The sequence below is a fragment of the Melitaea cinxia genome, chromosome 23 (genome assembly GCF_905220565.1).
Source record: "Melitaea cinxia chromosome 23, ilMelCinx1.1, whole genome shotgun sequence".
Lineage (NCBI taxonomy): Eukaryota > Metazoa > Arthropoda > Insecta > Lepidoptera > Nymphalidae > Melitaea > Melitaea cinxia.
The window spans coordinates 5646958-5719046 of record NC_059416.1 but is presented as its reverse complement, the minus strand read 5'-3'; the positions used below and the strand labels follow the sequence as shown (position 1 = coordinate 5719046).

Genomic DNA, 72089 nt, shown 5'->3' with positions numbered 1-72089 from the left:
CATTTATTGCATAAATAAATGTATCAAGATTGGAGCGTCCAATACAACCCCCAACCAACAGTTAACTAATAAATATTATAAACGATTTCAGCAAATAGACACCCTTAGATAAAGATATAAAACTGAAGACGGTAGATTGAAAATAAATATAACTAGCGTCAGTTAGAAAACATTCAGAATAATATCATCGTATATATGCCTTGCTAACATTACGTACGGGCATTTATAGGGTAGGTAAATCTATGGGTTATTGTTGCTTACCAATGATATCCTGTGGAATTACTGTTTTATTATGGTAACTAGAGCACTTTGATCGGATTTGTGATTTTATCTTTTTGTGTTGATATTTATTCATTCACGAAGGAAAATTTAAATTACAAATATTTTGTATATTAAGCGCTTGGTTAAATTTATTCAGATTAAGAAATGGTGTAGTGATTCTGAATTGTAGTACTGTGCTATGTTACAGGTCTATTGTCATAAGAAATTTGAAACGGAAATATACGTTTATGTTCAAAACAAGGTGACACAGTGGTCACAGAGATTGGCTGATGTACTAGCGATCTCGGCTTCAAGACGTTTGACTTATTTTAGGTGTGTATTGTGTATTTTCAGATCCTTAATTCGTCCTCGACCGAGGATTCGCCTCCTAGTGGGAACTTTTGAATGTGAAGCGCTTCGTTTCTTCAAGGGCAGGTTTATCGCTGTGTAATTTTTAAAATCATTTAAGGCATTATATAACAAACTATATTAACAAATTATATTCTAATATCAAAATTTTTACGACATCAGAAAAACAAACCTTTGTAACATATAATAAATAAAACGTTGATAGCAACGAACGCATAATTTAGACGCTCCAAATTCCATATGTTATACTAATACCGTAGTATTTGAAAAGGGCCGACAATTTAGTATTCTTACACTCTGTTTGATATACTGTTCTCGCCGCCCCTTCGCCCTAACTTAACCCTCAGACAGCCGACAACGCTTATATTATATAACACGTTACATATAACACACACTTCTATAATGAATAATTATTATCAGATGTGCGTACACTTCGCTGATAAAAAACATTTTTAAATCGCACTTGTGTGCGTGTATATAAATGTATGTTTGTGTGTTCTGCCAAAATGTGGTGGAGCCGCGAGATGGATTAAACTCCAACCCTTGGATAAAGAGGCCTATGCCCAGCAGTGGGATGTTACAGGCTCAATTGTTATTATTTTATTGTTTTGTGTTTTTGTGTGTAGCAATATTAGTACAACATATATGCTATTTACCTAATCGCTTGTCAAAATATCACGTTTCGTACTAAAATAAATTATTTTAGTACGAAAAATAAATTACAATGTAAATAAATTAAGATGCATTAAAAACAAAAAATAAACTGTTACAACTAAACTTGAATCCAATTTCCAAATACTAATTACAAAACACGTTTATTTGTTTGTTCAAATTCGCAAATCTCAAGAACTACTAGTACGAATTGAAAAATTATTTTTGTATTTTAGTCTATTTACCAATGAAGACTATATAACATTTTATTATATTATCCGTTAGGTTCATTTTTTTTAAACCGCAGTCCACAGCTAGTTATACAATAATACATTACTAGATCAGTATATTAATCTAGGAACAATTTAGAAACAAACTCAACGTGAAAATTATTTCTCTTATTTTTCGTGACATCGTATTTCTTTAACCATCAGTATATCACAAAAATGATTGTCCATAATAATTTTAAAAAAATTCAATAATTAAATTACAGTATAATAACCATATTCCTATGTTAACCTATATAACCTAGCTGTATTTAAGAAGAAACTATTAAAGTAATTTGATTCCTCAAATCAAAAGTTATGTAGCACTAATATTAACTTATCTTAATTTACAATAGTAATGTATTAGTAGTGTTAGTAGTGTAGTTAGTATGTAGTTATGTATTTAGTTCTTTATTTTGTATGTATTTTTTTTTAATTTAAATCCTATATGTTTAAAATCTTTTGTTGTTGATGACTCAATTGTCTAAAGCGCATGCTGTAACTACCTTTAAGAGGAATTATATGTACATATATATTTAATCACTTTGCATATATCTAATTATAATTTTTTTAAACATGCAATTCTGTTGGTGGTTCTAAATAAATAAATAGTTAATTTTCTTATAAAAATTATAAATTATTATATAATCTAAAAACGTACTTTTAAATTATTAACATCAATTCCCAGCAATATTTAAGACTCCCACAATACGATATGTAAAAGCTACATAAAAACTTGTAGCAAAAAGCCGGGAGGGCGCTAAACGAATTTAGAACTGTGTTCAAATATTTGAGATGCGATTAAGCGGTCCTTTGATTGATGGGAACTCGATATTCGTACAGAGTAATGACTACTAAGTATAAAAACAATGGACAACGGTCTTATTACCCAACTGCAGCAAAAGGGTTATGTATTTCGAGCAAGTTTGTATATATGGTTAATACGGCGATTTATATGCTAAGCGACTTATATATCATTTTTGTTTCTAAAATTCTCGTTAATTAAAAAAAATGTATCTGTAACCATAGCGATGTCAACATTTTAGGAGTCAAGTCCATAATCTCACTATCAATTTACCATCTGCTAGTCGCTGTCGTTTTGAGAGATGTAAATGTTGTAAGTTCTGTAGATATCATTTATTTGGTCACCATTTGGATAATTAATTTAATATATCTACTAAATTATGTTTAATTTGGTGTTTTATTAATTTAAACTTAATAACTATTAATTTAATAACTGCTGGGAAAACAAAAAGTAAAAAATAAATAACCTTTAAAATTTTATACTAATACCGAAATATCAAGCCTTAAAAGAACTTAAAATGGCCAACAACGACACTGTAAATATCCAATTTTACGTTTATATCGGGTAGTTTGTATGTTATTTTAAATTTATGGGTATGTAAGTAGCCATAAAATGTTGACATGTTATTTAGTTTAGATTTTACTTTTTTTTAAATCAGTAGGTATTTTGACTTGATTTTGAAATAGTATGAAAATACTTAAGATAGGCAATAGGTATGGCCAAAATATTTTATACAATAGTATAATTAAATTGTACGTTTACTCTGTATTTATGGATTTTATACCAATCCTATCATAAAATTGCATTAATATACAAATTAATCAAAGCGATACCTTCTAATTTAATAAAAATCCGCTAGTGTTAAAGCTACCCGTACCTACCAACCCATTCTTATTTTCATTTAATATGGTAACGCTTATGAAATTTTTCTTAATCGTTTTTTTTTTCTCGAAATTAAAACAATAAGATAGTCTCTAAATCGTAGCTACTCTATAGAGCCCTATGACAGCTGAGTCCATAATCGTCCCTACTTTGTCGAATTTTAAAACAATTAAACACATTATACTTTTTTGAATATAGCGGCTGTTCACTGTGGGAAAATTTATGCATTTTAGGTAAAATCATATTTCTTTAACTAGGCTTTTTTTTCTTATATCTTTCTTACCTTTTACGTCTTTATTATTCTGTAAATATGTAAAAAAAAACACATAAATATTAACTAAATAAATTCTTTCGAAGATATTGATTATATTATGGGTTATATATACAGTTTGATGATCTAGAGAAGTGATTACACAGTAACACATTATTTCATTCCTAAGTCCGATATGAAAAAATTACCTACTACGGTAACAGAATACAAGAAACTAGTTTCATATTATCCTCAATTTTATATAATAAATGAAATGAATATTAAGGAAGCCAGTGTTCGAATTACATACAAATAACATTAGACCCAAATCCGCAAACAAACTCGAATGAGCAGAAAAGGTGTTCAAATATTAGTAAGTAAATAGTGGCGGTGAAATTGTGTTTCCAGTATAAGATGGACAGAAAAAAACTTTTTTCTGCTTATCATTATTTAAGTAGTTTTCTAATTGTAAATTAAAAAAGCGTTGCAATAATACCATTTACAAAACTACCCCAATTTTTATTCATACTACTGTTTCCAAAATTGTGTAATTTAATTTGTAATACATACAGTAAAAAAGATAAACTTCAAATATAATTAACCTGCGTAACTCTTACTCTATGTATGTATTGTCATAATCCAAATAGGATAAGGAGTCATGTAACCTTTCAGACAATTAGAATAATATTAATAACACATGTGATTCCGCTAATTATGATTCTTTGTAATTTGCCTTTGTAAATATTGTATATTAACAAGTAGTAATAAACTTTTAACTTGTTACTTGTATTAAGCACATTACTAATATAAAAGTAAAAACAATTGAAATATAATAAAAGTTTCACCTGACATCGTGATCATATATAGGTAGTTACAAAGAAATATTTAAAGATCTAAGCGCTAATACTTGTAGTAAGCTTTGATAAACAGACACTCATTCGCTTATTTATTTAAGCTATATCAACATTTACTGCGCAGAAAGGTATTAGAAGCGATTAAAATTTACAAAACAATGCACCTTTTAGTACATTTTTTCGGGTACTTAACTCCCCGTGTAAAATTCGCAAATATTGTACGAATTCCGCACAGATGGACAATGATGATCACAAATATTAGTATAGGTGTCGGCGAATAGAAAGCTAATCGATCCTGAGTGAAATATACGCGTCAAGTTTCAATATTCAGCTGTTAGTAGGAGATAACTTACTATGGAAGGAATCTTACTATATTTTGTGTTTTATTGAAAGAAAATTACATGTCACAATCCATCGGAGCAGTTTGTACTGACTCTGCTTTCTGCTCCGGGGGTTGTGGGTTCGATTCCCACCCCGAGTCTGAGTGTAATATATATATATTTATTTATTTATTTGTTTATTATTTATGTGTATGTTTATCGAAAAAAAAATGTAGCTATACCAGTCAGCTGTTACCTATAACACAAGCATTAAGTTGCTTAATTTAGAAACAGATGGCCGTATGTGTATTGTTGTAAATATTTTATTTATTATGATACAAATTATAAAGCCAACAATAAGCCAACATTTGAGCAAATAAACACACACTGTTAAATTATGTAATAGGAAATTTAAAAATATTATTGACAAGCTTAACACGGCTTATAAAAAATAATAAAATGTCAAAAATTGTGTCTATTCCATTATTTCGAATGATGATGTAGAAGATCTCGTTATTAAGCTCTCCGCCACGACGGGTTCATATTATTTCTGGGAAAATTGTGATATTGAAATCATACAAAACAAAAACAAAGCTAAGCTCTCGTTACACATAGGACCTCGACTTACAAATTTTAGTACCATAAATAATAAATTTCCTCTATCTAGTTTTCAAGCCTATTAATATTTCCATTGCATATAGAGTGAAATGTATTTATTTCTCAATGGAGGATGTTTGTTTATTTCTCCATAGATTTTAGCTGTCGGCGTGATGAAAGACTTCAAGTGGCGCTAACGGCGCTTAGCTAGAGATAAAATGGGCACCCTCGGTGTACGACTGCATCGTGAGCGTGGTTAAAAAAACCTCCTTAGAGACCGTTTTTATACTAAGAACAAGATAAACTTAATCCGCCGTGCAACCAGTAATATGGTTTAGTGGCTGAACGTATCTCACATTTATTGATACTTCGTTACAATGAGTTCGTGTTTTTTTTTTTAATTAAAAAACACTAACGAAATAAAAAACGCAATAAGCAATAGTATAACTATACATTTAAATTTATTTAATTAAAATTTCATTTGTGATTCTAATTTTTTTTTCTTATAAATTTGAAATGAGTTGACGTTACAATTTTTATGATTTACCAATTAGATGTTATGCTCTATTTTAATCAGAATCACTAATTCCCTACAATTCTTGTTTATTTATTCTTAAAATTTATTAGTAAACTTTTTTATGTAATGTAAATTGCGGTTTACTAATAAATTATCCCCGGTTCGGTGCGGGGGCACATGACAGACATTTGTATTGGCCATACAGGTGTTTGCCGTGGTCTGGGTGTCTGTGCAGTCCTTGTGGGTCTCCCCACCGTGCCTCGGAGAGCATGTTAAGCTGTCGGTCCCGGTTGTTATCATGTACACCTGATAGCGATCATTACTCATAGTAGGGAATATATCCGCCAACCCGCATTGGAGCAGCGTGGTGGATTAAGATCTAATCCTTCTCCTACATGGGGAAAGAGGCCTATGCCCAGTAATGGGATATTACAGGCTGAAGCGTAATTCACGCTTTTGTTTTGTTTAAAATTTAACTGAGTTGGGTTACAGCAAGATATTTCTTGCTCAAAATATGGAGCAGCCCGATTAGGGTACCTCGACCTTATAGAAGATCACAGTTAAATATTACTGCTTTTAAGCAGTGTTGTATTCTTTTGGTGAATAAGGTTACCAGAGCTCGTGGGGAGGGGGATTGGGAGTAGGGTTGGTAACGCGTTTGCGATGCTTCTGGTGTCTCAGACGTCTATTAGCTAAATCACTAGCGTCTAAAGCGTCTAATCACTTACCATCAGCTGAGCCGTACGCTTGTTTATTTTCTCATAAAGAAGAAAACCTTTTTATACTATTAGAGGTTAAGTGTGTTTATAATATAATTTTACCATTATGTTATACCTTATTATTTTAGTAAGCTTTCATAAAAAATGCCTTTTTCATTTTTATTAACATAAAACTAGTATTAATGATATAATAATGTTACTGTTATGAAATGTTATAATGTCATTAATGCAATGCAATTAACTTACAAAAAAAAAAAAAAAAAAAAAAAAAACAAAATACCAAATTAAAAAATTAAATGTTCGTATATTTGTAAAACAAACAATTTATTTTAATCGTATTACAGTTGTAAATTGAACCAGAAGCAATGGGTAAGCCATTAAGAAACTGTTTCTTAATTATTAGTAATTTCAAAAGTTAAGTGTGAACATTTTTGTATCCGCACCTTAAAAGTGCCGACGGACTTATCAAAATGACTGCACTCAAATAAACGGATGTCACAAAATGATTTTTTATGCAAAAGATAATATTGCTGCACACTTTCTATCTTTTTAGAAGTTCGTTGACACTTATGTATAATGTGTTTTCTTAAACGGTGGTAAAAATAAGCTTATCTGTTCATAGCTGTTACGAGTATCGCAACAAAAAGGTATTTGCGAATCAAGATTCCATATATTCTAACGTAGGTAATAAGAAAATCAATTTATTCAAAATACTAATCAATTTCTACATTTATTATTAATTAAAATAAAGTAATAATCATAATTAACATAATAGGTAAAAATAGCATTCGTCTTTGAAGGATTACTAGAAGAGAGAGTTAAAATAATTGCTGCCGGTATGGATGAAGTCTTTTTTAATAAAAAAAGTAGTTTAGTAAAAACTGATAGGCGCTCCAACAGTCTTTATTCAAACCAACAAACGCCTATAGTTCAATATTAATGAATTTATAAATGCATCAATTTTAATATACCTACATAGCTTACATAATTTTTTTATATCAAATATACCTATCAATAATTATACGGGTCCATAAAAAAAGTGTTCTGCACCTTTAAACATACTCATCTATACTCTCTAAATCCTTTGAACGCCAAAAAATGTCCAGTAAAGTAAATTCCAAAAAACTGCCAATAATGGCTAAAAATACCCAAAAAGAAAAAAAAAATTTAATTTGCACAAGTATGTTTCGTATGTATTCTAATGTGTGTGTGAACATCAATCGTTAGCTTAAGAAAAAAAAATCTTTAGCATAATTGATATATTTCAATTTAGTCCGAATTTGAAGAGTCTTGCGGTTTAATCAACTTGAGGTTCAGATTTAGCGCATCGAAATATTCCTATTTATTTGGTCTTCAAAATTGTATTGAGGTTGTCATTTCGACCGCAGCGATCAATTTCTTTCATGTCTTCTTTATTCTATGTGACATTGGTGAAACCATCCGTGCTATATTTTGACACCACTAAATACCATAAAAATAAATGAAAAAAAAAATACAATGAAATAGGTCGCTTGATATAAAATAAAAAAAAAATAAAAATAAAAAATTTGTTGTATTCTTTTATATTTACATTCAAAACTAAAAGTTTAAAAAAATTTAAATGACGATTTAAGAAATCTTAAATTAGATCAACTGATAGATTTTATTACATGTTCTTTTTTTTGGTAACATTCTTTAAAAGCATATATTTTTATGTAGTGTCATGTTTAATTTTTTAAAAAACTAATCTAAACTTCATGTTTTCTTCTGTTGTTATTTATTAGGAAAATAGTTTTACCTACAAATCGAATACAAGATATTAAGGAATATACGCTTCTTAATATGACTTATTCAATGAAATATTCTTACACGTTCCTGGTTTCAAGTTGTTTGGTTATAATAAATGATTTTTGATGTTTGTATTTCTAAGCAATCAATTCAAATATTTTGAAATATCAACAGGATAATCATTAAAACATGTCTTTTCAAATAAAAATGAATAAATAAAATCGAAACATACATTAGTAAAAGCTACTTCTCGTAGGTAAATGATGAATCTCCTGATGGAAATTATCCAGTGTCCTAGCGTGTGAGTTTTATTCGTACCTAGTTTCATTTAATGCCTTTAGCAATTTTGGATGTATGGCCAGGGCACATAGACAAACGAAAAAAGATAATATACATATATTTAGCGACGTTCTTTTTTACAGAGTCCAAAAAATTTTCAAATTGTCTTCAGTGAATTGGAAATATTTCAATTTTATTAGGAGCCTAAAGTAGCATTTTCGCTTCAATAGGCCTGCCCAAGCAACTTATTTAAATTCAAAACATAAAAAAATTAGCTTTGCCTCATACAATGGTTCATCAGAATTTAAATAGTTCTAGCACCAGCTTAAATTAAATCGAATCAAATCTCATCAATGTTATTTTTTTTAGTTTAAATAACTAAGCTATTTAAAATTTTGCAAAATTGGTTTTTAACATTTGAAACTTCATTAGAAGGTAGATTTTTATTACCAGTACAAAAATAGAGGAGAATGAGAGAAACCCAACGTAGGCGGGATGAGGAAATCCATTACCAAGTGAAATATACACAAATATCTCACCTTTGAACGACTGGAATAGTGATGTTCGTATTAGCTAATAAAATGTTTTATCGATATACCGATACATAACAAAGATATACATTTACAAATATTTCTTAGAAATGCTTATTACTACGAAGACTTATTTTATTAAATTATCCAATTACTATTCCTGTTTAATTAATTACTTTTCTGCAATTTATTGATCCTAATAATAAATTGTCTTTATCAACTAATGGAATAGAAATTTAGGGCTTTGTTTCCTCTCATGATAATTGAAAACCATAATACAATATTTATACCCATTACTACCCACTTTTAACATAATATTTTAATTCGAATGAATATTGGTATTATTTTTTCATAAAAGTAGATATTGTACGACATTATCGTATATTGACATCATTACAAAAACATATTAGAGAGCTCACCGTCACATTTTCTAATCTATATTCAAATTGGCGCAACCCGCCGACGCCATTGTGAAAATACGAATATTTTTCCAATTTCGTCCGGAAAACTGAATGCTTTTCTTTTGAAAATTCGCTAGCTATTTTCGACCTTATGTTTTTAAAGAAAACTATATGTCTTTATAGTAAAAATATCTTTAAAGCATTGGCAACTGGTTGTGATAAATTAAATCAAATTTTACAACAAATATAGTTAAAGTTATTTGGGAGAAATTGTGCTAAGATAATTTACTTTTTATAATGAAACAACGTTTCTATATACTTTACAGCAACCAGGAGGACCCTCCGTTTTTGTTGGTCCTGTAAAGTATCCGAAACGTCGGGCATTTAAAAAACTAAATAAAAAGCGATAAAATTCGAAAAAGTTGTTTCATTATAATTAGTGAAATTCAGGTTAATCATTAGAAATATAATTTACTTGTTTTACCAATTCGAAAACGCGACAATTGGGTTAATTATCACTATACTTTAAAGCAATTTTTATTGATTAATATGAATAGTATATATTTTATATTTCATTTAAACGTATAAAATACAAGATCTAACATTATTGTCTCGTCGTTTTTATACTCTTTAAATTTCTTACGGTATATTTATTTTGATTTATTTTTATACGTACATATTTTTGCTATACATTATATTTTTAGTCAAGTAAAACTTTCTTAACACTTCTTACCTATAGCTGTCATGTATCTAAGCTTACCAGCAGTTAGTAGTTTGCAGATATTATTTTGAAAAGAAAGCTTGTATTATTTTTTTTTTGTACCCAAAAAAATTTTTTTAAAACTGTTTAGAAAAATTGTACCTATTTTGTTAAACTAAAAAAAAATGAAATAATTTATTCGATTTCGTTATAGGCATTTAAGTAAATAGTCTGTCTCAAATCGTATGTGTTTATTTTCAAAATGGCGACATTTGTTACAAATCCAAGATGGCGCCGGGCGGACAGAGGGCCCTTGTTTGGACGGGATGGAACTCGTTACCTACGTTGATGTTTAAATACTAGAAAGCATAACAATATTTTTACATAACAATTGCTAAAAATAAAATTATTATAAAAATTCATAATAATTGTTTTATCCTTTGCAATTACACAAATGTTACAGGAATTTTTACTTTGGGTCTGGGTCTTTAGTATCACTTAGCGTCATCATTCTTGTCAAATCTTCTAATAAGGCTTTATCAATCATATTTTCTTATTTTCTAATTGTAACATATATCTGAAATGGATATACCAATTATTAGTAATCCTAAAATCTTATGCGTATTACTACGGTCAAACCTATTCAAAAATATAATTTTAAAGTTTAATATCATGGCCACATTCAGTTATTAAATATCGTCGATAGCAAATCCACGAACCAAAATAAGACATCCAGCCCGTCTCATATTTATTTTTTATTTATTTATGATTATTTGCATGGGGCGCGCTGGATGTGACAACGCTCGCGCTATTGTTTTCCGAAATAATAACGAGATATGGCGCTTCCTTACATTTTTTTTTTCTTGTACGCCGTCACGAAAAACCAGCCAGTGCCCTTAAAAGCCATGAAGGTATAACATATTTTATAAAATGTCGTTTGAATAGCTTTAAAATAATAATGTTTTCGATGTGACTGACGCCGGTTTCAGATTTATGATGTCCTAAAATATAGATTATTCTCACGCTATTCTTATAAAGGATTTAGAGTCGTTTAACAAGGAATTTTTCTTAAAAATATGTGTAATTATAGGTTTTGATAAATTATGACTGATATTAAAAAATGTTGTAAAACGTGGGGCTGTATAGCTTTCGAACTTTAGGCATGTATATGTGTTTCAACTATGATTACAAAAAAGGGCGAAAACAATCTAATCTAAAGAAAAGTATTACCAACTTTTTAAAAGAAATAATAAATCATTAACCTAGAAAATAAAATAGTCCGTGTAATATTTAAGGTAAGTATAACCGCCGACGCAATTCATTTTCTGATATGGCAACCTCTTTAATTATTTTTTATTAATATTATAATAAGTAATATCTGCTTTCTTTATAAAATTTCAAGTGTATTATAAATCTTTATGTTACTTATATGTAATCCTATCATAGCTGGACGGATAGAAAGTTCAAGCCTTTTTCACCGGACGTATGACAGTATCAAAGAGATAAAAGTTTATGATGTGTTTTACCTTTTTACCATCGAATTGAAATTAATTTACGGGATATTTCTATTCTATAACTGTGAATGTAACAATTATGTATAGTATAATCATTGAGATGAAGCAGGCCTGTTGGCCTATTCTACTGCCCGCTGTTAAAATCTATTCGTAACTTATACGTAGAATAAGCTTTCATAACGGCGGTGAAACGGGACTTTTTTGTGTCTTATTAATATGGTTCAGTTACCATTTGCATTGTTCTGCACGGAATTTTAAAAAAAACTAAAATAATTTGGTGGTAAATAAATACTGCTAAAATAAGGATAAAATACAGTCGCATAATTAGCCACACAGGCTGTTCGGTAGTGCGTAGCCATAAATCCAATTACTCGTGAATTAATTCGAACAATACTGGAATGGAATGTTTTCGCCGAAAATTAAACGCCGAGAGCGAACATTTTAAAAATTGTTCGTTTTTTTAAAAACGAACACTCGAAGAAGGCTACATACGTTTACATTTTAATACTAAAAAAGTAGTATTAGTTATTAATTAGTATATGTACTATGTAGTTTAAATGAAATAATACGTGATATACTTTATTATGGTATATCTAATAACATTAGGCATACCTAATTAAGTCACAAAGGAATGAAACAGACGGGGACCAATTACCGAAATCCCAAGAAACGTCACGCGTCGGGCGTAAGTTTAACGGGCGGCGAGCCTTTACCTTTTTAGCGTTCTGTTTGTAACATTTAAAACCATATAGTATATTAATTATAACCCTAAAAATTAAATCTCATTTTCTCTTCATCATTAAAATCATTATTATCATCAATTAAATCTCATCACCCTAAGCCACCTAAGAATAAATGATTACTTGGTCGAGCTAAAGATTTGAAATATTGTAGGCTACTTATATTTGTCTCGAAATTTTTGATGTACAGCAAATTACGTGCGTAAAACATTAAGACGAATAAGTGACAAATTGTGTACTCCAAAAAACTCTTAAGTTTTGTTTATCATATACTTTATCATATACTGAAAATAAAGACAACCAAGTCTACGATAGTTTAAATTTCAGTTAAGAAAAATTGCAGTATAATGTCACGGTCGACTATCAGGAAACACAAAATAACAAACACCGTAAGTAAGTCCCGTGTTAATAAAAGTATTAACAGTTGACCGTAAAATAACCGTTAAACACTTTAGTCTAAAAACAAATTATTATAGCTTAAAACCATCTTGAGTGGTTCTGTAAAACTTATAAAATGTATTGTACAGAACCATCCATGTTACTTTGTTTATTTTCCCGCGCTGCAGGTAAATGTATACCTCTGTGTCACCTATAAATACCGGCTACTGGTTAATTGAAACATTATATAGAGATCTTATCAAGGACGCTGCCCGTCCTTTCGGTCTCCGAGAATTTTTACCGCCTTTTTTGTATTTAGACGCAGACCAATATGTCGCCGTGTACACACAAATTATTGATTTAATTAAAATACTCTACATTTTTCCTGTTTAGATTTCAGTTATATTTTGTTTTTTTTTTTTATTATTTTATTGTTATATATGTGTAGAGAATTGAAGAGTTTTTATATATACCTACATTTATAGGTATTATACACACTTACAATCATATAGCTAATCTTCCAAACTATGAGATTTTTAAAGCGAAGAGATTTACTAAACACATATTAATAAAATATGGTGTTTTTATTTAATTTCGTAGTACTACTTGGCACATAAGCATATAACCTTTAAAAAAATGACGTTTTTAATGCAATTATATAAACTAGTTACTTTATAAAAACGATCAGACATATAATACAACAAATAACTCAATAGTCTTGATACTTGTTGGATTTTGATAACTCCTTTTGAGTTAAATTGTCAATGTATAAGACCATAATTACGATTCATGGCTCTGATCTATAAACCATCTTAACTGTAATGACAATATGTGTGTCCAATCTTCATGAAAATAATGCAAAAATACATCTAAGAAAAAATTCCTCAATTCACCATAAAACGCGATTAAAACTTAGACTCCACAAAGACTTAACAAGGCCCCTTACAAGCTATCTTACACGCAATTACATTTCTTAGTAACTAATCATAAAGCCTATTATCCTTTGCAAATTTAAAATCTGATGCCTCAACCTAAATAACCAATGTAAATATGTCTTACAAATGTAGTTAATACAATATACAAGATGGTTCAAGTTATGGTGGTTAAGGTATCTGAGATATAGCGCGAAGGCTGGATATATTCTAATGGGCTATTAACATATAATGCTGATTGGATACGGAGGGGAAGATGACGTCGTGCATTGTCTGGAGTTGTAAACATTTTCTATTCTTAATTTAATTGTTATAATTAAATTATTAGTTTTTTTTATACACAAAAAGCACAGAACATATATTTTAGGGTAATATGACGATTTATAGGTAAACATTCTTATATACATATATTGAAACTATGTACATATTTCTCTAATGTTGTGTTATCATAAATTACAAAATGTATTAATATCAATATAAATTACATACATTGCTATGTCATTTATTATTAAAAGCCAATGTTATAATTTTCAAACGAGGAACTTTAAACGAATTTTCTAAAGCTTTTCAAACTATACAGTAAAACTTATACTGGTCTATAAAAACCTTTTATAACCCTAAAACCACCAAAGGTTGTTAACAACTGCACCGCGATCGCGCGCGATACGGTAGCAAATAGCGCTACTTTCTCGCGATCCACGTTACCTCACACTAGCTAGTTTTCGAATTAACCTTACCACTACCTTAGAATGTCTATAAAGTCATACGAAAACTGACCCTAACCACTTCACTTTAAAATACATGTTTCACTACACCATACATCTATTTAAGTTGATATGAAAGAAACACCAATATACAATCTGAAAATCACTACCACAATACTGAAAGATCTTAAGACAATACGATACATGCAATAAACAACATTATTCGCGTCGCAGTAAGGTTCAAAATGAAATAATTAAAATGGAAGGCTTTTCTGAGCGCGAGCGATGAAAATGGATCAAAATCATGGAAATATAGCCGCAATGGTATGGAAATTAGGTGTATTATTGTGTGAATTACTCGATAGGAGTATCGTTTTTCGAATAGATGTATGCATGAAGAGCTACACAAACTGCACTGTTAGTGCACCACGCTTTTGTAAAACCTAAATAGGGGTAACATATTGTGGAAGATCCTTTTATAGACAAAGACATAAGAAAATAAATAATACGTAAATAGATAAATATATGTATGATTAAGAGATATAAAATAGAAAATAATTTAAAAGAGAAAAAGAGCTACGGCAATCGAAAAGTCTCTAAAAGATTTTAAATAATATTTGTTTGCTTTTTATGTGAAATCTATGAGGATTATTAATTAATTGTCAGAGCACTTATACAAACTTCTGGAGAGTTAGGCTTAATCCGCTACTGCAGATTGACGCATACTTTCTCTATAGTCATAAAAATCGTTATCTGATATGATATATCCAAACAATTAGGATTGAATCTGGCCGATTTGACGTTATTGTGATTTTTATTTCTCAAAGTATCTTTATTGAATATTAGTCCCTCTCCTCACGTATGTACAATCCGCATCGTGTGGGCTGAAATAATAGGCTCGCACACTGGGAGGTATTGAGACATCAGCCGGTATTAACTGCTTCGTGATTCCCCTCTCCTCGCTCCCCGCTCTTCGTAACTCCCCGCTTCTCGTTAGAAAACTGCCATAAAAGCAAGCTCAGAGTGTTCTATTTTCAAATATTCGAACTGGTTGAAAATAAAAGATATCGAATGAATTGGCAGGTTTGGTTAAGGTGTACAGGAAAAATGTTTTTAGGCGCTTGAATTTCGAATCGAATGCTATGTGAATACAGATACTAGTAGGTTATGAATATAGTGTACTAAGATTTTTTATCATGTTCTGACAAATAAAACCTCACTATGAGTTGAATTTAAATTCATAAAAACCATACCGTTGCTCTTTGTATAATATGTACATTATTATTGAATATTTGTAAGAATGTGGCAACATTAATATTTTAATTATAATAGTTTATTGGTTTGTAATTTAATTTTAAGTATAGCAACTCTCTCTGTGTCCGCCGGTCAAGGCGATCGTCCATTTTGTGTGTAGCGCCGAAAGTAAAAATAAAACAACGCAATTAATCCAAAGTTATAACCTTTTATTTCGCTCCATCCGCTGGTAATATACCTGAAAAGGTTATGGGCCCAGTCGCCCGGAGCGAAAAATAGGAGTATTGCGGTGCAGCTGTGGTAAAACGGCGGAGTGGTACTGCGGTCAAGCAGAAAACGGCGGAGTGGTACTGCGGTCAAGCAGAAAACGGCGGTGTGGTACTGCGGTCAAGCAGTCACGTTCGGTGCAAAAAAATGGACGGCGAGGGCGATATCTTCGGGGCGAACAATCGCTTCTTATTAGAAAATGCCGGTAACTGGCATACATGGAAATTCCAAGTAAAAGTCATACTAAAGGCGGTGAATGCCTATGACTTAGTAAACGGCTTGTTCAAATGCCCAGAAAATGACGACACAAAGTTAGCCACGTGGAAGAGATTAGATGCGAAGGCTCAAGCAGTCATCGTAGGCAGACTAGGCAGCACAGCTATGCTGCATGTACAGAATTGTGAAACAGCTAAGGAGATATGGGACAAATTAAATACAGTTTATGAACAAAAATCTGATGTGTCACTCCACATATTGCAGCAGCGTTTCTTTGAAGAAAAATACAACGGTTCAGAAGATGTATCAACATTCATAGCCAAGATAGAAGCAATCGTGACACAAGTAAGGCAAGCAAAAGGTGAGATTGCTGAAAATATGATTATTACAAAAATTTTAAGTTCGCTAGGTGAAAACTTTCGACACTTCGTCTCTGCATGGGACTGTGTTCCAATAGAAAAGCGAACCCTGTCTGAGTTGACAGACAGGCTCATTATAGAAGAGCAAAGAAACAAAATGTACCAAGAGAGTGGAAGCAGTAGTTCCACAGCATACAAGACTGACATAAAAACAAGAAAGTGCTTTATCTGCGGTAAAGTGGGGCATTACAAAAAAGACTGTAAAAAGGGTGAAAACAGCTACAAATTTGAAAACATTCCATTTTGTAAACAGTGTAAAAAACGTGGACATACAAAAGAAAAATGTTGGTACAACAATGACAAAAAACAAGATAATACAAATAATAAACAAAACGCGTTTGTCATGTCAGCGTGTGGACTTATGTCAAAAAGTATGAACAATGAGTGGTTCTTAGATAGTGGTGCTTCCGAACATATGTGTTCTACAGTGGACAATTTTATAAACTATAAAAAGTTTTTAGTGCCTAAAGACGTTGTTATTGGGGATGGGACAATATTAAAAGCATTAGGTTATGGCGACATTGACCTTGAAGCATATGATGGTCAACAATGGATCAAAACATCAATAAGCAATATTTTGTATGTGCCGAGCATCAAGATAAACCTATTTTCTATGAGTGCTGCTCTGGATAAAGGCTACAAGCTAGAGTCAACTGCTACCGAGTGCCAGTTTATAAAAAACAACAGTGTCTATGCTATAGCGAAGAGACATGGTAAAATGTACACAATGCTATTTAGACAACCCGATGCTTGTGCCATGGTTGGAAAAGTGATGTCAAATTTAAGAGAATGGCATGCTAAACTAGGTCATCAAGATATTAACCAAGTGAAAAGCATCTTAATGAAACAAAATATTAAGTTTGAAAATAGTAAAGAAGAAACCTGTTTGCCATGTTTGAAAGGAAAACAACATAAGTTTCCCTTCCCATCGAGTACCCATAGAGCAACAAAACCAGGAGAGGTCATCCATATAGATATTGGAGGTCCAATAGAAGAAACTTCACTAGGAGGGGCAAGGTTCTTTCTACTCATTAAGGATGATTATTCCAAATACAGAAAGGTATATTTTCTGAAGAACAAAGGTCAGTCTATAGAATATTTAAAACAGTATTTGAAAGAAGTACAAGTCAACCCCGGTCACGCAGTGAAATATATAAGAAGTGATAATGCAAAAGAATTTATCAGTAAAGAAATAGAGAACTTGCTAAAGTTATATGGAATACAACACCAACAAAGTGTAGCTTACACTCCACAACAGAATGGTTGTGTAGAGTGCGAGATGAGAACGGTGGTTGAGTCAGCACGAACTATGCTTCTAGAGAGCGGCCTTAACAAGAATTTGTGGGCTGAAGCAATCAATACTGCTGTCTATGTCATCAACAGAACTGGTCCAAGTCGAGTGAAGGATGTAACTCCATATGAACTTTGGTGGAATAAAGATTTTGATGTCAACAACCTACAAGTCTTCGGTAGTCAAGTATCTGTACATATTCCTGATCAGAAACGATTAAAATTTGATAGCAAAGCAGAATTGGGATATTTCATTGGATATGGAGAAAATACAAAAGGATACAGAATATACTTTCCTGAAAGAAACATAGTAGATACTAAGAGAGACGTAATATTTATAAAAAAGTCTGAAGAATACAAAGAAAGAGACAGAAGACAAGAAAAAGAAAATTACATAAATTTTGACACTCAAGAAGAGACAGAACAAGTATCAGAACTAGAAGAAAGCCAGTATGAAGATATTGAAAATCCTGAAACAATAGAAAGTGATCATGAAGAGAACTCAATTCATTCCTTTCATGAGGACTCGGCTATATTAGAGGAAGAGATAGAAGAAGAACAGGAAACTTCAGAACAGACAGAAGAGGTAACTGAAAGACCTAGAAGAGCGAGGAAAAAGCCAAGCTGGTTTAAAGACTATGAACAAGGAGAGGAAAATATATTCCTGAGTTACAGCTGTGATGAACCTATTTCCTACCAAGAAGCTATGAAGAGACCCGATAAAAGTAAATGGGAAGAAGCCATAAATAAAGAATTGCAAACACTGGAGGAAAATAATACATGGGAGGAGGTGGCCGAAGTTCCTGACGGAGAAAACATAGTGAGTAGCAAGTGGGTATTTAAAGTCAAGGAGGCAGAAGGAAAAGCTTTGTATAAAGCTCGCTTAGTGGCCCGAGGATTCGAGCAGAAGAACTGTGATGACCAGACATACTCGCCTGTTGCTAAATTAACCACTTTCAAAGCCATGATGGCTGTAGCTACCCAGAAAAGACAACCAGTGTACCAGATGGATGTTACTGGATTTTATGGTGACATAAATGAGACAGTTTTCATGAGATTACCAGACAATAAAGTATGTAAATTAAAAAAGTCAATCTATGGTCTTAAAAAATCACCTAAATATTGGAACACAAAGTTTAATAGTTTTATGGCAAAAGAAAGTTTTCTAAGATCAAAGAATGACCCGTGTTTATATGTCAAACATATTGGAAATGATTTTATTTATGTGCTATTATTTGTAGATGACTTGTTGTATTTTGGTTGTAGTAAAAACCAAGTAAACGACTTTAAAAATTCAATATGTAAAAACTTTAAAATGAAAGATTTAGGTCTGGCCAGTAATTATTTAGGAATAAATATTAAACAGGATCTTGTAAACTATGTAACTGTAATTAATCAGAAAAAGTATTTATTAAAGTTGTTGGATTTATATCAAATGTCAAATTGTAAATCTGTATGTACTCCAATGGAACAGAACTTTAATTTTGAATTATTACAGAGAGATAAAAGTGAAAGTATTGAAATAGAAAAAACCTGTAGAAGTTTAGTAGGCAGTCTTTTATATGCTACTTGTACTAGACCAGATTTATGTGTTGCAGTAGGATTTCTAAGTAGATATGTGCATTGTGCTAGTGTAGCTTTGTTTAAGTGTTTAAAGAGGATATTGAGATACATAAGTGGTACTATTGATTTATCTTTAACATACAAATATGATAAGGAAAGTAAAAATGTATGTAAACTGCAAGGTTATAGTGATGCAGACTGGGCCGGTGATGTATCGGACCGGAAGTCAACATCAGGACAAATATTTTATATTTTTAATTCCCCAGTTTCTTGGTATAGCAAGAAACAATCTTGTGTATCACTGTCATCTTGTGAAGCTGAATATGTAGCTCTAAGTATGAGTATTATGGAAGGATCTTTTTTGAAAAAGTTACTCAAAGACTTTGGGTATGTTAATGTATATTTTGAAATATTTGAAGACAATCAAAGTGTAATTAATATAGCAAACAACAACGACAGTAATAGGAGATTAAAACATATAGACATAAAGTATCAGTACATAGTAGAAAATGTATCAGCAGGTTTAGTTAAATTAAAATTTGTTTGTAGTAATAAAAATGTTGCCGATTTGTTTACTAAACCATTAGGAAAAATACTTTTTGTTAAACTTAGAGATATGATATTGTCATAACTTTGTAAACTAACTTTGTAAGTAGATACATGTATAGGAAAGTGTTCAGTTAGTATCTTATGACTGTAAAAGATGTTCGATATTCTTAAGTTGAGGGCTCTGACTCTGTGTATTTATTTTAAGGTTATGTTTGTGTTATTAAGTAGGTGCACTACAGTGTCTCAAAATTGTTAAGGGGTGTTAATAAGTGTACTTTAAATTAAAATATACTGTTGAGGGGGTGTATTGAATATTTGTAAGAATGTGGCAACATTAATATTTTAATTATAATAGTTTATTGGTTTGTAATTTAATTTTAAGTATAGCAACTCTCTCTGTGTCCGCCGGTCAAGGCGATCGTCCATTTTGTGTGTAGCGCCGAAAGTAAAAATAAAACAACGCAATTAATCCAAAGTTATAACCTTTTATTTCGCTCCATCCGCTGGTAATATACCTGAAAAATTATACAAGGTAACTGAATAAAAATATGTGTAATGTAATTGTTTTATCAAAATAATTATCCTAAATAGTTTGTCCCGGATATGGGGATAGGGGTCGGGAAAAACCGGGGCAAAAAGAAAAAAATGATAATAAAAGATTGAATTAAAGGTTAATATAAAAATCTATGCAGCAGACGTGTCTCCGACTGGGGAGACCTCATGATGGCAAACGCAGTGTAGGACGTTATCCTGCCCGCTGGACTGATGATCTATTTGCTGCTTGACGATCTATTGCCGGTGATGGCTGAATGAGGATTATGGAAAATTGGGATGTTTGGCGTGAACTTGGCGAGACCTACGTCCAGCAATGGACTGCGATAGGCTGAAGTGATCGATTGATCGGTTAAAATCTAAGTAAATACATTATAATATAATAGTTACACTGTGTTTTTTAAAGAAAATTAAATGTTTTCTTTATTTTAATATTTGTTATAGATTAGGATAGGATCAAGGCTTTATACCAAGCCAGTAACACTTATGTTGTGTATCTAGTAGTGCGTGCAATTGTGGCGCCTAAACATCTACCGTTTGCGGGTTCAATTTCCGCTCGAAATATATATTCGTATTTGTAAAAATATTTCTTTCCTGCTTGGATATCTGTTCTTGTGGGTCTCCCTGCCTTGGAAGGGGAAGTCCAACTTGGTGGATTTAGCTCTGATCCTACGTAGAGAAAGAAGCCTATGCCCAGTAGTGGAAACAACAATGATATAGAATGAACAAAAATCTGATATGTGTAAAAAAAAAAGATGTACAACGGTACCTCCAATCCCTATTAATATTATAAATGTGAATGTAAGTTTGTTTGTCACGTGAAAACTACTAAACCAGTCATCATGAAACTTTGTACACATATTCTTGGAGGTATTACAAGAAACATAAGATAGTTTTTACTAAAAAAAGCAAAGCCACGAGAAAAACTTAGTTTTGTAATAAATTGAATGATGGAATTCACTAGTGGGATGTGTAATATTTATTTTTCAGAAATATATTACGGATTTTAGATTATGATAGATGTTAGGAGGAATTTACTCCTACTATCATAAAAATGTGAGCCCATATATACTAATAATAATACACTTTATTGTACAGCATTAAAGGAAATAACAAAATAATAACACAAATCGAGATATGTACAAAAGCTGCCTTATCGCTGAAAGAGGGATCTCTTACCTAGGACACGAAATAGAAACTACGGTTAGGAAGGAAACAAATAATTGTTAATAAAAAACATATAAATAATATATACTAATAAACATACAAATATATATATATATATATATATATATATATATATATATATATATGTGTATATACCCAAACAATACATACTCTTATTGTATATTACATACAATACATAAATACTATTATGAACATTTTTTACAAAGAAAGGACTTTAGATAAAATTGTTATGTATTAACTAATCTTTGGAAACTGTTTTGGTGAGGATTTACTAAATATGTTCTATTTATAAAAAAATAATATGATATACTGTTTTTTTTTCCATGAAAATAAATAAATAAATAAAAAATACCGCGGATAGGGTTTAGTAAAATAATATTAAACTCCTTTGCTTCAAATTGTTGATATAGATTCCTATAATTAATTACTTTTTCACGTAGTTAATTCATAAGTCTCAATCAAAACATTATTAAATCAAGTATTATTATCATTTGGCTGTTCGTGTTGACTCTTTTTGATGATCGATTCTTATTTATAATAACATGAGAAGTTTTTTAAGCTAAGCTCTTAAACCATTAAAGAGGCTAAAAGCCACTAATCGTCCTGTTTCCGCCACCGGTAATTAACGCTTTAAACTTGCCGCGATTTTTTTTAAAACGCCTTTCTTCTTGTTCTTATTTTTATTTACTTTTAGTAATAATGCTGGTATTATATGGACGCGTTTGTTCAGTAATGTTAATGTTAATTATTATCGTTTAAATTAAAACTACGATTTAAAGTGTTTTCATTGACGAATAATTGAAATGGTTTTAAATTGCATGAATGCATTTGTAAGCTTTTTTTTATTTAATTCGTAAACGTTATAATTAAATTATTTCTATGTGTGCGAGTGCGTGTATGATGTGTTCAATTATAATTATTAATTGCTTGATAAAATAAACACTTAAGATGAAGCTTAGAAATTGCGATCAATAAGCTATTGTAATTTAAAGAAAAAAAAACTTTTATGTGAATTTATCAGATAAAAATTTAAGTTAAAAAAAAACATATATCGAAAGTAATAAATAAAGAGTGAGCGCAATCATCATTATCCTGTAACGTCTATTAAGAAGCGCTAACAGTGCATTTAAACATCCCAAAATAGTGTTCCGTTTTGACAAAAAGCTCACTGAGTGGCGCCCGAAACCGCTTAGTATATATAATGACTTGTAATAAGGATTTTATCCAACGACAACTATACTACTTAATAATATACTATGACTCTAATATGAATATGATATTATTTGCTGTGCGTTGCGGTTTCATTCGCGTCAGTTTGAGGAAATATATAAAGATACTATATAACATCCAATGTAAATGAAAAATCCAACAAAAGAATATTTTTTCAATTCGAGGTAGTTTCTGAGATTAACGTGCTTAAAAAAACAAGCAAACAAACTCTTTATAATATTAGTATATACTAGCTGACCCCGCAAACGTTGTTTTGCCATATATGTTATAAACCCCCTTAACCCTTCCCCCTTGTAACTTAGGGGTATGAAATATAGATGTCGGCCGATTCTCAGACCTACCCGATATGCGCACAAAATTTTATAACAGTCGGTCCAGCTGTTTTGGAGGAGTATGTTAACTAACATTGTAACACGAGAATTTTATATATAAGAAAATATTATGTATTAGGGTAGAAACCCGTTGTGCGTAGGCGCAATTTCGAGTGACACTGCTTTCTCTGTTTGTTGGGTCGATTTCGCCCTAAGTTTAAGTGTCAATAGTAATATAACTACTACATGCTCATTATTATTGAGTGAGAGAATCAGTATGTTTTGCATTTGTATAAATATTTATTAAAGAAATACAAATTTTTATTCAGAGTGTATGTACATGTCCCGAATTAATGTATGGTCACTTGGACCTCTTCCTCTTATCGTTCTCGCCATAAATTTGACGTGTCTAGATGACTAATTGATAATTTTATAATTTTAACCAGTGACAGTGGTGCTAGCAGTGGATTACAGTCTCAATAATTATAACGCGGTCTACGTGAAATGTACTCTTTATTTCATATTTAATTTTTACATTATTAAAGTCATTAAATAATTTATTTAATTCGTAGACCATGTATTCCATAACAATATTATATAAGCCAAAGAATTGCAAATTACTTGTATTCTAAAACCTTGATACCACATTTAAACTAATGCTAATAATGCTAAATATTAGAAATATTTAAATAGTTACTTCTGCTCATTGTAGTTTCATCAAGACGTAATATTAATAATTTTCTCAATAAAAATGCAAGTAAATGTTTTTTTTTTCACAGTAGCATATTCTAAAGCAACAAAATTTAAAAAAAAAAATTAAAGTTAATTCAACAGCTCAATAACTTAAATATCAATCATATAGGTAGGTTTAACACCGCGCAGACCAGAGTATCCTCATAAGTCTCTCAAAATAAACAACTCCCTGCCACTAACTAGCGCAATATTTATAATACACTTAAATAGAATAACTTTGTCACAGCGTTTTACGTGTGTTTTAACGTTTTTATCTCTTTTAACGATTATGTCTAAAAGGATAACGCTATTGTGGTGTCTTTTGATCGTTTAGATAACATCTGTATATAAATATATCACATACATCACTCGCTTCAGCCTGTAATATCCCACTACTGGGCATAGGCGTCTTTCCCCATGTAGGAGAAGGATCAGAGCTTAATCCACCACGCTGGTCCAATGCGGGTTGGCGGATATATTCCCTACTATGAGTAACGATCGCTATCAGGTGTACATGATAACAACCGGGACTGACGGCTTAACGTGCTCTCCGAGGCACGGTGGGGAGACCCACAAGGACTGCACAAACACCCAGACCACGGCAAACACCTGTATGGCCAATACAAATGTTTGTCATGTGCGGGGATCGAACCCGCAACCGCCAGCGCAACAGGTATAATCCATGGCTGTAACCGTTGCGCCAAGGCGGCGTCACTACATAGGTCTAAATATATTTCGTTATTTTATGTTTCTGATTATCTGTAGTTTTATAATAGGTACGGCCCATGCTAAGCCTGTGGACGTCTGCAAAACCAGAAGCATCGAAACCGCGTCGCCTATCCCCGACCCTCCTCAGGAGCTCTGGCTATCTTACCAACTCGTTTTCTTGTGGTGACAAGAACACACTGATTGAGAGAGAGTTATTTCTTTTATAATGTTATTTTGAACAATATACATCAAAAATAAGCTTATATATAGTTCAGAAAATAATCTTCATCGTCTTCTCAAATCTTTTGAAAATTATAAAGGACTTTATAAGTTAATGAGTAAATGTCCCTCAGTTGGGAGCTCTTCCCCATATGGGTGAAGTTTAGGAGATTAATTTACCACCTACAGCTAGTTGCCAGAGAATTTTCCTATCAAGAGTAACGGTCGCTATCAGAGTACTCTTCGAATCACGGTGCAGGACTCAAATAGCATACCAACATCTGAAAAAAACAAGTATTTGTACAAAGACGATAAACTGCTAAGAGGGGAAATAGATCTAGTGATTTTTATAACACACACACACACACACACACACACACACACACACACACACACACACACACATCCACATCAGTCTATCGGTGTCCACTGCTGGACATAGGTCTCCACAAGTTCGCGCCAAAAATGGCGTGAACTCATGTGTGCTGTCACCGTATGCTGGGCAGGTGGGTTGGTGACCACAGGACTGGCTTTGTCGCACGGAAAACGCTGCTACCCATCTTCGGCTTGTGTATTTCAAAGCCAGCAGTTGGATGGTTATACCGCTATCGGTCGGCTTTTTAATTTTCAAGGTGGTAGTGGAACTGTGTAATCCCCTAGACGTCTCTTACAATACTCACGGGAACAGAGGAGACTATATTCTTTGCTGTCGTCCACTCAGCCTACAATAAGTTACAAGTAAAGGTCACCTTTATTAATCCGGAACTGAAAAAAGGCAAATAAAAACAAAATTACTATCTATTTTCAATTGACGCACTAATTACAAGCTAAGGCGCCATCTACTAACTCATCATACGTCATCACCCTGTGCGCGACAGTTAACAACTTGTTAATAGCAACACGTGACGTGACAACGTGTCGATTAAGACGTGTTTACGCACGTGTTAAGCGTAATCAGCCTAACCAACAGGCGGATACGGTAGACAATTATAGACTTTTAAAATGAAAGAAAGAAAGAAAGAAAAGTTCTTTATTGGCCATTATCATTTAAAATTTTAATAATACAATTAAGTTAGAAGGCCAACCAGGTCTCTGCCTCAGCATTGCTTAGCAGCAAATTGTTACTGCTAAGGCGCTGCTCTTCCGTCAGAGCCTGCATCGGCGACTTCAGACGCCAAACGCCACAAGTACATAATGTGCTTAATAAAAAAGAGAATATAAAATAAAAATCAACGAAAGATAGACACGTAAAATAAAAAAAACTTAATAATGAGAAAAAAAATAACAGAAGTAACAATAAAAATATTCCAGAAAAAAAGAAAAGAAATATATAATAATATAACAGTCATACAGCCTGACTAGACTCACGCAAAAGATGCTCACTCATATTTAACAGTCAAAGTCAATGTCAATAATATACTTATAGTAAATAATTAAAGAGATATATATGTAATACATAAAATAAATAATAACATTAAATCAATAAAATAAATAAATAAATAAATACATGATTATGATTAAACACTATTGGAATGTGAGCAGAATTTAGAGAAATCTTGTCCTTCCGACGAGCTATATATACCTATGTCGTAGTGTTGCTTTTCGCTTATCGCGTAAAAAAGTATGCAAATTAACTCCATAATTTTTTTTCAAATTTTTTTTTCAACAAAATCTCCACCTAGATCAAAGCATTTCTTTCATCTGTTTTGCAAAGATTCTATACCAAATTTATAAAATGGTTCTTCTAAGTCTGTAAATAGTGGTTCACTGTAGCCTCAATCTCTTCATTTAATGAAAATTTTTCGCCACCAAGATGTTTTTTTTTAAGTTAGGAGACAGATGAAAGTCAATAAGTGCTAAATCAGACGAATGATCCGGATGGGGCAGAAGTTCGTAACCATAATCAGGAATTTAAGCCACACTTCCGACAGACGTGTAAATTCGTGCGTTATCCTGGTGAAAAAACACTCTCATTCTCAGTAATCCTGGACGATTTTATTTGATTTTTTTTCATGCAAACGGCGCAGTTGGTGCAATAAACTTATCATACATAAGTTTATTGTTTGCCCTTTTGAAAGATAGTCCACCTTTATGACTTCACGAGCATCCCAAAAACCTTGCAACCTGATAAAACTGACTTTGGTTTCTTTGGTGTCGGTTCATCAGATTTTTTCCACTACTTAGACTGTTTAGACTGTGGCGTATATTGACAAACTCAGGTTTCGTCCATATTAGCAAAAGGGTTCAAAAAATCCTGCGGGTTAGATTCCAGCATTTCCAAACAGTCGCGAGAAATTGTTAGACGAATTAGTTTTTGCTCTCATTTATAAGTGAGATTATCATAAGTTAAGAAGTGTTTTTCATTTATGTTTTCTGTAAATCATTAGAGCTCCTTATTAAAAAAAGCAGCAACCTGTATTTTTCTTAATTCCAGTGATACGCACAGCTGCCTTTATAAAGAATAAAACACATAAAACTTTATATTCCAATTAATATTAAAATCGACTCCCTCAACGCAGTATAAAACAGAAATCCATTACACTTAATATATATTACGAACATATTTCCAATATTCCCATGCTTTTAAAAACCAATTTGCAATTTGCTAAAGCCAATCGTAATAATTTTTATTTTTAATTAACGATTAAGTCAATTCTAAGGCTGAGTATAAAAAAGTAACTTATAACAATGCCATTTAGGATCAGCAATTATAATATTCATCTTATTTAAATAATCAGTATCTTATCCTAATACAATAAGGATCAAAATTGCTTAAATATAAAAATTTCATAGTATAATTAAATTTGTTCTATACAATCGAGTTATTTGTCAGGTAAAAATGGTCGGGACCGCCCATACAAAACATCTTAATTAGTCAAGTTTTATTTTATTAATTTTTATGTTTCCGTTCACTAAAATATTATTCTAAGCTATAATTACATTTCGTATAAGTTTACTAGTTATAGTAATAATGAAATAGCTATGTTCATTATTGGTGAATATTGAGATGTAAAATATAATATAGAGGCATAAAACTTTAGTATTTCCGATATCCCTGCTAAATTAAATATTACTCGCTGACACCGCAGAATTTTGAAGGTCAATATTTTTTTTCAATAATCTTGAAGTTAGCAAATAAAAATATTATTTTGATGAAATCTGAAAAAAAATATATAATAAATTATAGTCTTAGCTCTAATAGTCTGACTTCTTGGAAATTTGAACAACAGTGGACGCACATAATACATACAGCATAGTACAGATGATAGACAATAAACTTGAATTTGAAACACAGATCATTTCAAACACCTTACGATTGCATAAGACATATCTCAGTGTAGTGACTGAGTTATGCACACAAAGACATTAATGTAAAAAGTAACTTAAGCTACGTCTTATGTCACCTCATTACATAGTGATTAGGAGCTATTGGGCAATATATAAGTATCTCATAGACATTGTAATGCCCGAAAGATGCAATGCCACCAATAGTGTCAAATTATGAAACTAAATTATCCAAGGACCCAATTGAATATTCACAGAAAATTAATTAAAACCGGTCCAACAGCTTAGAAGTTCAGTGACATTCATGTGTAAAACCATTATTAGTATATGTGTATATCGATATATTAGAAATAACTATATTATAAAAATAAAATGAGTCAGCTTTACCGTAAGTAAATGAAGGCTCTATCAGCTACAGCGACTGCTACTAATAGATTTAGATAACCAAAAAGTTTGATTACACTAAAACGTAAAAGCTACAATTGTAGGCCTTAAAAAGTATAATCACTAAAACTGATTGTCAACTTTCATAGCCAAGATACAACTGCCAACAATTAGTAGCGAAAATGAATTCAAATAGATCATTACAAAAAAGATCCCGAGATGCCCGTAAAGATCCTTACAATCTATAAACGATTGGTATGAAAGGTATATTAGTCAGATACATAGACGTCTGTAATCACATATACATAAAACATATAATGACGAATCGCATAAATAAATCCCTATCAACACATATATGTAAACTCATAATTCCTTAAAAACAATAACCAGTTAAAAAAGCGTAAAATCTTTCTTTGAAACAATTAAAAATTCATTCGCATTTAAACTTGATTGTACACTACAACGCTACCACAATCTTCCTGATTGAGATGTCAATACGACCGCTAATTGAGAAATTTTGTTTTATATCTTAAAATACGGGCGCCTTTGTTCTTGCTGCCGCGCCTTCGAGTAATCTCTGTAATTTAATTTAAGGAGAAACAGATATTCATTTAAAAATAAATCTATTACATTTTTATTTTTTTAATTTATTAAGCCATTTCTTTAATATTCGTATTCATTTTTTTAAATCGTTTAATAATTCATTATAAAACAGCATTTTAATTGTTAGATATAGCACTTTATAGCATAAGCAGTTTAGAAACAGCACAGCAACGCCATTCACTTTGAGAATAGGACTAATAAGAACAAATACCCAACTCCGAAAAAATATTATTACAAATACTATTGATATTTATTCCGAGCGGGAACCAGATCCCTAAATTCAACTTTGATGTTTTTTTATCTATGTGACAAACTAGCCTTTTGCTTGCGGCTCCACCCGCGTGGATTACATAATTTTTGCTATTCATTTGCTTCCGTACATAGCCTTTGCCACTCAATGTAAGCATAGCATTCCATTGGTGAAAGATATATCAAAACCGATCGAGTTGTTTTTCAGTCTAACGTTTACAAATAAAGAGCTAGTAAAATATTTTCTATGTGTCATATTAATATAGATGGATAAAATATACTCACAGCTAGAGTCGTCGCTTTAAAAGCTCGTAAAATTATAATGCTTGTATGTTTATCGAACGCATCTCGGGTCGAATTTAAAAGTTTTGAATTTAGTAAATTGATCATAAAACAGTGGAATTGCTGCCTTCGAGAGCGCATACCGAATTAATACAGGCTTTCAATTACAGAAGTCAAACAGACGTTGAAACCCTGTCTCATTAGAATTCAAATAATTCGTCGAGGACTTTCCATATTGATTATATGACGCTGTTAATAGGACACGGTTTCAACTTCATATTTACTTACTGTTATTTTTACGAAAAATTACGCCAATTATAGGTCTGATATTTCCATTTGATTGCCTGTTAGTTTAAAATAAAAATAATTTTAACCGTGTTATGGATGATATTGAGGGAATACGTATTCTTGGTCGCGGTTTTGGTATATCTGAGAATTGTGAACTTTATAAAGCGCTTAAGTTTAAAGATACATCTGTAGTTTAGAGAAATAATTTGCCACGTTGGCGCAACGGTCACAGCTATGGATTGTGCCTGTTGCGCTGGCGGTTGCGGATTCGATCCCCGCCCATGATAAACATTTGTATTGGCCATACAAGTGTGTGTCTCTGGGTGTTTGTGGAGTCCTTGTGGGTCTCCCCACCGTGCCTCGGAGAGCACGTTAAGCCGTCGGTCCCGGTTATTATCATGTACACCTGATAGCGATCGTTACTCATTGTAGGGAATATATCCGCCAACCCGCATTGGAGCAGCGTGGTGGATTAAGCTCTGATCCTTCTCCTAAATGGGGAAAGAGGCCTATATAGAGTAGTGGAATATTACAGGCTAAAGCGTTAGGGAAATAATTAAGATTTAAGCTTACTTATAGTTATAAAATAGCTAATTACTAAATGCTTTAAACAGTTTTTTAAATTTATGTCGTGTTTTTGGTGCCGATTAATCTTCGGAGAAACACACGTCTACTGCTTAATTAAGCTACGTTTATTTCATAAAAAAAATACAAGATATCTATACTAATATTGTAAAGCTGAAAAGTGTGTTTATTTGTTTGTTTGTTTAATAAAAGAACTAATCTTAGGAAGTACTAGTTCGGATTGAAAAATTCTTTTTGTGTTGGTTGGTAATAGGTTTTTTCCTCAAATTAAAGCGTGTAAAACTGCGCCTACAGCTAGTATTTCATAATAAAATATCCTCTCTTATGGCCTCCATGAAAACACATAAAAATTTAAATAGTAATGTTAGAAAAGAAAGAGAATATATATAGGTCTGATTAGTATTTTAAAGCCAGGGGTGGCTAGTTCGATTTCCGTTAGATATTTATATTTACATTAATATTTGTTTCCAGATTGTGTAACACCTTACCTTAAAAAGTTCGAAAAGCATTGGACCTGGTTGTAGACTCCTTAGAATGATCGTTATGCAGAGAAAGGAAAATAATCCAGCGACTTGCAATTGAGCAGCGTGGTGGATTAAGCTCAAACTTTTATTTAATATGGAGAATGGAATAAGAGCCTTTGCTTTTGCCCATTCGTGGCACATTTAAAGGCTGATTAAATTTAATTAAAATATACATAGATACATATTGTATAACAATTCTTCTACAATTTATTACAGACAAATTAATAAACAAATCTTATATAATCTTATATATCATCTTTATAACATCGGCAAGAATTTGTAATATTAAGCATATTAATATTTGCAGTACGAAACCAAAAAACAAATTTATATAAAAATAATGTTCAACCATAAACAGACTCTATACTGGTCTGTAATATATTTTAGTATTCATTACACGAACCAAAACCAATGTTTTTTTTATTCCATCAATAAAAAAGATTAAAGTCTCAAGAAATTCCACAGAAATTCCCAGAAATAAATTAAAAAAAAAAAAAACGAAAAAAGACCCGCCACCGAGTCATATTTTACACTAATTATAAAACGTCAGAAATTAAATCAATTACTTATGCGACCTGAACTCCTTGAACGGTTAATTTTTTTATTTAATTCTTTGTCAGCAAATAGCTATAAATAATGTCGCTCAGCAGGTGACGATAGGTCCCTTTGTACGTTCGTTCGTTTTACAAAAAAACATCTTTATATCGTGTGATTTGGTCAACGCTATCTTTTAACAAAATATAACTCTATGGAGTAGCGTGAAATAGTTCTTAGGAATATACACCTGGAGCTGTCGCTACTATATTTTTAGTAATTTAATTGCATTTATAGTTACTACATAGATAACATTATTACACATACGTTGTGGTACATTTGTATTAAGATATTATGATCACATTTCTTAAAACTAAAGGTTCAAAAAATCCTAAAGAAATTAAGAAGTTTTCTTTTAAATAGGAATTAAAACACTTATTGGTTAATGATTTTATTGTAGCGACATCTATCGCGCAACATACGAACTAAGGAACTAAGAACTGACGTATCGCGATATTAAAGTTATGCGAAGATTTAACATATATACAAGAACCCGACAACAACCGTGGGGACAGTACCAGACACAACACTGTCTGGTCGGAGGATCCTCTCTTTTCAGTGGGGGATGAAGAACTTCACACCCTGTTCCTCACAACCCCCCAAGCCATAAATTGTTGTAACTGTATTATTTAGCAATTGTTATATAATACTTTATATGATCTAAGAACGTATTACCAACTCTATAAACATATCGAACGAGGGGTCAGGTAAAGGCTGTTTTTTACCAATTTTTTTGGTAGCGACGACTCGAGATCGTTAAGTGAAAAAGGACCAGTTTCGGCCCTTTTGTGGGCCAAATGTTTAAATCCGGACGGTAGCCGGCAACTACATATTATCGAGCTAATTAATCGATATGTTTTTCACGAGCGAATTTTAGTAAAGGACTAAAATTTTCGACTTCTTAATCAAGCGTTTGTTTAATCTTTTGATTTTGTTTCTGATAGCAGCGCTTGTTTTATCGTTATCGTTTCGGTTTTTGAAATGGTTCGAAAAAGGAACTATTTTTTTGAATAATAAAAAAAAATCAATGCTAGGATTTTTTATGACATTTAATATACACACTGAACCTTCTTTTACTCCTTAATTATTTATTAATATTTTTGCCAAGTTTTAGTATTACAAATCTTTGTTGTAATCTTCGAAATTTGTCAAAAATATTTATGAATAATAACCCCAACTATGATAATCAAGACACAATAAACCTAACACATAAAACCGTAAAATATTTTTAACCTTCAAATAAATAAATAAAAAATATATCGAATAGAAATAAATCGATGTTAAAGCCACGCTCATAAATAATAAAACAAGAATCGATTTTATTAATGTTCGCTCATAAAATCGATACGAACCGAAACACATTAGAAACGCGTTGACAAAACATGACAAACGATCGAAATAAAAATATGCATCGTAAAAAATTCATTCTCATTATAAATTCTAGTAAAAAATGTCGATGGTTTTTTATTAATATTTCCCTTTTAGTAATATCATTAGCCACACTCGATGATTCAGTCTTGTCGATTCAAACGCTTGAACCTTAGAATAAATAAACTGTTGAAAGAAACATCATTGCTGTACTTTCCGTTTATTCAAATATTGCGTTTTGAATTATTTTTATTATATATTACCTCACTTTTGATTAGCTGATTAACTCAGCGTGTAACGTCCACACTGGGCACATGTCCCTTTCTCTATGTAGGTCTTCTTACTCCGATCCTGCTCGCTGCTCCAGTGTGGGTTGGCCGATATATTCCTTACTACGAGTAAGGATTGCTATCAGATGTCTATGTTAACAACCGGCACCGGCAGCTTAACATGAGGCATGCTCACACTTTATAATTTTTTAGATGTCACTTTTCTCACATTCGTTAGGTAAGTATTTACAATTTTTTTCATATATTTCTAGACGTCTCTTTACACACAGTGTTAAGATCAAAAATTTTGCAGAAAATTGCAAGATTGTGCCATACGGAATCTTTCATCAAATTTATTGCTTTTATTTCAAGACGCAAAAAGAGGTATAGGAGAGAACATTTACTTATTTATATTAAAATTTTGATAGTTCTATGAATATATAGTATTAGTGGAATTTACGTATTCGTTTAAGTATTATATTTATAAATAATTTACCTTGAATTTGGCTGAATATGTAGATTAGATAACTTCCTACCTTATATTCATCTATATCATTTCTGTTCAGTTTGTAATCTACGGTGGCTTTTTGTGCTACTCTAGAAATGGGAGTTTAATTTGAGTATTCATTTTAATTGTATAGTTTATTACTCACACATAAATAAAATATTACCTTTGTTTGATGATATTACCTAAATATTGTAAGCTTAATAAAAATATTGTATTGATGATTCTTGTTTATGATTAGCTTTAACGATGCATTTTTCGATTTTCTAGTTAATGTATATTAAAATGTAAAAACCACCAATCACTTACATGTTATTAAAGTTATAATAACTTTTATTACTTAATTTAACACATGCCAAAATTCAGATCAATCCAAATCATATAAATGGTTGAATAAATAATTTGCAAATTTCGAAATGTAGAACAGAATGTAATACGGAGATACATAGTACATAGGAATACATATATTAAGCATATTATATTAAAAAATTCTTTGGGCAAGGTGTTGTGTACGTCAAGTTTGTATAAGTACTTATTAGTGAGTGCGTGTTGAGGTGTGTGAGGTTTGTGTGTGTTTGTGTTTGTTTGTGTGTGTGAGTGTGTGTTAAAATATACAGCCATGTGAATGCCAATAGAAAAAAAGTGTTTCAACAATGTCGGCTTCTTATTTTTCCTGTACTGTAGCTATCTGAATTATGTTTGTTGCAAGGATAGTGACGCTGCGTCATCCTGCGTCACCGTCTTTAATATCAAAACTATAATAAAAATATATATTTTTAAATAGATACTTATCAAGATAAGTTAATAAATTACAAACAGTGTATAGTAAACAAAAGCAATCACAAAATATATTTTTTGGAAAGTGCAGTGACCGCTACAGTTATGTTTCAGCTGTTGTTTGTTGTTGTCTGTTGTTGTTCACGGCGAGTGACATTCCATTTCCTGTCATTAACCCTCTCCCACATACACACATACATACATATGTACTACATATATGTATATGTACATACATTCATAAATTTGTGGCTCCACTATTTAAAATTGCTTCGTTAATAATTTTAAGGCCTAGCGTAATTTTTTTTTTCTTGAACATTCAATCATGGAGTCTAAAGCGTTACAGAACAAACGTTCCGTAACGCTTAAGACTCCATGGTTAGACGTTCTGACAGAGTTGTACTGACCAGTAAAATTACAGTAGAGTTACCCTTATATATTGAATACGAAAAAAGTCAACTTAAGGTTTACCAAGTAAAATTAAAATTGAATAAAGATTATGTCAATCAATATCCTTTATTGCCTCTAAAGTTTTGTTAGTTTGCCGCTTGGCCTTCATGTGCGCCATAAATATCGTCCAAACAAAACTAGCGACACTCACGAAAACGATCCTGTTCTTTTCCGACACGAAATAAAAGTTTATCGTTTGCGCTGTTGGCCAAAAGACCGCGCCCACTTTATACGTCGGCCAGAACTTCTCCTTAACTTCATTAACACAAGTCTGCAAAGGTTTCATCTCCAAAATACTCATACCGAAGAAGAAATACGCCATCGCCAATGGGGAGTACGTAACTTGCTCAATAACCGCTCTTGTGATCGCAGTTCTTAAATTATTTTGCCTAAAGAATTTTCCAGTGTATTTCATCCAGGTGTAAAAAACTGGTGCCATGAAAAATGTACCAAAAATACCGAAACGGCACGCTCTTGGCCAGTCAGCTTTGTCTATTGTGGTACCATTCTCGATGTACTCCTGAACTATGCTGCAGGTCGGCCATATTACAGCGTAGGATATCATGCCGCGGATGAGAGGGAATTTTGCTGGTATATTACGAAATTTTGTTACCAAACTCATTTTAGTATTGTTATCTTTCTCACCGACTTCTTTGTGGATTTTTAGAAATTGTTTCTTAGGATACTCACGTAGCTATTTACTTAAGAAATAAATTGTATAGTGATCAGTAAAAATAATCTTAAATTAAATAGTGATGCTTGCTTAGTGTTATTTTAATTTATTAATTTGTCAATAAGGAAAATACGAAGAATTGATAAGTGACATTTAGAATTAAGTACAAAAAGAGAAACAAGGAGGTTACATTTTATCTTTTGTATTTAATTGGTATTAACACTAAATTAATGCTTCATATACTAATATAATATAATACAATAGAATTATATGTAAAAAGATTATTCGTTAGAGCGAAATTAATTTCAGTCAGTCGGAATACATTTCGTACTTTGATTTAAACATAGCTTGTATTAAATATAAAAAAAAAGTTAAATTCAAATGTTTCTTCTTGTTGCTAACGAGATACAAATAAAATTTCACTCTACAATCCATAAACTAAAAATGACAATCGTATAGTAGAAGAATCGAGACTCGGTCGAAACACGCAATCTGTACTTTATCATCAAAGCTGTCTTTCAATCAAGATATTACTAATTTTGTGCTAAAACACAGTTAATACATCATTCTTGAAAGAATAACTGCGGAGTTTCTTACTAATTCTTCTCTGCAGAATCTGCACTCCGAATTAGTTATAAAATGATAATTCGGAAGTGCTTTTAAACCCTATTCGGATAAAGCTATTTTGATTTGATTTGATTACATTTACAAATTTAGTCTTAAATATTATTCGACAAATTGAAATTTACTACCTAGTCCAGCCATAAGTTCTGTTACAAATTATAATGCATTTTTTTAAAATGAATCTCAGCAAAAAAAAAATATTCTATTCGAAATGGCCACCTGTAGCTTTTATACTGGCCTTTAATCTGTTTGGCCACGAATCTATGGATTTACGCACTGTTTCCAAGGGAAATTTCGCCACTGCTTGCTCCAAAGATTTTTTAAGAGACTCAATGTCGCCGTGTTTTTCAGAGCAGGCCATGTCCTCTAAAACTGACCATAATTTGAAGCCTAAAGGGTTAAGGTCTCGGCTAGATGAGAGCCAGTCTTCAACTCTTATAAAGTCTGGAACGTTGGTTTCAAGCCAGGCTTCGGTAGTTCGTGCCTTGTGACCAGGTGCAGAGTCCTGCTGGAAATTCCACGGTATATTTTTAAAAAGTGTATTGCTGAGAGGTTTCACAACATGATCCGAGACTGTATCTTGATACACTTTGGCTGACGTTTTCACTCCTTTTTCACAAAAATGTAGTTTTGTGACTCTTTGATAAGACACGCCCCACCAAACCATCACTGACGCAAGATGATGACCACGTTCTACCTTTCCGACAACTTGAGCAGCTTCTTTAGAACTGTTAACGTACACTTTACCATTTTGCTTATTGTAGTGTTCTTCAATCGTGAAATTTTTTTCATGAGTAAAGAGGATATTTCTGTGCCTTTCACCTGCGTATCACGACAAAAGGCGTATTGATCGATCCACTCTCTTTAATTGTAAAGATTGATTTAGGGCATATCCTGTATATAGGCGATAAGCACCGAGCTTCAGGTCTTGTTTTATAATACGCAACAGAGTCCTAACGGGAATCTTAATTTCTCGCGATAAGATTTTTTGCTTCCTAATGGCCTTTGTAGTTCGACAACACGCGGCCACCCCGATTTTTTCTGGTCTTCGACATACGAAGTATCGCTTTATCTGTTGATAGTGCGATATACGAACATACGGCTGATACCAAGCTTTTGAAGTGTCTGGAATATGATCGACGGCTCCATACCCACTTTGTGCAAGGCGATCACTGCAATCCTATTTTCTTTAACACCCCATTCCATATTGTAATTTGATAATGAACACGAAAAAATATGTGAAATGGCGCAAAATCGAAATGAGTTTTTAAAATAATATACGTGTTTCAATTTCAAAATAATTAAAAAGTTGAAAAAAAGAAAAGTTTTTATTTAACAGTATTTATGGCCAGACTAGTTATAATTATGTTCAGAAACGTGACATATTATCTATTTGTGATCGTACCGGATCCGACCACCCATAGAGTCGGCCACTTAGAACAATCGATTGTTACGATTATTTTGCTCGAATGAATCGTTTCGGTGATCTGCCTTTGCGATACGATGCTATGAATCAGCAATTATAATGATTCGAAAGAATGCCACGTGATTTGTTAATTATGGGATGAACTTTATATTTCCATGTTTACAAAAATTTGCAATTTCAAAGACGTAATTTAAATCAAGCGAATCTTAAATTTTGAATGTTTTTAACTTCACTATCTCTTTAAAAATATACAATAAACAGCACAAATTAAGTTACTATTTATATTTGTTGATGATTTTAATAATTATGAGTATTTGATATAGAGTTATTCAACTGTGGTACCTAATTAGGTAATGAATGGGTTTGAAAAATCAAATGATCAATAAATTTTGAAGAAGATTTTTGCGAGCATATTTCTTCTTAATGTTTTTAACAAAACTTGGTCGGGATAATTAATAGATATGCTTGTTACAGGTGCGTCTATGCGAAAAAAATAAATAAAAAAATAAGGTATACTTACATCCTTATACCTACTCGTTTTCCATTTCCCGCCAAAATTTTGTAATGTATCATGATGGTTTTTAACACTCAATGATCTCTAGATCGCTACCTGTATAAGCAAGTTATTTTACTCTTTGATCTCTACCTTAGCAGTAAGTCATGCTAACGCATATTATTAATTATTATAGATATTAATTTCAAGTGTATCTGTGGTGTTGCATTCAGGTTTCAATATTTACCTAAAGGTAAAAAACAAATAGCCGTTCTTTTAAATGTTGCAGACTTTACCTTAAAGATATTTGTAAAACGAAATAAGTAGAAGTGAGTTAAATTTCTGGTAGGTGGTGTCATCTGTTATTACGGAACAAAAATATTTTTTATATTAATGGTGCTGTCATCTGTGGATGCTATGTTAGAACTTTGTGCTTAACAGCGCCATCTATGAAAAGAATAAACTAACGATTTGGATAAATTAAGCCTACAAACAGTTTTTGACAGTTTCACTACTCCTTAATAGATGGCAGTATTAGCAAATAAAATTAAATTATAATTATAAGTGCAGAACTAATAATTTAGATAATTATGTAATATTATTATCAATATACAAAATAAAATTTAATATTATTTTAATCTTCTATTAATTTTGTACTTCATATATTGTATGCCAAATTACCCTGATTAGGATGCCAATAAGTAACATCTACACAACTAGCGTTCCCGAAAAAAATCGGATATAGTTTCGTATGTCGTATTAATACCACGACACAAAACCCTTAATAGTTTAGGGTAGTTGTCCGGCGGTTTGACGACCCGGCAACCCTACACACAACGCACCCAAGACTCGGTGATCAAAACTTGAAATCACCCATAATTTTTATCTTATTATGATTATCTATCTCTTGTGGAAATCTGTGTGAAAGACCGAGAAGAGACCTGAGAAGAAGAGTGCATTTGGCTTTGGACTTCCTTACGGTTAACTACTTACGGTTAAATACTTTCCCAGTTTAGTCACATAAAATGTTTTGAGCAAGACATTTTCTGGTGTTTTGTTCTTGTATTTACAAATGAAAAAAAGACATTAGATATACTGAAAAATATTATTACACAGTTGACAGAAATAAAAAAAGTAGAGAGCGTTCCCTAAAAAATTGCATAAATCTACTATCTACATATACCTACCTATAATTTAATTATACTCATATTATTATTATACTTAGTCATAGAACTCATTAGGTAAGGGTTTTTTTAGGGTTAAACAAGCTTAAATCATAATAAAGCAAATAAATACATTTTTAATATCAATGTAATATACTTTATTGGATGGATTTTTTTTAATTAACGTTTAATTTTTTTTTAATTTAATATGATTTCGGTCGTGTGGCCGCCATGGCTGGGCGCGTACAAGGCGCAATCGGGGACACCAATTTTCACAAACTATTCGCAGCATTTGCAGTAATTTTCCGCCAATAACTCTTTGAATGTTGATTTTCAGGTGTTCAATTTTCTCTGGCTTATCGACGTAGATAAGTGACTTTACATAACCCCAAAGAAAATAGTCAAATGGGGTTAAGTCACACGATCTTGGTTGCCAATTAGGTAATTGGGCTATTACGTGAAATTATTCTTTCATGAAAAGTTTCTTTGAGTAAATCAATTATACCGCACGCTGTGTGGAACCACGTGACAAAACATCACAAACAAACAAAAGCATCGGAGAAAAAGTATTGGTTGTCTGTAAAGTTGGTTTACGGACGATAGTTTAACGTGACAACGTCATAAAAATCATCTCCTAGGACGTAAGGGCTAATCGAGTGGAAGAGAGATAGATGCGGCGCAAGCGTACAATTAGCGTGACGGGACAATGACCGTAACGGGTCATCCTTTTTCGTGCATACAGCTGGCTTTTATCAATTATTCAATTTGTTAGACGTCACGTCAAAAAAATTCTAATGGAAAGTCAATATCAATATCAATTTGTGCTTCAACCCATTGGAACCCAGTGGAATTGGGGGCGCATACGATGGTCGTTAGGATTTAATTCCTGCAGAAGTTGAATCTTAAAAGCTTTTAAGCCAATAACATCCTTCCCTAAGATTTCCCATAAAGTGGAAGGACACAACCCCAGTTGCTGAGAATGGCGACGAATTGATTAATTTAGATCTTATTCAATGCTTTCCTGTACAGCGGCTACAGCTTCTTCAGTAGCTATGCACTGTTTCGCGTCTTATAAGATGCACATTGTCAATAAGAATCAACGTGGTTCGAAAACAATCCATTGTTATTCCAATTAGTCGCTCTGAAGGACACGATGACTTTAACGAACAGAATCATTACTTTGATTAAAAAAATTCAACGATTTGCAAGCTTTGCTTTGGTGTAACTCTATCCATAATGAAATCAACAAAACAAAAAGCAACTATCAGCAGTTAAATGGATTATCAGATAAAGTAGTGAATCTAAAAAAACACCTCTAGTTCTTCATGTAGAACAGAACCTAATATTTAAATATTCCGTCGTTACACATTTTTTTGGTGTATTTTTTTTTTTTATTATTTAATTTAGTTATTTGTCATCACCATTAAAGTAAACTAAGCGTTGTAAGCTTCCACATCCTAAAATGTAACTTAAAAGCTATTTAACTCCGAGAAACAATAAAACCGACATAAAACAGATCGGGACCAGAATCGATCTCCATTCATGATCTCTTAATTTTTAGGGTTCCTTAACCAAACGAAACAATGACTTACCGTCTTTCTGTGTATCGATCACAAGATATCGTGTCTTTGAAACTAATTATTCAAAGAACTTTATAATTGTATCTACTTATTAAAGTATATACCTACAAAATTTATACCGAATACTTGTCACTGCAAAAGAAAAAAAAATGAAAAGGAAATCAGACATTTACAGTATATTGATAATATTGATTATTTTATAGTATGGAACTCTCAATGAACAAGCCCGACCCACACCAGACGGTTTTTTTTTACTCTAACAACGTTTCTTCCGCAGTAATATGAGTCGTTCAGCTTGCGACCTGCACGATGCCTACACGGTGGTAGACGAGCTACAGATAAAAAAATAAAAAAAAATTGTCCAAATTGTATTCGTTCATAGAAAGTGAAACAATAGCTTGGAAAACATCTGATACCGTGTAGATGTAAATCTCATCTGGACTTCTGATTTCAGTTTTAGTACATAAGTACTCAACTGCATAATGCAGTATTTTAGTAGGTAACCTTGACGACCGTTGAATTTTTATTTATTATTAATTAAGGCAAAGTCCACTTTTAATACCTAAAGCATACTATTTTACCATAATATACGATTATAGTAATATTATGTATAACACACATACGGACTTTTTGTAACGTGACAAGGACAGCGAACAAGCATGCTATCCACTTGATGGTAAGTGCTGCCGTAGTTTATAGACGAGAGCAACACCACAAGCATCGCAAGCGCGTTGCCAACCGTATCACTGACACTCCCAGGAGCTCTGGTCGTCTTACTCACTACAGGAACACAGTACTATCTTGTGAGCAGTATTATTTAAGCGTTATCTTCTGTAAATTTTTTGAAATTCCCCAGCTGTGTCATCTTTGAACAAGATACCGACTAGAAAAAAGGTCAGGCTCAACCAGATCATGTATCTGGATCGGATCAGGATAGAATGAGGCATGCCAGATCCGGCAAGCTCTATCAGGACCAGGTCTGGTCCAGACAAGGATAGCCTGATGTAAAATATAATCAAGTATGGTAAGGCAAACTGGATCGGGACCCGGTACCGTCCAGATAAGGACAGCTTGATGTAAAATATAATCAAGTATGGTAAGGCATACTGGATCAGGACCCGGTCCGGTCCAGATCAGGATAGCCTGATGTAAAATATAATCAAGTATGGTAAGGCATACTGGATCAGGACCCGGTCCGGTCCAGATCAGGATAGCCTGAAAGAAATTACACGAACTGTGCCCGAATCGCGCTATTAATGTTTTTAAGCAATCTTAGTATATATACAGTTATCAGGACAGTCTAGCAGGGAGTCCATTTCTACGCAGTGGAGCAGTCGTAAGTAATAGGAAATAGTTAATTAGTAGTTAATTATTAGAAGTTAATAAATAAATAATAAATAATAATAATTAATATTTAAAGCAAAAAAATAAATAAATAATACATTGGAAAAAATAAACGGAAATAAATATGGTAATAATTATGTTAAGGAACATATTTATACTATCAATTCGCTTTTTTTTTGTTAAACAATTTTTTCAAGAATAAACATTCATGTTTTCTAAAAGGACCAGACCGAACCGGCTGATCAGGATGAGATGAGATTTCTTGATCTGGACCCGATCAGGAAATCTCATCTCATCCTTATCAGGTCCAGACCAATCATCTGCGCTACATGCCTTATAGTCCTGATCAGGCATGCCTGGTTCGGTCCTTCTAAGGAAGACGAAAAAATTTCTACTCGGGATATTTCCAGCTTTAGGAATTATTTTTAATCAAACTGCACATAAGCTTTAATTAATAAGTAATTACTTAGTAAAACAAGAATTCAAAATTTGTTATTTTATTTAGAACATACGATTTCAGTTCTTATTACAGTATATAATATGAATCTTTCGTTATTGTTAAAATCAATAATTATGTTTGCGCACAAACCGAAAAAAAAAAATCGATTTCAGTTACACCGACAAGTAGTAACTACAACGTAACTACAACGTTATCAAAGATTACTCAAAAAGTAGATAGTCATCAGATCTATATCAAACTTAAATGAGGCCACAGAACAAGCATCAGCTTTCGATTAAAACAAGAATCATCAAAATCGGTCCACCCAGTCAAAAGTTCTGAGGTAACATACATTAAAAAGTACAATCGAATTGAAAACGTCCTCTTTTTTGGAAACTGCTTAAAAACACAAAATATACGTTCAAACTCAGTTTTTTATACCTTTGATAAGCGTGTTTACTATTCAACTTTCTGATTTCTTGACACTGACAATAGCAACATTAGCTTTAACAAAATATTAATTATACAAATATCTTTGTAAAATATTTATATGTGTGAATTTATTAGTTTAGTAGTAAGTATCAACAAATTATCCAAGGAAACGTAACTATCGATTATTCGTCGCCACTCAAAAGTCAATAAAACTGCAACTTTATGTCGTCATTGACAAGTTTTATCGAAGAAAAAACTACGGTATTTTAAAGGGATTTTTTAAATACATACGAATATTTGAACAAACACCGTTACCACTCAAAGCTCTGCACGCTGTAAATTATACTTAACGATCGGTTAAAAATCTTTACTGATGGACGATTCGAAAAAATGTTCGCTTTCGTCGTAAAATGAACGTTTTATTATACGTTAAAATATCGTCACTTCTGTAAACGCTAAGTACCTTCCTAATGTTATATCATAATATATTAAAATATCATATGTTTTATATTAATTTTTAAGCCTTTTATATATTTATCATTGAAAATAAAACACCTTTTTTGTATTTAACTTAATTTAATCACTTTACTTAGGTAATTAATTAAATATATCTTTGAATGATTGTTATTTAATTAATCTGTTATGTTATCATTCAAACATTTTATTATTAATTGTTAATAAAATCAATTTATTACTAATCGATTTATATCAATATAATCATTTTTTTTTTCGAAATGTCACAGCCCTAATCTTTTTACTTATGTTGATCTGTTACAGACAATCTCTATTAATAGAGAAAATCTTATACTGTTAAACGAGCAATTCTTGTATATATATATATATATATGTGTGTGTGTGTGTGTGTGTGTGTGTGTGTTTGTGTGTGTGTGTGTTTTTTTTTTTTTTTTTTTTTTTTTTTTCCAGAGGTATGAAAGAAACCTCTGGCGTCAACTTCCTCTTCCCCCACGGAACCGCCGCTAGGCATTACTTCGTGGAGGGAGGCTCTAGCTACTGCTCTTCCGTCATGCTGATGTCACGGGTTTTGTTTTCCGACCGCTTTCTTTCCAACCGACGGAGCTCCTGAAGAACTTCCGTCGCGAAAGCGCTTGTCGCCTGCCATGCTGCCTCCGACGATAGCATAGCTTCTATCAGAGACTCTGGCTGAATTTTCTTCGTAAGGACCTCTGACCAGGTACTACGTAACAGGTCGAAACGAGGACATGCAAAGAACACGTGCTCCGCATCTTCACTGACTCCTGGGCAGGATGGGCATATCGGAGACATATCCCGCTTATATTTATAGAGGTATTCCCGATAGCACCCATGTCCTGAGATCATTTGTGTCAGGTAGTAATTGACCTCACCATGATTACGGTTTAACCAGACATCAACCTTTGGAATAAGACGGTAGGTCCATCTGCCTTTTGTACTGGTATCCCACTTCAATTGCCATCGTCGTATGCTATTTAGTCGTTCCTCCTTGCCAAGTTCTCCAGGGCTCAGTGTGGTCGTTACTTTACGGTGGTATAGGGCTTTCCGTTCTTCGGCTAGTACTTCAATTGGCAGCATCCCAGCAATAACGTTCACAGCATCGTCAGACACTGTGCGAAAAGCACTGGCAATTTTTAAAGCGCTCAGCCGATATACTGGTGCAATTTTTCTTCGTGCTTCCTGTATTTTAAGCGCATCGGCCCAGATGGGGATTCCATACGTGAGTACAGATGTTACTACAGACGTCAGTAACGCCCTCCTTCTCTGCTTCGGGCCTCCTATGTTGGGCATTAGCCTTGATAATGTCGCTCTGACCACCGACGCTCTGGCACCCACGTGCTGCGCCTGCTGCTTGAAGTTGAGTCGGGCATCAATCATAACGCCCAAATACCGAAGAGACGGCTGGGATGTGATTTCATGAGCTCCGACTTGCAGTGTGATGGTTTCTAGCCGCTTCCTGCTAGTGATGAGTACTGCCTCAGTCTTGTGCTCCGCTAACTGCAGTCCAACTGTGTTCATCCAGTGGCTAATTTTTTCGATGGTAGCGTCAAAAGCGAAGGTGATTTCTTCGAGATGCTTTGCAACGACCACTACGGCCACATCATCTGCATATGCCACGAGTTTGGCTTCTTTTGGAAGTTGTAGTTTTAATAACCCGTCATACATGATATTCCATAAAAGTGGGCCTAATACTGAGCCCTGGGGCACTCCTCCAGTGACTTTGTATGTTTTCGGACCAGTCTTTGTATCATATTTTAGGATCCTGTCGGAAAAGTAGCTTGCAACCATCCTTCGTAAGTATCCTGGTACCTTCATTTCGTAAAGAGCTTTCATAATGCAATCCCACTTGACGGAATTGAAGGCATTTTTTATGTCTAACGTTGCTACTAGGCAGTACTTCTTAGTACCTCCCTTCCATCTGGTTCCAGCGATTGCGTCCTTAGCTGTATTGACGACGACGCTAATTGCGTCCAAGGTAGAGCGTCCTTTCCGAAAGCCGTATTGGTTGCTGGCAAGTAGCGGTTCGACTGCTGCTTCAATCCTCCTGTGTATTATGCGTTCGAGTATTTTGCCAGCAGTATCCAACATGCAGAGCGGACGATAGGATGTTGGTTCTTCCGGAGGTTTCTTTCCTTTGGGGAGGAGAACTAGCCTCTGTTGTTTCCACATAGTTGGGAATGTACCTTCTGTAAGGCAGTTGTTATAGACGTCAAGAAATATTGCAGGCACTGCTTTGATGGCAGCTTTTAGTGCAATATTTGGAATTCCATCTAGACCCGGAGCTTTCGTATTCCCTACTCTAGACCACGCTTCGAACTGCTCATTTTCTGTAATGGGTGGAAATTCTTCTGTTTCATATTGCTCTATCTGACGATGTAGTTGCATTTGGTGAGGAAACAGCGTGGCAACGATCTTGCCTAGGAGTTTGGGACAAGTGGGCGATGGCATTGGCTGGCTCTTCAGACGAGTCATGACCACCTTATACGGCCTGCCCCATGGGTCGTCTTCTACCTCAAGTATCAGGTCGTTCCAACATCGTCTTTTGCTGTCTTTGATGGCTTTGTTCAATCTTTGGCGCGTTTTTTTATATACTGCCACCAGTTCCTCATAGTTTGGTCTTTTTCTACAGCGTTGTGCTGCTCTTCTCGCCTTGAGACACTTTTTACGGAGATTATCGATGTCCTCGTTCCACCAATGCATCGAAGAAGGCCTGGTTATAGCACGTTTCCTAGGCATGGAGGCGTCGCAAGCTTCTGTAATTCTCTTCATCAGATATTTTGCCATATTTTCAGCATTTCCATCACTGATTGGTTCTCTATTAAGAGCCACCATGAAGACTTCAAGGTCGAAGGTACTTATTTTCCAACCAATTGTCTTAGTTTTCCTGTGTACTCTTCCAGCGCTTTGCTCGGATGATACTTCCCACAATAGTGCATAGTGATCACTGGCCGTGTAGGTATCCATCACCTCCCAAGAGCAGTTTCCCTTTACCAAACTGCTAGAGACGAAGGTTAGGTCAACGATGGAATTCGCTTCTCCTCGGACAAACGTAGGTTTATCTCCATTGTTTAGTAACACTACGTCCAGGCTGGACATTGCCTCCAGTAGTACCTTTCCTCGTGCGTTTGTCTCCTTACTACCCCAATCGACTGCCCAGGAGTTAAAGTCCCCTGCGATTGCAATTGGGGAATATTGGTTCGCATTTTCGGTCAGCCGTTGCACAAAGTTCTTGAACTCGTCGAGTGAAAGGCTGGGCGGGGCATAGCAGCTGTAGAAGTAGATTCCCTCAAGTTTCGCGACGACAAAACCAGCCTCACTGCCATTAGCAGGACTCTGAAAGGCGTATCCACCACAGGCCCAAATCACAGCTTTAGTCTGTTTCCCATGGTTGAGTTACGAGGTGTCTATACGGCTCCGAAATCAGAACAAGGTCTGGATTTAGTTCTCGCACCGTCTGCATGAGCAAATCGTGTGCAGCCTCACAATGATTGAGGTTTAGTTGCAGTACCTTCATAATTGTTTCTTTTTTCTCACCTTCTGGAGTGCCTCTTGAAAGACTGGGCATCTGCTGCTACCAGCAATGTGGGCACAATTTTTTGTGTTGCCCTTTCCGAGACACAAGGTACATCGGGCATCTTTTTTACAGGTGACAATTTTGTGTCCCTCTTCTCCGCAACCGGTGCAGTGATTGGATCTGTCCACGTTGCTCTTACACTTAGCGGCAAGATGTCCATAGTGCCAGCACCTAAAACACTTGGTTGGTCTCTCCACAATTCTTATTCGGCAGTTGACCCAGCCAATTCTGATTTTGCCGTGCTCCCCCAAGACCTTCCTCGCTATTGACGCTGCAAGTGTCACTGATGCCGTTTGTGTACCGCCATAGGCCTTGCGCAGTGATCTGATGACATCCAGAGTCAGTTCGTCATCTTCTCCAGCCGCTTTCTGTAGGGCTTCGAGGACTTCTTGTTTAGTCGTCGTGTCGTCAAGGTCTCGTATTTCGATTTCCTTTTGCGGTCCCTTACTTATAACTTCAGCTTCGTTCCCAAGGAGCTTAGCAATGGTTTTTTGAAGCCCGTGACCTTTGTCTGTGCTCTCTTTGGTAAGGATGACCAACAGATCACCAGTCGCTGTTCTGCGGATTTTATCTACCGTTGAGCGGACTTGATTATCGGGAACATCTTTCTTGATCCGACTGAGTATATCCGCATATTTCTCTTTTTCTTTTGGCCGAACAATCAGTGCATTGGGCCTTTCCACTGATTGTTTTGGCTTCTTTCTTTGAGATGGCTTCTTCTCTTTTTTGGATTTGACTGTTTGCCACTCTGATATCTTCGTGTCGGGTGTTTTTGTTTCATTTTCAGCGAGTAGGGTAGGTCCTGTTCCCTTCATTTTCTTCGCCTTCTTACTCCCCGATTCTGGTGATGTTCGCTCTTTCCGTTTAGCTTTGCGAATATCACGTTTTTCTCCAGTGATCGACTCAACATCAGTTTCGAATTCGTTGTCTATCGTTGTGGTTGTCTCAGTGATGGTCCGCACACGAGGTGTTGGCGATATAAGTGAGTCTATTGGCGTCAATTTAGTTTGAGACTGGTCTTCAAGTCGGGTATCTTCCAACATTTTTAGTCTTTTGAAGGCACTGCCAATACTGGCCACCTTGGTTTTTATCTCCTTATGGACGTTTATTTTAGGTTGGACAAACTCTCGGAGCTCTCCAATTAGCTTCTCAAGATGGTCCCACGCTTGCGTCCTTTTCATGTCCGCACTTGCTTCTGCATTTGCTTGTTCGGCCTCCTGGCCACAGTTACTTCTTTGATCAAATTGGTTTTTATTAATATTAAGACTTATCATTTCGTTCCCACGAGTACCTAGGGAAATTTTCGTCCACTCACAGCAGAGCCCCGGTTGCTGGAGTAAGGCCACTAAATACGCCTGGGGTTGGACCCGGTGCCCCAGGGGAACCGTTTGCGACGTCACGTCCCTGACGCCACGCAGTCCTCGACACGGTATCTTAACGTCTTAACTTGGGGTGTTTTGTCCGCGGGAGCTATTTTATTTCACTCCTACCCTCCGCTCATGTGAGCGGCGAGCATTCTCCTATCCGCTGATGGAGACGCGCCCGGTAGCAGTATCACCTCAGCCCCGGGTGTGTGTGTGTGTGTGTGTGTGTGTGTGTGTGTGTGTGTGTGTGTATAGGTATAATCTGAATCTCGGAAACGGCTCCAACGATTTTCATGAAATTTAGTATGCAGGGGATTTCGGGGGAGATAAATAAATCTAGCTGGGATTCATTTTTAGAAAATGTCGTTTTATCCCTATTTTAGGCAATGGAAAAATGGCTACAATATTGTTAGAGTATGAAGGTAAATTTCAAATTCGTCAATAAAGTTGTAATAGCTCAGGTGGGAAATCGGCCCCGAGCGATGGACATCAGGGCTCAAGCTAAGAGGGCCCTGATGATCAAGTGGGAGGAGAGCCTGGGGTCTCCGGCGGCGGGCACGGTGACGGTGGACGCGATACGTCCACACTTAAGTCGCTGGGTCCAAAGGCGGCACGGGGTGCTGACCTTCCGCCTGACGCAGGTACTTACCGGGCATGGTTGCTTTGGTAAGTACCTGCACCAGATCGCGAGGAGGGAAGCCACCCCTGCCTGTCACGAGTGCGGTGCTCCGATTGACACGGCGCGCCACACGCTAGAAGAGTACGCCGCCTGGGACCCTCAGCGGAGGGCCCTCGTGGCGGTCATCGGCGGAGACCTCGCGCTGTCGAGCGTGGTCCGCTCCATGCTCGGCAGCGCGAGGTCCTGGTCGGCCGTGGCCTCCTTCTGCGAAGAAGTTATTTCGCTGAAGGAGGCTGCGGAGCGTGAGCGCGAAGCCGACGCTCACGCCGACGCGCTACGAAGGAGGCGACCGGCGGGACGGAGGAGGCGTCGCTACGCGCTCCTCCACCCTCCGCATCGTGCTTGACGCGGGGGCGCAGCCGGCGCCCCTCTCCTCCTCGCAAGTCGCGGGGTGGAGGGGGGCGCGCGGGGCGCCCTCGTGGCGGGCGCGGTGTGGGGGGGGAGGCGTCGCTGGGCCGCTCCCCTTCCCTCCGCATCGTGCTTGGCGCGGGGGCGCTCCGCGCGCCCCTCTCCTTCCCGCAAGTCGCGGTTGGGAGGGGGGCGCGCGGGGTGCTTCCGCGGTGGGTGTGGTGCGGGGGGGGGAGGCGTGGCGGCGCGCTCCTCCGTCCTCTGCATCGGGCTCGGCGCGGGGGCGCTCCGCGTGCCCCTCTTCTCCCTGCGGCGATGAGGGAGCGCTCTCGGTGCCCGGGAGCGCTCTACAACCGGAGGCGGCCTGCCCTGCACCCGCAGGCAGGCCCACCGTCCGGGGCGTCATGGCGAATACTTTTAGTGGTCCCGTGGCGCCCCACCAGGACGACGAGGGCACCGCTGGTTTTTACTGAGTAGTCCGGCATTGCACTCCCCGCCGGGAGTCTCAGACTTCCGTCGCCTTCGGGTGACGGGGGTGCGTAAATGCATTTTCCAGCGTAAAAAAAAAAAAAAAAAAAAAAAAGGTGGGAAATCGGCCGGCTGCGATCGGCCGAGAATATCACGGTTGTTGTTGTTGTTGTTGTTGTTCACGGGCTCTTTTCCGCAACTCGACGTCTTGGTGCGCCTTTTTTGCGTGATCGGCTGGTGGACACTATTCGTGCCAGCCAAGCTCCTTGAGGAAGCCTAGCAGACCCTTCACGTTGCCGACGACTTCCTGGAGCAACCTCGGTGTCCCAAGGTGTAGTGCCCTGTAGTTCGCCACACCACCGCATTCCAGCAGGATATATGAGGCCGTTTCCTCTGCCTCCAAGCACGCTCTGCACAGGGGGCTGTCTGTAACACCTAGATTGTGTAAGTGCTTGTTAAGCAAGGCATGTCCGGTAAGAGTCCCGACCAGTAGTCGGAGCTGGGCTCTTTCATAACCGCGAAGTTTGCGGGACAATCCTGGGTTGATCGTCGGAAGAGCTTCCTTGGTCTGCCTGCAGGTAGTTAGGTTTGTCCAATATTTTTGGTGCATTACCTTGGTGTTGTGTCGCAGCTGGCTGCGCAGCCATCCGAAAGGCAGAGGCAGAATGGGTTCGGGTCCGTGGACCCTCATCTCCGATCCATTCCTCGCCAGTCGGTCGACCGCGTCAAAATATCACGGTTCAAATCCTCAATTTTCCAGTTCGATTATTTTTTTTTTTTCTCTAATTGCTCTCGTTATTTTTTATTTAAATAGCCAGTTCTTATTTTTTATTATTATGTCGGTAATATAGAAACACATTATTCATATTATTATTTTTTATTATTTTATTTTTGATTTTTATATTTATTCATATTTTTTATTATTGTCGGTAAAAACAATATTATTCATATTTTATCATTATGTAATTCGTATTTAAATGTGATTTCCAAAAAAAAACACGATTTACTAAACTATTGATAATATGACACAACAATGTAAATGTAACTAACAGCTTAGAATTTTATTTATTAAAAACAATAAACTACACACATAATATATTGTATATAGTACTAAGAATATAAAAAATATCACAGTTCAAAGAGATTAAGCAAAAAACAATACTCATTGAATAATTGTTGCTTCCTCGTTCCTAATACGTACCGCAAAAATTTGGAATGCCCTTCCGGCTTCCGTTTTTCCAACGAACTATAACTTGGGTATCTTTAAATCAAGAGTGAATAGGCATCTTCTAGACAAGCGCGCACCACCTTAGGCTGCATCTTAACTTACCATCATGTGAGATCGCAGTCAAGCGCTAGTCTATATATTTAAAAAAAAATTGTTTATTTGCAATCGAAAAAAAAGTGTTTAATTTACAACAAGTAATAAAATGAGAAGTCAAATATTTTTTTTCTCTATGGCCTCCACTAGAATTAACTCCTGTGTGGGATCCGAAGCCACACACGGAACACGGCAAGCATCTGCATGGCCAATACAAATGTTTTCAATTTGCGGAGATCGAACCCCAACAGCCAAAAACCAGTGCTGTGATCGTTGTCCCAACGCGTCGTATAACAAATATGCAATGTTATAGAAAAGTTTTAAGTTCTTTAACTACTTGTTGGGATCACGAGATAAGCACGAGTTTTTTAATAAAAGAAATCTCTTCGAACGGGACGATTCGGGCCCTTTTTTAAGTCGGTTAAAATGCAAGTACCCAAAGTCACAGTACAGTGACGACATAATGTTTATAAATCAATACTTACCTACGTGGCTCGGTACCGACGATCGTTATTAAGTGTTGACATTTTCTCAAACAATCACTTTGAGGCGTTGATACGAAATGTAAGCAAGCTTGATTTGAGGAAAACCGCCTCACATAATTTTATTTATTACTAGTTGTGTCCTGAGGTTTCACGTTCTTTTGATAAAAAGTAGCACTTCAATATTATGTAGCCTATAGCCTTCCTCTATCCTCGAGACTGGAACAAGCATAAATTTTTTTTCAATTCGAAGAATAGTTATGATTAACGCGTACAAACAGACAAACTTTTCATCTTTATAATATAAGTATTAGTATATATAGTAATACTAGTTGACCTGGCAAACTTCGTATCGCCTTATTTTTTTTCTTAAATATAATAATTACATATATCAAAACAAAATATACCCTATCTTTCAAGTTGGATCAAACTGCACACGGTGTGCAAATTTGATTAAAATCGGTTAAGTAGTTTAAGAGTTCATCGCGGACAAACATTGTGACACGAGATTTATATACTTCACAATATTTACTTACAGTTTTATACAAGTACATAGGGTGTATCTTATGTTTACTTTTTATGAAAAAAAAATTAATAGCCTAAGCGTATTATTCGATGCAAGATTCATATCTATACTAATACTATAAAGCTGAAGAGTTTGTTTGTTTGTTTGCTTGAACGCGCTGATCTCTGTAACTACTGGTCCGATTTGAAAACTTCTTTCAGTGTTAGATAGCCCATTTATCGAGGGAGACTATAGGCTATATATCATCACGATAAGGCTAATAGGAGCGGAGCACCAGTGAAGAATGTTCCGAAATCGGGTTTTTTTCTTCCTTTTGAGATCTTCCGCTGTGTGCGCTGCGTAAACAGTTTAAAGTTAGCGGTAACTATTCCACGCAGACGAAGTCGCGGGCAGAAGTTAGTAAATGATAAAGATGTGAGAATTTAGTGGCGCTGTATTTCATACAGGATTCAGCTTTTTGATATAAATTGAGATACACTAACAGTAAAATTTAGCTGTTCGATAACATAAGTTATGATCACTAATTAAAATTCCGAGGGCTTTCAATTGTTTTATTTTTTGGTCTAAAATATTTACAACTACACTGTATTAAGAAATGTGTATGAGCTTTTGAATTATACAACGCCAAAATATAATGTAAAATCAAAGTGGTGGCTCCTATGTGTTGCTTTTAAATAAATGCACAAAAATAGTCTTTTGTTTTATAAATAAAAAAATTGGTCAATTAAAATATTATATTTAAAAGTATTGTGAAATAAATTGATTGAGTCAGGCTGTGACGTCCCACTGCTGGAAAAAAAGTTATTTTTATCTTAATTTTATTCTACTTAAATAATATCCTTCACAAAAAGAAACAGAAGTTTCATGATGTCAGTTTTGTATAATAAAGTTTAAAACTTTTAATTAAATAATTTATGATCAAAAAAATAAATTTTATTACGTGTACCTATTTAAATTTATAACCTCTGTTAGAATATTATAATTATTATTATATATTAATATTAGGGATTAGGGATTATTAAACCAAAAGTTACATTTATCTTATCTTCATCAATACAAAATCATTTATTTATTTATTTCTAAATGGGTAGCAAAACCACTAAACCATATTTAATTATTCTAACGAATCGTATTACCAGGAGCAACAACAGCCATAAATATTAACTCGGCTGAAACCGCGAGAGGCATCTAGTGTCTTAATAAATAACAATGTAATATATATTTGTATATGACCTAGTATTTAACGGAACAGGATTTAATATTATAACCACGTCATTCATCATCTAAATAGTTCACATAGTTTATCTGTATAAATAATAACTAAATTGCATCTAAATAAATCACTTTAAAGCAATGCCAGAGAGAAAAAAAAATTACGTCAGTACGAAAGTCATTAGTGATAAAGATATCAAACTCATGACAGAAATGAAATCACCCGTGTATTTAACTATTTACAATACTCCGTAAACAGCCCTAACGTTAGACGAAGACAGACACACAAACAATAGTATGAGTTAAAGGGAGACAGATATAAACACCATGGCCCCGCCCAGGACTGCGTAAGCATCGTGGATTGGCTTCGGGCCCCAATCTCTAACACCATCAGTCTTCCATTGCGAGTCAATTTAGCCACAGCTTAATTAAGCGGCTTCGATTAGTCATAGTGTAATATGAAAGTGATTGTACCTTAAAAATGGATAGCTACGAACAACACAACGAAGTAACGACATCCTACAACAACAATAGCTTAAAACACAATTTTAACGAGTGCAAAAACGATTATTATGATTATGACGTAAAAAAGCAAATGGAAAAAGATTTTTACGATCAGAAGAATTATCGGATGAAATTGGACGAGTCTCAAAACCAATCTTTGAGCACTCCGTTCTCAGTCAAAGACATACTGAACATAAACCAGACGCCGTATTATGAACGAAACGACGTATGGAAGCCAAACGATCGACGAAACCCCGAATATGAAACACTATACCACCAAAGTCAGTATTGCCCGGAGTATTTTAGTCAAGTTTATCCAAATATCTCTATGCACAATACCGACCATTATTGGAACCCGGAAATGTATCACGAAGCGAAGATGGAAGGTTATTATAATTATAATCCATATTCTCATAATATATATCATCAAAATCACGAATATCCTGATATACAGATGCATCACAATGGGATGGATGTGTCTGGAAAACTGGAGAGTACCGAGAGAGAGCTTCTTGCACAGATTCCCGGTGTTGTATCCAAACCGATGGAGAAAAACCTTCAACAGTTAGTCTCTGAAGCTGTCCCGTATTCGGAAACGTTGCAAAAGTTTCCGGTGTTAGCGAAAAAACATCCAAGTAAGTTGATTAAACTCCTTGCTTAAAATTTAAATTAGATACTTTTTATTTTTAAGTAAATTTTATTGCCATTTTGTTGAATCATGTAATTGAAAAGTAATATATTTATTTTTCCGTAGTTAAAAATATACTTTTGATTTATTTTATGATAATTATTATCAACATAGTTAACTTATAATTTTTATTTTTGTTACAGAACCAGCTACATGCAGCAGTAAACCGGATAGAAAAGAGAAAAACGTCAAAAGAAAACCCAGAATACTTTTCTCGCAAACGCAAGTCCAAGCCTTAGAGGTTCGTTTCAGAGCTCAACGGTACCTCACCGCACCCGAAAGAGAACAGCTAGCTAAAACTCTCAACTTAACACCGACTCAAGTGAAAATCTGGTTCCAAAATCGAAGATACAAGAGTAAACGTATCAAATCACCTGAAGTCTCCACATCGACAGATGCTAAACCTATTAAAAACATAGGAAGAAAGTTATACAGACCAGAAAATAGAGATTTGCCGCCTCCATACGATAGTTTTAAAGTTGAAAATGACGTAGCAGAGGAGAACCTATCCTCGACGATATACTTTGATGATAGTTTGACTTACGAGCATGAAGCAGAGAAATATTATAATAAACAAAATGAAGATAATGTCGGCACTACTACGAATATTGTAGACTTTTACCCTTCCGACGTTAGTAAGGATGAATTTGTGATTTACAAGGAAACGGATATGAAAAAGTATTTCCCAATCAATTACGTTTGTTGATAAATTAGTATTAAGTACGTGATCATAGACTGACTGCCAAAGAGAATTATTTTGTTATTTTTATAAGAAATAGGTACTATATCATGCAAGCTTGTGCAATTTTAAATGTTTCCTAAGTTGCGTACGCTGTACTCGTCCTAGTATTATTATTTACTGTTTTTTTTTTTAAATAAATTTATAACATTATGGAGAATTTTCTTTACCTTTAACAAGGAATAAAATAATATGTCAAAGTAAATAAAAAAAAAAATACAAAAATGTATATCATTTAACATATCATATAAATTATTTTATACATCAATAAAACAGTACTTTTTATAACACATAACAAAAAGCCATGTATAATTTAAAAAGTATTATATCACAGTAACTTAAATTCCCTTAGTACTAAATTATCTTTTTTATGTAATTTAGAGTGTAACGTATAAGAGACAAATTCACACAGACGGACATATCGTCGTAACGTTTTCATTTTTTTGGTTCAATTTGTAAAGATAGCTCTTATCTGAATTGCTACCATACCACATCGATTGAGGGTTGCGCAGCGCAGACTGGCGTTTTAAACGTTTTTTCAACGGTCAATGAATTATTGAAACGACTATCTAGTTTAAGTTTCATTGAGCTTTTAATCTTCTAGTGTCTCTTTTTATACGTCAGTATAAATATATTTTCTTTCTTAATTTAGTTTGACATATCTGGGGGCACGGTAGTGCCCCCGCCAAGACGAACCAAAAAAAAAAAAAAAACGAAAAGCACTACCTATCTTTTCTCGAAGTGCTTCGTCGTTTTTTTGGACCCTCATAACTTGGGTTTAGATTATACCAGATAAACAAAATTCTCAGGATATGATGTCAATAGTAGACTTATTAATTATATAAAGTTTCAATTGCATAGCTCTTATACTTTAGATTTTATTGATATCTAAAAAAGCCCGATTTCGTCACTCACTGATGATCATCAAAATTCTTAGAGTACTTGCTGAAGTCCCAGAAAGCTGAAATTTGGTATGTAAGCTAGTATTAGTACATAAACAATAAAAACCTTTTAAAACTTGAAACTTTTGCCCCCCAACCCCTTAAACTAGGGGATGGAAGTTTGTATGAGACTTCCGCAAATTTTGATGCTAGAGGTCTGAAAATTGATATAGGGACTCCTTGTTGCTCCTTGTTATAAATAATAATAATAAAATACATAAAAAACAAAAATCGGTTATTAGATAAATATTGACTTTAGTACTATTAAAGCATAACAGGCAGCTTTAGTCGAATATAATCGCCTAAAAGCCAAGTATCGCCTTCATCTATCGCTTATTATAAACAGTAAACCAACAAAGAAAAAAGGCAAAGATAGAGAGTGATCTATGAAAAAAGGCACCTCTGATTTGCAAGAAATACACCCCAAAACAAAGAAAGAAAAAATGAACAAAATACCAAAATATTGTCATAAGCAACTTACAAAAAGAAGTGAAATCCCAACAAAAACATTTTCATGTAAAATGTTGCCAAGACGAGATCATATGGCTCGCACTGTCAAAAAGTTATTAGATCTCATGTAGAGCCAAGCTTCTAACTCTACACGCCCTAACTCTACAAGCCCTAACTTCACAAACTCTACACTTTAGTCAAAATATGTGGCTTGGCCGTTTCGCTACCGCCACGTAAGTGTAAAAGGTGAAAAAGTGAGGTGAAAAATTTATTCACTGTTTATTACTTTTCTGTTGTACAATAGTTCTATTAAAGAAAAAATAAAAAGAAGAATAATAATTGATATATAATACAAATAAAAATAAAAAGAGAATATATAAATTCCCGCGACGGGGCCAAAATGATGAGGCAGGGGGCAGCATCGCCAGCAGCAGTAGTCCGCCTCACCAGCAGTCGTCATCAACAACATCGGCAGCCAGTAGTAACGAAACGGCCAAGCCACATATTTTGACTAAGGTGTAGAGTTTGTGAAGTTAGGGCTTGTAGAGTTAGGACGTGTAGAGTTAGAAGCTTGGCTCTACATGAGATCTAATAACTTTTTGACAGTGCGAGCCATATGATCTCGTCTTGGCAACATTTTACATGAAAATGTTTTTGTTGGGATCACTTAATTCTATACATCACAACAATTTATTATATAATTATACACATTTGCTTACAATTGGGCTTGACAAAAAAAAGAATGATTTTTTATCAAAATAAAACTAAAAACTTATTTAAAACAGTAAAATAATTAAAAAAAAATCTGTGTAGATATTATACGGTAATTAACGAAATAATTTCAAATACGTAAACTTCGCGTACCCTTTTATCTTAACAATAGCAACCACTACTTAATAGTAGCTAGTAAGTTCTAGTACATATGTAGTCGTAGTAATTACAACAATAATAAAACTTAGTATTTCATGCAACTATAGCTATGTTATCACATTTGCAGAGTGCAATATCGAAAAAAAGAATATTGCATCGATCATCGAAATATAAACAACACATTTAACGTCTAAAAAAACGCGCGTTTCTAAAAACGTTCGTCTACATTATTCCATCCCCTCATACACACACAGACGCCGGCGCCAAGATAAGTATTGATCCTAAAACACGTGTACAAAATACAACCTGTGGATGGCAACCCATGGCTATGGGAATCTTCTCCACCTGTTCTTAAAAGCTTTATTGGGTAAGCGTGCGAGCTTTTTTTACGGTCATAAAAGTTTTAAAAGTCAAATTATCTTTAGTGCTTCGGTTTTATTATTGTTTTTGTATGTACTTGTAATGTTATAAAGTAAACTTGTTTAAACTGAGTAATTTATAATAAAAATACGAGTGCTGTAAACACATTTCAATTATATTTGTTCTTAGTAGTAATTTTTTTGTCACCCTCAGTAAAGCTTGTTTTAGTACTTCACAGTATAGCATATAATGTGAACTAGTTTAATTTGAATAATTTGTAAAAGAAATATTATAAATACTAGAACTCATATAGATAGTTGTCTATTTTTCCTCTTTAAAATTTTTTTTTAAGATTTTTTTTACCCTCAATATAGTTTAGAGATAGATAAACTATATAAAAATAAAAAACTATTTCTACAACTTTTTATACTCCTAATAATATGTATTGTACTTATTGTTTATTTAGTAACTAATTTACACATTTTTTTTTCTACTTTTACTTACTCTGTACCCAATATCGTTCCACTCGTTCGTAATTTTTAAAAAATATACATACGTGTACATTCTTAAAATTCTGTAGTTTTATTCTATGATACTGTGCAAAAACAGGCTCTTGAACTAAAATTATAAATTAGTTAGAATTCTGGCGAGCTTTTACCAAGAAACACTTTTCAAACATTGTTAATGTTTGTGGCAAGTCTCTAAGTAGCATTATTTATTTTCTTTTTCTATTCTACGTGTCATCGGCGAAATATTTGCCACTCTTGTACTATTACGAGTCGCAAAGTCAATAACTGAATTGAATAAATCATTTTTTATGTAGCTGAGGAAAAAGGTTTTATTGAGATTTTTTTTATTTTTTTTTTTATTTTTTGGTATCGCAGGGGAACCCATTTACAGGTGATATCCAGGATGCCCGGATAAACATACCTAGACCATATGTCGGCTTCAGCACTTAGGGGTGCTCTACCGACCAAAACCCCTGCGGGAGCCTTCAGCCGCTTTAATTGGAGGGTCCCGGATCTGCAACCAACAGGATCCCTCCAGCGACAATTTATTGAGATAGAGTACTGGGGCATGGTCTGGGGATATACCTCAACCTAACAAAAGATCTCGGCTAACAGACAGGATAAAGAAATAACAAAATATACAAACGTACAAAAGGTGGTCTCTTATCTTTAAAAGAGCGATTTACATTTGACGAGCTTTTAATAATGATTTAAATATAATACTTCTTTTCGTCTAATGTAGACGAGGCTTTAATCTAGCTACAGTGGAGAAATTCAAAACTTACTATAGCTATTTATTGAATACGGTAATAAGGACATTTAGATAACGAACAGGTCGGTAACAAAAATTATTAGAAAGAAAATATAAAAAGGTAATAAAACTCCAATTTCGAAAACAAAATCATTACCATAACTTTATTATTAACGTGTGTGAGTCAGAACACACAAACATGGTTAATTATGAGGATGAATGTGTGTAAATATCCGTATATCATAGCATGCGCACGTGGGTGTTTGATGTATTAATATCGGTGGTGCTTTTAAGGTTATCGCTGTGTGGAAGGTGATCTGGCCCGATAGACCGATGCCATGCAACCCGAGCGTACAAGTACAGAGGATACCACATTGTGAATTTTTTCTTATTTTTTTTTTTTTTTTTTTGGTACACAATTTAATATAGGTAGTAATCATTATGCCTAAATTTATGAAAAAATGTTTCAAAACGAAACATTTGAACTTATTTTGTATTTATTCTGATTAATCTAAGTTTTAAAATAAAAAGTAACTAACTGTAACTAAAGTTGAACAAAGAAAAGTGTCCGTGTGTATACCGTGTCAACGAAAAAGCACACAAGACTGTTAACATTATATTGGCTCGTCATCTAGCACCAGTTAAAAAACAAGACTATATTTCGATTCAATCACAAAAGGGAAAAATATTTTATTTCAATAATAAAGTATCAAAATTACGATAGATTCTACTTTAATTGTCATAATCACTATTTAAAAATAGACATCATATAAGTGACAGACGAACATATGAGACAGACGAACATATAAGCCCACATAGATCCTCTATACTAAATCCCTGTTCGCCTGTACTCCATTACTAAGCCCCCGTACAGTGCGCTCGTTAGCTTTTATTTGGACGCCGGACTCCTGTTTCAGATACACTACCGACCATACGTAGTACATACTATTAAAAAAAAATCATGTTTACTTGTACAGACATTTTTTTTAATTCAAGTAGACGTGTGTAGACACAAATTTAAACAGTTACGAGTACAACGAATAAGAAACATATGTTACTTCAAAATTACTTCTCTACTAACTGTCAATAAACCATCAAAAAGATTGAACATGTAACTCATTATTTTACTTTTATATTTTACATGAAAGTAAATACTAAATCCTCATCGTTATGGTATGCGTACAATCAAATATGTTCATATGTATACAAATCTACGTACAAATGAACAGTATTTATAAGAGTACCTATTATATAATTTTACGGTCAATTTCACAAGTTTCTGGGGAAATTGATCTGGCTTTAAGGTAACTGACAGGTTATTTTATCTGCAGGAATTGATTTTAATTATAATTTTTATTTAATAGGATGCTAATAATTTATATAGTGTTTTTTTTTTTAATTAAAATTTACTTTATCTTTCGGATAAATATGGAATTCATGAGTGAAACAGTTACTATTATGTGTGAAAATTATAAAAAAATTTAATGTCATGCAGTCCGTCTGATGGAAATCTGTCACCGTAACTATGGATACCTGCAAATCCAAGCTTCACAAACGCGTTGCAGACTCTGAAATAATGAATAAAGTTTTGATGCTGATGATGCACTAGCAATTACTATGAAATTTTTATTACTATGGAATGATTTCCTATGGAAGTTGTGGGTTCGACTTCCACCTCGAGATATAAAACATATATACATATGTTTTATTTCGAAAAAAGAATATTTGTATCAGTCGGCTACCAGTAACGCAGGCATTATTTGATTATCTTAGGAACAGATGACCGAGCGTGTATGTTAAAGATATTTATTTATAAATTGCTTATACTCTTTAACGTGTCCCGCGGTGCACGCCGGGATCTTTCTCAGTGTTATCAGTGTTCAATACATGTGCACAGCTTAATGTTCTCATTCTGTTTTATTCAATTAATTGCCCGACTATGCCGCCAGTCGGAGCTAAGTCATGACTACGAATACTATTAATAGTAACTTTATTAAAGGTACTATTCTTGTAATATTACGTAATTAAGCTTTGACATAACTAGGAAGTAATTTTGAAATTATTATTTTTTTAAATTTATTGAAAAATGTATACTGTAGATCCTACTTTGCATTGTTGTATGTCAATGTTATGATGATCTTGGTCGTTGAACTTTAGAATAATTTTTGTTTTTATTAAGTTCCTCAAGTCCTAGTTACCTAGTAGTAGTTTCCCAGTTAATAAGTAAGTACCATATAAGTTTTATTTAAGTTGAAAAAGTTTTTACGGTAACAAAAAGCTGTTACGCAAAGTGTAACATATTCGAAACAGTTTTAAAAACCAATTGAAAAGTATAAATACTTTTTTTAGATAACCTTCTCAAAAATCCAAGATACTTTACTATTTTGAAAAATCATTTCTATTCAGTTACTTTTGTTGGTACTGTGTGGCTACGGTACTAAAGAATTTAGCCACCCCCTCTCTTCCCGTGGGTGTCGTAAGAGGCGACTAAGGGATAACACAGTTCCACTACCACATTGGAACTTAAAAAGCCGACCGGTGGCGGGATAACCATCCAACTGCTAGCTTTGAAATACACCGGCCGAAGACGGGCAGCAGCGTCTTCGGTGCGACAAAGCCAGCACTGCGGTCACCAACCCACCTGCCCAGCGTGGTGACTATGGGCAAAACACATGAGTTCACGCTATTTTTGGCGTAAACTTATGGAGGCCTATGTCCAGCAGTGGACTGTGATAGGCTGTAATGATGATGAATGATGACTTTTGTTGCTTATTAGTAAATAAGCAGGTTGCGGTATATTAAATGTAGTTGGTAGTTATGTATGTAAGATATTTAACACAATGCGGAAGCCGTATGAATGCGGAGTAAATCTTTTTCCAGACTTCAAATGATGTCAATAACAGACGTATGTAAATAGCTATTAAATCATAATCAAAATTAAAAAACGCGTCGAACGCTTCGAAACTTTAAATTGTCATTTTACAAATTAAAATTATATTTGTTTGATAATTTAATTATCATTAAAGCTTCCACCGACTCTGAATGTAGATTCTGCAGAGAAGCATCGGCAACAAACTTCGCAGTAGATAATATAAAATTTATATTGTGATGTTCTGTGGTGATTATGAATATGAAATCCGTGATTTATAACCGGATATCGAGTAATAGAGACGGAAATCAATTAGCGCGACTCTTTGCATACATTAGCCTTTTAATTTTCTTACTCATTCTAAATTGCGGCTATCCTTTGATATTGTGTTGATGATTCTCATGTTTATATATAGATTACTAGCTGACCCGCCGATCTTCGTATAACATTTTTTTTTTTTCATAAGCATATCGATTTTTTCAAATTTCTTTAAATCGAATCTTGCTCTGATAATAACATAATAATAATGTTCTGCACGTATATTTGGCAATTCATTTTTATTTATAAATCCACCTTGTAAGATTGAAACGAATTGAATATGAATTTGTACTTTTTTATAATATTTTGTATACCCTATAAATAAAAAAAATACTCTTAAAACGTGTTTTTGTATTTAGTCTGTTTCACCTCCTGCTGATAAATTTTCTGATAGCTTATCAGTGACGTATGTGCAAGTATACCATAACTATCGGCTTTACAGGTATAACAGTAAAGCTTGATGATGAAAAACGAAAAATGTATGATAAACTGTAATCTGTTGGATCCCGTTATGTATCAGATAACTATCCAAAACCTTTATATGTAATCAACCATTAAAATCTTTACAAAATTGTAGTACAACTGCATATTTATGCGTAATTTTTTATGTCTAAACGAAGTTAGAAGCAATAACATATTATCTTTTCTAAGAATGATTTTATTGTTTAAAAATTAGCATTTATTTAAAACTACTTTAACAAACATTTTTTTTATCATGCGCAATAAATTGACCTCGCTGTCAGATGTCAAGCTAAATGCGTTTCCAAATGCAGCGTGTAATGTTGCATCCGGTGGCGCCACCGTTGTCCGGCTGCAAGCGATAACTCACTGTAGTGACCTCAGTTTTTTTTATTTGATGTTTTAAAATTTGAAAAAATAGCGAATGAAAGTTTTTTTTTTTTATTACTTTTAATCTGTCTAAACGACTAAGAGATTATGTTTTCACAATTTTTCTCTTTAATCATCAAATTTTTTAGAATTTAAAGAAGAATCTAGTAGGTAATTCAATGTACTGAAATTGAAAATTCCTTTTTTCAAGCTGTTTGCAGAAGCGCCTTTAAAGCATGGCGGATTGTTATTTTCTAAAAAGAAACTCACAACAACAGATATTTACTTTTTAACCAATCATGTGGTCCCATTTAAATTTCATTGGGATCTAACATGTACTTCTTGAGTTACATCTAATAAAAATAAATAAATAAAATGTCATAGCTTGTCATGTACTCCCATTTAAATTTGATTGAGATCTGATTACTACTTTTTGATTAATCTTTGATAACCTAACCAATATACTTGAATATTTTATCGTCTACTTTACGTTGTACTTGTCGATGTAATTGGAGTCGGTTTTTTTGTGAGTAAACACAATTATTATGGTATCAAAACAAAACCAGCTACATACAATACAACCATTATATTATTGCAAAATTGCAATTTTTTACTAGGATATAAGAAGACACGGATTATACACACGAGATATTATTTATTCGGTTGTCATTCGTGTTTGTGTGTTTGCGTATCAGAGTGGTGGTGAGTTGGCGAGTTGGCACGTTGGCGAGTTGGCGTGTTGGCGTGTTGGCGTGTTGGCGTGTTGGCGTGTTGGCGTATTGGCTGGCGTGTTGGTGAGTTGGCGTGTTGGCATGTTGGCGAGTTGGTGAGTTGGCGAGTTGGCGTGTTGGCGTGTTGGCGTGTTGGCAGGTTGGCGAGTTGGCGTGTTGGCGTGTTGGCGAGTTGGCACGTTGGCAAGTTGGCGAGTTGGCATGTTGGCGAGTTGGCGAGTTGGCGAGTTGGCGAGTTGGCGAGTTGGCGAGTTGGTGAGTTGGCGAGTTGGCGAGTTGGCGTGTTAGCGTGTTGGCGTGTTGGCGTGTTGGCGAGTTGGCAGGTTTACGAGTTGGCACGTTGGCGAGTTGGTGAGTTGGCGAGTTGGCGTGTTGGCGTGTTGGCAGGTTGGTGAGTTGGCGTGTTGGTGAGTTGGCGAGTTGGCGTGTTGGCGTGTTGGTGAGTTGGCGAGTTGGCGTGTTGGAGAGTTGGCGTGTTGGCGAGTTGGCGAGTTGGCGAGTTGGCGTGTTGGCGTGTTGGTGAGTTGGCGTGTTGGCGTGTGGCGTGATGGCGAGTTGGCGAGTTGGCGTGTTGGCGTGTTGGGCGTGTTGGTGAGTTGGCGTGTTGGCGTGTTGGCGAGTTGACGTGTTGGCGCGTTGGTGAGTTGGTTGGTTGGCGTGTTGGCGAGTTGGCGTGTTGGCGCGTTGATGAGTTGGCCCGTTGGCGTGTTGGCGTGATAGCGTGTTAGCGTATTGGTGAGTTTGCGTGTTGGCGTGTTGGCCTGTTGGCGTTTTGGCGTGTTGGCGTGTTGCTTGGTTGGCCTGTTGGCGTGTTGGCGTGTTGGCGTGTTAGCGTGTTGGCGTGTTAGCGTGTTGGCATGTTGGCGAGTTGGCGAGTTGGCAAGTTGGCGAGTTGGCGTGTTGGCGCATTGGCGAGTTGGTTGGTTGGCGTGTTAGCGTGTGGCGTGATGGCGAGTTGGCCCGTTGGCGTGTTGGCGTTTTGGCGAGTTGGCGTGTCAGCGTGTTGGCGTGTTGGCCTGTTGGCGAGTTGGCGTGTTGGCGTGTTGGGCGTGTTGGTGAGTTGGCGTGTTGGCGTGTTGGCGAGTTGGCGTGTTGGCGCGTTGGTGAGTTGGTTGGTTGGCGTGTTGGCGAGTTGGCGTGTTGGCGCGTTGATGAGTTGGCCCGTTGGCGTGTTGGCGTGATAGCGTGTTAGCGTATTGGTGAGTTTGCGTGTTGGCGTGTTGGCCTGTTGGCATTTTGGCGTGTTGGCGTGTTGCTTGGTTGGCCTGTTGGCGTGTTGGCGTGTTGGCGTGTTAGCGTGTTGGCGTGTTAGCGTGTTGGCAGGTTGGCGAGTTGGCGTGTTGGCGAGTTGGCACGTTGGCAAATTGGCGTGTTGGCATGTTGGCCTGTTGGCATGTTGGCGAGTTGGTGAGTTGGCGTGTTGGTGAGTTGGCGAGTTGGCGTGTTGGCGTGTTGGTGAGTTGGCGAGTTGGCGTGTTGGAGAGTTGGCGTGTTGGCGAGTTGGCGAGTTGGCGAGTTGGCGTGTTGGCGTGTTGGTGAGTTGGCGTGTTGGCGTGTGGCGTGATGGCGAGTTGGCGAGTTGGCGTGTTGGCGTGTTGGGCGTGTTGGTGAGTTGGCGTGTTGGCGTGTTGGCGAGTTGGCGTGTTGGCGCGTTGGTGAGTTGGTTGGTTGGCGTGTTGGCGAGTTGGCGTGTTGGCGCGTTGATGAGTTGGCCCGTTGGCGTGTTGGCGTGATAGCGTGTTAGCGTATTGGTGAGTTTGCGTGTTGGCGTGTTGGCCTGTTGGCGTTTTGGCGTGTTGGCGTGTTGCTTGGTTGGCCTGTTGGCGTGTTGGCGTGTTAGCGTGTTGGCGTGTTAGCGTGTTGGCATGTTGGTGAGTTGGCGAGTTGGCAAGTTGGCGAGTTGGCGTGTTGGCGCATTGGCGAGTTGGTTGGTTGGCGTGTTAGCGTGTGGCGTGATGGCGAGTTGGCCCGTTGGCGTGTTGGCGTTTTGGCGAGTTGGCTTGTCAGCGTGTTGGCGTGTTGGCCTGTTGGCGTGTTGGCGTGTTGGCGTGTTGGCCTGTTGGCCTGTTGGCGTTTTGGCGTGATGGCGTGTTGGCGTGTTGGTGTGTTCGTGTGCGTGTGTGTTTACGTGCTTCATCACTCATCATCATCATTTCAGCCTATCGCAGTCCACTACCGGACATAGCCTCCACAAGTTCGCGCCAAAAATGGCGATAACTCATGTGTGCTTAGTGTTTTGTATATTTTTAGTAAATAATGTAAAGCCTCAGTCTCTTCATGAATATGAACTAGAGACTACTAAATAGTATCAGCTCTTATATATTGTTTATAGCCTTCTCTCTAGTCTTGTAGTCTCATTCAAATTTTATCCAGATCTGATGAACTCAGATTAATAAACAAAAGTCAGATTAAAATTTTCTTATTGTCTTGATGTTGATGATGAATTTTCAACTATTATTTTTTTAAATAATTAAAAATAGTTATTCCAGGATTTTTTTTAGGCAACTCATTTTTAACCGACTTCCAAAAAAGGAGGAGGTTCTCAATTCGACTGGTTTTTTTTTAATGTATGTTACATCAGAACTTTTGACCGTGTGGACCGATTTCGACAACTTTTTTTAAACCGAAAGGTGGTGTGTGTCAATTGGTCCCATTTAAATTTATTTGAGATCTAACAACTACTTTTCAAGTAGTTCTAATAATGCGTTTTTACTTGACGCTTTTTTCGTCGACCTACGTTGTATTATACCGCATACCTTTCTACTGAATGTACCGATTTTGATAATTCTTTTTTTGTTGGAAAGGAGATATCCTTAGTTTAGTACTATGATAAGGAAACCAGGATCTGATGATGGGATCCCATAGAAATCGAAGGAAACTCTTGAAAATCCACAATTACTTTTTACTAGGTGTACCGATTTTGATAATTCTTTTTTTGTTGGAAAGAAGATATCCCTAGTTTAGTACCATGATAAGAAAACTAGGATCTGATGATGGGATCCCAGAGAAATCGAGGGAGACTTGAAAATCCGCAATAACTTTTTACTGGGTGTACCGATTTTAATAATTTTTAATTTAATCGAAAGCTGATGTTTGTCATGTCGTCACATATAAATTTTATTGAGATCTGATAACTACTTTTTGAGTAATCTTTGATAACGCGTAGTTACTTGACTATTTTTTAACACAATTATTAATATATTATACAATATACTAAGGTTATAATAAAGTATGTTTCATCATATTATCAGCTCGGTGAAGATCGACTTAGGTTCGGATCTTCTACTAAAATTTTTGTCTACCTATGTTGTATTTACTTGTCGATGTAATTGAAGTCGAGTTTTTTCGTTTATTTGCAAGCAATTAGAGAAACTATCGATAGATTAATCAAACATTGTAAATACAATCGTATATAGTGCAAGGCAACTAACACAACGCGTTTAGTTTCTTTTTTTGTTCTTTTTTTACGTTCAAAATAAATTTGTTACTCTTAAACCAATCTGGTATTCGAAATAAAGAACCGTTTACTTCTTCATAATAACCTTTTTTCCAATCGAAATATAATAAACTATATACGATCAGGTTCAAATAAATTACGAACTAGGTGGCTAAATATTTTTAAATATTAGTTTTTGTTTTTGTAAGTATTTCCTAAATTAAACCGTTCAAATTCACAAAGCGTGTAATTCTGACGTGAGATATGTCATCCGTGGCGCCACCTCGCCTGGACTCCGGGTGCAAGTCATAACTCACGACTCACAGCTGACCTTGCTTTTTATGACACTTCGACGGAGCATATGACCTTCGCTGTTGACCTATCAATATCATTAAGGAGAAAATAAAATAACAAATAATTAATATTAATCATTTTAATAAATTTAGTTTTAAGTAATTAGTTGTAATAATTAGACATAGGAAAGTACCTAAAACTGTTATTACTAAGACTAGACTATATAGATGTTGGAGTGTCTAATATTTTTTTTGTAAATATTTATATTTTCTTTATGATATCATTTGTCCATACAGGCTGGTTTAAATAATAAAAACGTGTAGTATCGTGGGACATCAGATAGGAAAGAAGTTCCTTATTACATAAATATTAATTTCAAGTTCTAGTCGAGACAAATTAATAAATAATTATACGGGTATAAAAAAATTATATGATTTTTTATCGATAAAAATCAAAAACTACTTTACTAATTACTTTATAAATTATCTAAACACTTTTATTTTATTTACAATAATTCATACAAATATATAATAATAACAGTCGTCACGTCATTCAAACGACACATAAAAATCTTACTCCACGCATTTTCGTTAGGTACGGACGTTTTTTGCCGGCTAGGGTATTCCTCCGCATCGTCCCATAAGGAACTTCGTTCTGAAAATTCGCATTTTTAGGATTGGAATTGGACAGAGTTAAATACTGTTTAAATTCTGACTTTATTTAATTTTATAAATTACCTAGTTACTAAATAAATAATTATAGATACCTATTTTAATCGCTTCCAAAAGAAAAATATGAAGAGCGATTAGAACATTTTGTAAAAAATAATTTTGTCAATAGAAATTTTGCAATAGTCAGTATAAATATTAGTAATAAATTTAAAAATCAGTTTGTATTTTTTATACCTGGCGCCACAAACCAGACCGCAATCCAAGTGGTTGCAATAATTCACTGACAACAGTGACAACCTGACCCGTGAATAGCCGTGACCCTTGTTTTTTTACTACATTGACACACTTGTTCCTTCACGAATTTGCACTGACAATTAACATGACGTCTTTTTTATAATAATTTTACAAATAATCTTATTATATCACGATACTTTCAATTACACAAAAAAAAAAAATTAAAAAAATATAAATATTTTATAAGCTCTTGATTGTCGTTTTCCAAGAGTCGAGAGACAATCAACATAAAGTGCTCCCGCACACTTACAATTAAGTTGGCCGAACGCCGTTACGACTAAATCGCAGAGAATACTAATAGGTATAGTGACATAAGGAAGCCCGCACATCTTCTCCAATTAAGTTGTCCAACTAATTAATTGGATACCGATCGTATCAGAATTGAAATTCACTTCCGATCGACGTACAATTAAAAAGTTTTCCAACTGTTCATTAGCACGGTTACCTTATACAAGCTCGCTGACTATCTCCAACTTAGTTGGTCAGTCGTACGTACGGCAAGATGGAACACGACTACACGCGTGCGCGTGATTTCCCTACGCCCGGATCTTCGTCGACGGGTACATACTGGTCAAACTTCTCAAAGTCTGAATCAGAATTAATTGATTTGTGAAAAATAAAGTAAACTACTTATAAGAATAAACAGAGTTCAAAAAAGTATAAATAGGAAATTTAAAAAAAATAGACCTATATATAATAAAAATTAAATTAAAAACTAAAAAAAAAACCACAGATTATTGTGTCGGGGTTTTTTTTTAATTTTTAATTTAATTTTTCATTTTATACTTTTTATAGGTAAACTTTTTATGATGTAAATTTTGGTTGTTAAATACATAGATTCTTGTCGAAATTTTTAAAATTTATATTTAAGGTAAAGATTACATTTAAGGTCAAGATTGATTGCTTTTATTTTACTTATTTTCAGATTACTATTTTTTGTTTCTATAAGTAATATTGTTACTCAATGGTTAGATTTTGTTGTAAATACGTAGGTTCTTGTCAAAAATTTTCAAATTTATATTGTATAGTACATAACATATTATTTTGTAATGTGCACGTGATGCGCTTTGATTTGAGACCCCACTAAATTATATTTACAGACATTCGGTTATTCTTCCCACAGTTTCACCCCCCACAACTTTTAAACGACTCAAGCGATTTTCATCAAACATCTAGAAACAATCACCCGTAGTTCACCTTTTATACCAAAAAAACTAAATTGAAATCGCTACATCCATTCGCGAGCTACGGAGCCACAGACAGACAGAGAGACACGTCAAATTTATAACACCCCTCTTTTTGCGTCGGGGATTAAAAACGAACTATAAAGTATACTCGTACAACAAGCCTTTTTTTATAATACTGTCTTGTAAGTATTTAAAACAAAATTGTCATTGCACTCAGGGAACCGTTCTGTGGAACATTTGTTAGTAAGTATAAGAGGTACCCCGACTGCAATGATAATTTTGTTTTAAATACTTGTTTTACTTTTAATTAAAAAATTAATTATTCATTTTTATTTTATATTTTGATTATAAATGAACGTCAACAAAAAAATTAAGAAATGAGACTTTGAGATTTTATTAAGCTAGCAGGTACCTACTTAACGAATAGTTAATCCAATCCTTTCTTCAACGGCTATAGCGAGTCGGAAAGGTGTACCCTGCTTAATTATTGCTGGCCCAATTAGATATACGAGTTCATCAAAAGACGAAATACTCATTTTTTTTTTATTTTTATTATTACAGCCTATACAGTCCACTGCTGGACATAGGCCTCCACAAGTTTATGCCAAAAATAACGTGAACTCATGTGTTTTGCCCATAGTCACCACGCTGGGCAGGCGGGTTGGTGACCGCAGTACTGGCTTTGTCGCACCGAAGACACTGCTGCCCGTCTTCGGCCTGTGTATTTCAAAGCCAGCAGTTGGATGGTTATCCCGCCATCGGTCGGCTTCTTAAGTTCCAAGGTGGTTGTGGAACCTTGTTATCCCTTAGTCGCCTCTTACGACACCCACGGGAAGAGAGGGGGTGGCTAAATTCTTTAGTGCCGTAGCCACACAGCACGCAAATACTCATTCTGTAGTATGAAAAAAATTTATCTGGATAACATCTGAGTTTAGAATGCAATGTACGATGTTTCCCTTATTCTAATCTATTACTTAATATATGTGCACCCAAAATTTTCTTTTTTGTTTTCATCTTCTTTTTATTATTAGAGCAATTAGAGCGGTTTTTTTCCGCATTTTCACGCACACGCACCGCGCTAGCAACATTGTCACTGATGAAATCGAATAGTCTGCGGCTAACCAACCAACAAACTAAAGTTGATCAACTAAGTTGTAAACGTCCGCACACGTACGCAATTTAGTTGTTCGGTAGTCGGCCAACTTAATTGTAAGTGTGCAAATGTGTGAACAATAAGATAAGATAATCGACACTTTTTATTAAGTTCTATAGTTTTTATTAAGTTAAGTTGTTCCTTTTGGCATTCCGTGTCGATCAATGATAGCATTCATTATAATGAAACAATTTTTTCGGATTTTGTCGCGATTTATTAAATTTTTTAAATGCCTGACGTTTCGGATACTTTATAATATGGTCACGGGAGGACTGTGGACGGAGACCGCGATAAAATCCGAAAAAAGTTGTTTCATTATAATGATCCCACAATTTTGCATTTGTCTCAACATAAATTTAAAGTTTTTATTTATAAAAAACTAATAGATAAAGCTTATTATTCGGTGCAGGATTACATAGTTGATAAAGATGTGTGGACTTAGTGACACTGTATTTTTAACCGATTTCCAAAAAAGGAGGAGGTTCTCAATTCGACTGTATTTTTTTTTATGTATGTTACATCAGAACTTTTGACCAGGTAGACCGATTTCGACAAATTTTGTTTTAATCGAAAGGTGGTGTGTGCCAATTGGTCCCATTTAAATTTATTTGAGATCTAACAACTACTTTTCGAGCTATATCTAATAATGCGTTTTTACTTGACGCTTTTTTCGTCGACCTACGTTGTATTATACCGCATAACTTTCTACTGGATGTACCGATTTTGATAATTCTTTTTTGTTGGAAAGGGGATATCCCTAGT

At 34.6% G+C, this 72089-nt stretch overlaps 4 protein-coding genes across 4 annotated transcripts; 2 read left to right on the top strand and 2 right to left on the bottom strand.

The window, feature by feature from the left end:
* Nucleotides 1-35146: 35146 nt before the first annotated feature.
* Nucleotides 35147-35716, bottom strand: LOC123664968 (PXMP2/4 family protein 4-like). Its single transcript, XM_045599334.1, has one exon. The coding sequence runs from the start codon at nucleotides 35714-35716 to the stop codon at nucleotides 35147-35149; it is 570 nt and encodes a 189-aa protein (XP_045455290.1).
* Nucleotides 35717-36593: 877 nt separating this feature from the next.
* On the bottom strand, nucleotides 36594-44253 carry LOC123664967. Its single transcript, XM_045599333.1, has 3 exons — nucleotides 44208-44253; nucleotides 37089-37213; nucleotides 36594-36899 (listed from the first exon to the last, which is right to left on the bottom strand). The coding sequence occupies exons 1-3, from the start codon at nucleotides 44251-44253 to the stop codon at nucleotides 36594-36596; spliced, it is 477 nt and encodes a 158-aa protein (XP_045455289.1).
* Nucleotides 44254-49180: 4927 nt separating this feature from the next.
* Nucleotides 49181-51366, top strand: LOC123664966. Its single transcript, XM_045599332.1, has 2 exons — nucleotides 49181-49591; nucleotides 51328-51366. The coding sequence occupies exons 1-2, from the start codon at nucleotides 49181-49183 to the stop codon at nucleotides 51364-51366; spliced, it is 450 nt and encodes a 149-aa protein (XP_045455288.1).
* A 2766-nt stretch (nucleotides 51367-54132) lies between these two features.
* On the top strand, nucleotides 54133-55818 carry LOC123665195 (homeobox protein Dlx6a-like). Its single transcript, XM_045599538.1, has 2 exons — nucleotides 54133-54873; nucleotides 55070-55818. Exons 1-2 carry the CDS (start codon nucleotides 54216-54218, stop codon nucleotides 55630-55632), a joined length of 1221 nt encoding a protein of 406 aa, XP_045455494.1. The 5' UTR covers nucleotides 54133-54215; the 3' UTR covers nucleotides 55633-55818.
* The last annotated feature ends 16271 nt before the right edge of the window (nucleotides 55819-72089 follow it).

Excerpts from the sequence above, each read along its gene's own strand:
- LOC123664966 (XM_045599332.1), top strand. The coding sequence starts at position 49,181 with ATGGACATCAGGGCTCAAGCTAAGAGGGCCCTGATGATCAAGTGGGAG. Across the intron at positions 49,592-51,327 it reads TGGCCTCCTTCTGCGAAGAA|TTCAAAGAGATTAAGCAAAA; the intron begins GTTATTTCGCTG and ends AAAATATCACAG.
- LOC123664968 (XM_045599334.1), bottom strand. The coding sequence starts at position 35,716 with ATGAGTTTGGTAACAAAATTTCGTAATATACCAGCAAAATTCCCTCTC.
- LOC123665195 (XM_045599538.1), top strand. The coding sequence starts at position 54,216 with ATGGATAGCTACGAACAACACAACGAAGTAACGACATCCTACAACAAC. Across the intron at positions 54,874-55,069 it reads GTTAGCGAAAAAACATCCAA|AACCAGCTACATGCAGCAGT; the intron begins GTAAGTTGATTA and ends TTTTTGTTACAG.
- LOC123664967 (XM_045599333.1), bottom strand. The coding sequence starts at position 44,253 with ATGCCTAGCGGCGGTTCCGTGGGGGAAGAGGAAGTTGACGCCAGAG. Across the intron at positions 37,214-44,207 it reads AGAGGAAGTTGACGCCAGAG|GTGAAAGGCACAGAAATATC; the intron begins GTTTCTTTCATA and ends CGTGATACGCAG. Across the intron at positions 36,900-37,088 it reads CTGCTCAAGTTGTCGGAAAG|CAGGACTCTGCACCTGGTCA; the intron begins GTAGAACGTGGT and ends TGGAATTTCCAG.